Raw genomic sequence first — 61,317 nt, 5'->3', positions numbered from 1 at the left:
CCCAATTTTGTCTTATTAAACTATAAATTCCAGTGTGAGGGGGTGTCATTTATTGTGGAGAATTTACTAATTTATTAATTTGTCCTTTTACTGCTACTTTTTTGCTTTCTAGTCATTCGAGGCTCTCTCATTAGGCAGGTGCACTCAAGTTCAGAATGAACGATTTGTCTTTGTGCAGTGACCTTCTCTTTTACGCCTAATAATGATTTTTGGCCCGAAGCCTACTTTGTCCGGTATTAACTTCTCTCCACCAGCTTCCTTTGGACAGTATTTGCCAGGTCCATGTCTCTTTCCATCTGCTTAAATTAGGGTTTGGTGGCAGAGCACGGAGTCATTCTAGCTATATACGTTTCAAAGAAAAAAAGGGGGCATTATCATCAGATGGGGATGACTTACACCATCTTGGGAAGAGAGGACGGAAGAGCTTTGAGCCCTCTAAATCTGCCACCTGTCCTGGGATCAGGAACAAATTCTAACCCCAAAATGTGGATAAAACGCGGTCTATCCCCTACCCTCCAAATGAGAGACCAAGCACCTCCTCCCCAGGCTGTCTACACCGAAACTTCAACCACCACCTGCCTCTCTGCTGGCCCAAGCCCCACTGAGGAGCTCCAGCTGAGAGAGCTCAGGCTGCCTCTCTCTGCCAAGGGTGCCGTCACCCACCCAGCCCTCCAGGCCGAAACCCAGGGTGCCTCCCGCTCCCCTCCCTTCCCCCAGGGTCTCCCCCCCACCATCTGATCTCCTAACCACTCAGATCACTCCAGGGCTTCAGGCCTCAGCATGGCTTGTCTGGGTGGCTGCAAGGTCCCTGCTGACGCTCCCCTGCCATCTCTATCCATCTCATCAGCCAGCTGTCATCTATCCGACATCAGTCTATCTATAGTCAATCATATACCTGTCATCTAGCCACATCTAGCATTTATCCATCTATAATCAGTCATCTATCAATCTTTCAATCTATGATCAATCACCTCTCTCTAATCCATCAATTCAACATCGATTTTCCATCTCTGTCAATCATCTACTATCTGTCCAGGACCTCTCTCTCCTGTATCTGTCATTGATGTAACTGCCTATCTTTCTATCATGCTCCATCACCTACCTGGATCTCTAGTCTTCATCTGTTTATCTGTCAATCTATCACCTATCTTCTGTCAATCTGTTACCTTTCTATCAACCAATCAATCATCCGCTTATCTGTCACCTATCTGCCTCTCTGTCCTCTGTCTATCTGCCCAGCTATCATGTACATATCCAACGCTGGTCTACCTATAATCAGTCATATATCAATCCATCTTTTGCTCTATCAGAGATGATGGACAGATGATAGATACACCTACCAACCTTCTGTCAACCTATTTTGTGAGGTGAAATTCACATATCTTAAAATTTAAAGTGCACAACTTAGTGGCACTTAGTATATTTGCCGTCATCTCTGTAGTTCCAGAACATTTTCATCACCGTGAAAGGAAACCCTGTACCCCTTAAGCAGTCTCCCTACCCTAACCCTGGCACCCACTAATCTGCTTTGTGCCATGGATTTGCCTATCTGGACACGCCATGGAAGTTTAGTCGTACACCATGTGGCCTCGTGTCACGTCTTTCGCTGAACCTGTGTTCGAGGTTCATCCACGTTGTAGTGTGTGTCAGAGCTTCGTTGCTTTTTGTGGCTGAGTAATGTTCCATCATGTGGCTATGCTGTGTTTTGTTTATCCATTTATCTGGAAACGGACACTGGTTGGCTGCTGGGAACATTTGTGTACCAGTGCCTGAGCAGCTGGTCTCAGTTCTCCTGGGTGTGAAGCTGGGGTGAGGGCTGGGCCGTGAGGGAAGCCTGGGCCTGCTCAGCACTGTCCGCCAGCAGTGCGCTCTGGCCTCCCTCCAACAACCCTCCACAGGCGGCCGCCGGGCCTCCTGCTGCTTCGGGGCTGGGGTCCCCCTCCCCGGCATTCGCTCAGGCCCTATACCTAGCCCCCATTCACGCCTGGGCCTTTGCATGAGCGCTCCCTTCTTCCTAGATCTAGAAGCTTCAGCACCTCTGCTTTGTGTCCTGGCTTAGACATCGCTTCTCCCCGCTGCCCCAGGCACCGGGCTCAGAGTCCTGCTTCGGCTCAGCCACTATTTTTCTGAAATGCTGTTGCGGGTTCCACTCCCCACAGCCCGTGAAACCCAGAGCGTTTCTGACACTCACGGAGAGTGCTGGCCGCGGCCTGCAGTAGGAGGGCTGTGGCCGAGGTGACTTCTCTCCTGAGGGGCTTGGGGGTTAGGCCCGCTCCTTCCCAAACCCACCCTTTCCCCCGCAGGCAACTTACTAGTCCCCTCCGTGTGTCCCCTCTGACCCCTGCCAGACACTGAGGCAGGGCTGCATTTTCCATGGGAGCTTTTTACTGAGGGGCTGAGGGAGGCGCCCGGCCCGGGGGCCAAGGGCCCAGGAAAGGCACATGGCGGCGGTGGGGTGTCCCTCTCGGCGAGGGCTGGCTTTGCAGAGACAGCTGCCCCTGCTGTCCCCTCTTTGGCACTGAGCTGGGAACATGGTGCCCTCACTCCCGGCTGGCAGTGTAGGCTGGCAGGTGACAGGCGGCGGGGGGGGGGAGGGGGGTTGGCAGCAGGGGAGCCAGCGACCTGGGCTCAGAGCCGGGCCACCTCCCCTGCTGGCAGGATGCTCACGCTGGCACCTAGACGCTATGAACGGGGGATCCAATAAATTAGGTGGTGGAGGGAGAGAGGCTGGGGGCCGGAGGCAGGACTATGCTGTGTATACGTGAAATGCTGCGCCGCTTTCTCCCCGGGCTCATCGGGGCTACTGCGGGGAGAAAAGGGCGCAGACCAGGGGCCTCTGGCTGCTTCTGCGGCAGGAAGGGTGCCCCATGGGATGTGCCCTCAGGGGTGGCAACAGAGGGATGGACCATGGGGTCTTCGAGGGATTGAAGAGAGGGAATAACGGGGAGTTGAGTCTCAGGAAGGGGTGACCCACAAGTGCCAGGCTCTGGCGGGCAGCGGTGAGCGGGGCCTGCTCACTCCCTGCGGCTCAACTGCCCTGTGCAGGATCAGGACCTGGGGCTGCCCCAGCCCCATGCTCCCTCCCCAGAGAAAAGTAAAGGACTCATGGCCCTGAACAGGGCACAGTTCTGGTGCAGCAGCCCCTAGGGCGCCACCCACGCTGGCTGGCATCTTCTAGGCAGGGCAGGCTGGGGGCACAGAAAGGGCGTGCAGGGCAGGCCTAGGGTGGGTGGGGGCTGCTGCTTCCTTCATGTGATCTGACAGCTTGGGGAGGAGTGGGGGCCAGGGGCCAGGGCCGTCCGTCAGGTGGCGGTGCCCTGGAGGACGCTGGGTGGCTGCCCGGGGGCCACGGCCTCGCCCAGGATCTGGCGGAGCTCCTGCAGGCGCCGCTGCATCTTGGGGATGCCCGCCAGCTGCTGCTCCAGCCGCTGCTTCTCCTCGGTCAGGCTCAGGCGGGTGGCTGAGTCCAGCTTCTCGAACTTCCAGCCTCCCTCCCCATCGAACTGCAGCAAGTGCGTGTGGTACTTCCTGGCCAGAGGGACAAGGGTGCCTGTTGGGGCTGTCCTCCTCCCTCCGGGATGGCAGTACTGTCCCTCCCTTCGCCCCCCAGCTGCAGAGGCCGCCCCCTCCCCCCACACTCCAGGCTGGAAGGGGGTGCCTACCACAAGGAGGGCCGGTGCGTGATGGAAAGCAGGGCGATGCCTGCGTCCTTGGCCGCCTGGAAGATCTTGCCTTCCACGTCGATGCTCACAGCGCTGGTACACTCATCCAAGAGGGCATACTTGGGCCTTGGGGATTGGGGGCCGAGTCGGAGAGGTTGTGGACCCTCCATTGCCCAACACCCTGGCCTGACCCCAGCCCGCAGGGGGCACCCTGACCCCCTGCCTGCTCCCGGTGGCCCAGGCCCTGATGAGCCCAGGGGTGGGGCTGAGCTTCTTAGCAGCAGCTGCCTTCCTCCTCCAGGGGCCCAGGGAGCCTGCGCCCCGACTCAGCCTCCAGGGAGCACTCGGGCTGCCCACTTGTCCCTGCCGCTGGCTCCCTGGACGCCCCGGAAGGCCACCGCCTCCGAGGGCTCACCTGTGGTAGAACATGCGGGCCATGCCGATTCTCTGCTTCTCGCCCCCCGACAGGACGTCCTTCCAGTCACACACAGCCTCCCAACCTGGGCGGGGGGCAAGGGGCTCTGCTCAACTAGACAAGCACTGGGCGTGCGTCTGCGGGGGTGGGGCTGGGGCCCACTCAGGGGAGCTGGTGGAACAGCCTGTCCAGCTGCACACTTATGCTTGCTCTGTGATACTTTAACAATTCAGAGTCGAGACCAGAACTGTGTCTCCCCCGAAAAGATATTTTGGGAGTTCTAACCCCCAGTGCCTCAGGGTGTGACCTTATTTGGAGATTGATTGGGTCTTACAGAGATCAAGTTAGGATGAGGTCATTAGGGTGGGCCCAGAGCCAACAGGACTGTGTCCTCACAGGAAGGGGACATGAGGACACACAGACATGCATGTGAAGAGACATAGGAAGAAGACGGCCACCTACAAGCCAAACAGAGAAGCCTGGGACACACCCTGTCCTCACGGCCCTCGGAAGGAACCAACCCTGCTGACACCTTGATGTCACACTTTCGGCCTCCAGAATGGTGAGATGACACATCTCTGTTGCTTAAGGCCCCCAATCTGCAGTACTTTGTCACAGCAGGCCTAGTGGTGGCAGATGGTCATGGCAGAGAGCCCTAGGGATGGCCAGAGCAGTCTCCCCAGAACAGAGGCTCCTCACCCGTAGGGATGGAGCCCCGTCTCCTTGCCCGGTGCCAGCGTCTTGGCAAGGCTCAGGTGGGCTGTGTGAGTGTGTGTGTGAGGACAATGATTCTTCAGGACAGCGTGGCAGAAACAGCTCCTCTTCTCCTACCATCCACTCTTCCTTCCCACGGGACTAGAAGTTCTAGCAGGGCACAGGGCCAACCAGAATAAAGATTACACTTCCTTGTGTAATCATGCCTTGTGGCGAGGTGTGACCATGTAACTAAATTCAGGCCAGTGGGGTATGTGTAAGTGTAGGCTATATGTGGTAGCTTCTGGAACCTTCCTTAAAAGGCAGAGGCATGCACTCTTTGCCCCTTTGGCACCCACTTCCTCCATCCTGCAGCCCAGGACGTGGATGTGATGGCTGCTACAGCCATCCTGGATTATAGGTGACCTGGTAGAAAAGGCTGGATCCCTGGAACTTTCACGGAGCAGGGCCGCCCCACCAATTGTGGCTTGCCTGTCTTGGGACTTCTACAGCACAGTAGGGTAAACTCGTGAATGAGTTAAGCCACTACTGGGGAGGGGCGCAGTTCTGTTACTCATAGCTGAACTCAATCCTAACACGTTGTGATGGTCACCTGCAGGCCACGGGAGCCTCAGAGGACTGGAGGAGGGGTACATTCCCAAGCCCAGGGCAGCAGGAGCAAAAGAGGTAAGGCCAGGCCAAGGGGGAAGCTAGGGGTGAAGCTTCGAGGTAACCACGGCTGCTCCCCAGACTTCACCACCACTGCACCCCCTTTTCTGCACAAGCAGGTGACAACACCCAGGAAGAATCCTTCTGAATCATCAGATCCCCTGACGTTTTCTGCAAACCTGGGAAGCGTCCTTACAGGAGTTCTCTCTTTTAATGCTGCCACCACCACCGAGGGAGAGATCATTACCTGTTCCCTTCTACAGGCGAAGAGAGTCTCAGAGAGGTGAGATCTTCACTCAAGGTCATCCTGCACCTAAGTGGCCGCAGAGCCCTGATGCCCAGATCTCACTAAGGAAGCTGGCCATGACTTGCACTCCGTCCCTGCTGTGGCACCACCCTTTCCTCCTCCTCCTCTGAGCACAATGGACATTGCAGACAAGCACTGTCCCTCCATAATCCAGCCTGTCCCTCTCCTGTGGGCTTGTCTTAGAGTCCCCTGTGACTCTGCTCTCTACACCCACATTCCAAGCCTCTTCACAAACCTCCTGACAGTGGCCACCCCTGTACACCTGCTCACCACCATGTGGTCTGTCCTCCACATTGGAGCCAGACCATCTTGCTGAAACGTGAAACTGACCCATTGCTTGCCTGTCTAATCCCTTCCAAGGGCTTCCGATCCCTCTCAGGTAAGGCCCAGGCTCCTGCCTGGCCCAGAGAGCCCTCCATGAGCCAGCCCCTCCCTGCCACCAAGCCCTGGCTGCTCTCTGTCCTGCTGTCCCCTGCAGGTCTCAGCTCAGACCTCTCTTCTCTGGGAGAGGGTGTCCTGGGCCCCCCAATGAGGTGAGTGCCCCTGCTGGATGCCCACTCATGCCACCTGGGGCCACCTGTTTACTGCTGGTCCTCCATGGTAGGCGGGTCCCTCAGAGGCCAGTGTCCCTGCCGCACCCCTGTGGCACCTAGCACTTTGGACTCCTGGATGTTGAGATAATTTTCATCCCTGGGGACCCAGGGGAAGAGGCTGGGGTGGAGGTGGCAGTAGGTGCCCTCATTCCTACCTCCCTCCCGCTGCAGGATGTGGTGGAGGTGCACAATGTCCAGGATGGCTTCCAGGTGCTGCTCCGAGTAGCCTTTCCTTCGCATGTCTGCCACCGAGTCCGGGTAGATCACCTGGTCGCGCAAGGAGCCCACGGGCATGTAGGGCCTGTGGGAGAGATGCGTGTCCACCAAGGGAAGGGACAGCTCTGCTTACCTGAGGGTGCTCTGTGCCTGAGTGGGCTCCACGGTGGGCCTTGGCTGCCTTCCAGGCAGTACACACACACCAACACATGCACTCACGTGCACACGCATGGCCCATACACATCGGCAATGGACAAGTGACGGGTTGGGGCAGGCTGGGAGGGTGCAGGCACCACAGCCCCTCTCTGATTCTGGGGCAGCATCTTGGTGTCCCCTCCTAAGGTGCTGATCATCTACCATTTCCTGGACCTGTGTGGTAAGCCACCTCCGATTGCACAGGTAGGAAGAGGCGGGGGAAGAGACAGGGAACAGGGCCCGTCCCTGCCCCTGCCCTCCTGCGGCCGCCTCCTCACCTCTGAGGGATGTAGAACATGCGCTGCGGCGGGGGCTTGTAGAGCACGCCGCCGTACGTGGGCCACAGCCCGCCGAGGATCCGGAACAGGGAGCTCTTGCCACAGCCGTTGGGGCCCGTGATGAGCAGGTGCATGCCGTCCTCCACCTGCAGAGGCAGCAGGTGTGGCACCGGGTGTGGGCCTCCTCCCCGGCCTTGGAGAGCTCCCTATGCCTGGGGCCACTCTCCATCTCTTGGTGGGGACTGCTGGGCCTGAGAGATGGGGTCCTGTGTCCAGAGCCCTAACTGAACGCCTGACCCAGGACATAGGGAAATGGACAGGACACGGCACAGAAAGCACGGGGCCAGCATGAGAGGAAGGGCCTATTCTGCCACAACTGAATGAATGGGTGTGTTCCAAGACAGTCAATGTCACCCTCGATCCTCTTCGACTCCCACTTCACTGGGAATCCAAAAACAGCTCTTTTAGAAATGGCCCTGGGAAAGGCACTTTCTTCATGGTTCTAGACTTAACAGTATAAACCCAGTGCTGATCTCCCTGTCCCCCACGACCTTCTCTGCCTTCATGGGTGCCAGGGTACCACAGATGCTGCTGCGGCCCCTGGGCTCAGTGTCAAGGACCTCAGGCTCCCCAGTTACCCGATTACATGACCCCCACTGGAGTTATGGAAACACCTGGTGTAGGAAAAATGCTTCCCCATGCGCAGGAAGGAGGGAGACTGCCACCTTCTCCTACTGGATTCCCATTGAGCACTGATGATGCCTGAGCATGGGGCATGGAGTCAGGGCACCTTGCGGCAGAGACCACCCTGGCCACCACCACCACCATCACGCTGAGTCCCTTCCCTCTCTCAGTGTGTTTCCTTATCTGTGAAATCAGTGCTAGCAATGTACAGGGCTCCTGGGAAGATCTGAGGTCATGGCTTTGGCTGCACTTTGGCAGTGTTATGGGTTGATTTGTGTCCCCCCAATTCATATGTTGAAGTCCTAGCCCCCAGTACCTCAGAATGTGACCTAATTTGGAAATAGGGTCGTTACAGGTGTAATGAGCTGAATTCACATGAAGTCCTACTGGAGTAGGGTGGGCTCCTACTCCAATCCAACTGTGTCCCTATAAAAAGGGGAAATTTGGACACGCACACACAGAGGGAGGAGGCCATGTGAAGACAGAGGCAGAGGTCAGGGTGATGCCGCAGAAGCCAAGGAACAGCAAAGGTCGCCAGCAGACCAGAGGCCGGAGAGAGGCCTGGCTCAGATTCTCCCTCACGGCCCTCACGAGGAACCCACTCTGCTGCCACCAGGAACACTTGGGTGACCCTTGGCCAATCCTGGTAATCACTAGTCTCTTTTATCAGTTCTGACTATCGCCCCAAAACAAATAGTCAAGAGGCACGTTTGCCTCTCACCTTGACCTTGGCCCCCACCTGCCACATAGATCTGGGGACAATGGCAGCACAGGCATGTGGAAAGCCAAGGGCTTGGTCTAGCGGACGCGGATGGCCCAGCACCTGGGCTGTGCACCCTGGCCCCATCCACTCGGCCCGGCGCAGCCAGCACTTCCAGGGCAAGTGCCCTTCCCCCACTCAACCTACCCTGATGTTCAGGCTGGCCACCACCACCTCTCCTGCAGGCGTGACAATAGGGATGTTCTCACAGATGATCCCCTGCTCCACATCCACCACCTGGCCTGCAGGGAGAATGCAGGGAGGGAGGAAAAAGAGAAACTGTGCTCCCTGTGCGTTCTGGTGGGTTCTTATGCCCCTGATGCCCTCCCTTGCTTCCTCAGGTGCTTGCTTATCCACCCCGGATAGCATGCCAGTGGGTTTCCAATAAGCATCATGCAGTCCAGGGCCCCTTGTGGATACAGCCAGGTCTCCCAACAAGCCGACCCTCCCCAGCGTCTAGTACTGTGCCCTGGGCTGTCCCTCTCTGATTCTCTGGAACCTGGGGCATCACATCTCTACTCCTGCTGTGCAGCCCTCCCCTCCTAATGCCTGGGCCCCTCTTCTGCAGCACCTAGCTCCTACTGCAGCTGCAGCTGCTGGACAAGCTCTCCCTCGCCTGCACACTGCCTGCAGCTTTCTCTTGCTGCCCTGTGTGACCGAGTGATCCCCTGCACTCAGGGCCACACCCCCCTCTTTTTCAATCAATAATCCAGGCCAGGGCCCTCAGAAGGGCGAATCAGCAGGTTGGCTGGCAGTGACGACTCTGGGAAGGTAGGCTGATGCACTGGCAACCTTCCCAGGAAACCCTCCCCAAGGGCCCCGCTCAACCTCAAAGACCTTGCTGTGCAGCCCTGCCCTCCTGGTTCGACTGGGATGGGCCAGGGGTGCACAGTGGTCCCTGAGTGTCGGAGTGGGTATGGGAGGAGCTGGGGCACCTGCAGTAGGGAGTCAGGGACAAGAAGAGGTACTCGGCAGGGAGGGGATGACCTTACCTCGGATCTTCAGGGGCCCCTCCACGCGGACACCAGACCGTACCATGGCCCCGGACCCCACCTGAGCAACCTCTGGCTCCCCGGGCCTCTTGAAACGACAGTGCTGGACATCTTCAAATACCTGGAACATCTCGTGAACCCGGGCCGTGTAACCAGCCAGCTCTGTCACCTGTGGGGAGGGTGAGCCTGGCTCAGCTCCTGCCAGCTGGGGAGGAGGGCCATGGCAAAGGTGGGGGCTGGGCCATGGGTACCTCCTTATAGGATGACATGATCCGCTCAATGGCGTCTGCTGCCGCTGTGAGGAGGTTGCGGGCGATGGTGAAGGCTTCTGTGCGCTCGCTTACCAGCTCCTCGTCCCTCTTCTCCAAGACTGCCTTCTTCATGGCCTCTGAGTCTGTAACAACACGAGGGGTGGTGGGGAGGGGCACAGACATTGGAAAGTCAAAGCAAGCCACCAGGGGAAAGACCAGTCTCTTCAGCAAATGGTACTGCAAGAAGGTGACCCCTGCCTCATGCCACGCGTACAAGCTAACTCAGAGTGGCTTGTGGGCTGATGCGTAAGTGCCCAAACTATAACATGCTTAGAGGAAAACAGGGGTAAAGCTTTGTGAACTTGGATATGGCAATGGTTCCTTAACTATGACACCAAAAGCACAAGCAACAAAAGAAAAACATCAATTGATTGAGCTTCATCAAAATGAAATATTTTGGTGCACCAAAGGACAACATCAAGAAAGTGAAAAGACAACATACAGACTGGGAGAAGATATTTGTTAGCCACATATCTGATAAGGGCATGGTAAGCAGAATATATAAGGAAGTCAACAACAAAGAGACAAACAGCACAGTCAAGCAACAGGCTAAGGGTCTGAATAGACATTTCTCTACAGAAGTCGATGAATGGCCAATAAGCTCATGAAAAGCTGCTTGACATCATTACTCGTTAGGGAAATGCAGTTCCAAACCACCAAGAGGTAGCACCTCATACCCACTGGGGTGACAACAATTAAAAGGAGGCAATAACGGGCCGAGCCCGTGGCACACTTGGTAGAGTGCTGCGCTGGGAGCGTGGCGGCGCTCCCGCCGCGGGTTCGGATCCTATATAGGACTGACCGGTGCACTCACTGGCTGAGTGCCGGTCACGAAAAAACGACAAAAAAAAAAAAAAAAAAAAAAAAGGAGGCAATAACAAGCGCTGGCAATGACGAGAAGTTGGAGCCTTCATGCCCCGCTCGTGAGAATGTGAAATGGTGCAGCTGCTGTGAAAGCCACCAGGCAGTGCCTCCAAAGGTTGACCGCAGTCACCATACGACCTGGGAGTGCCGCTCCTAGGTACAGACCCAGGAGAAACAAAAACATATGTCCACATAGAAATTTGTACATGAATGTTCACAGCAGCATTAATCACAATAGCCAAAAGGTGGAAACCACCCAAATGTCCGTCAATGGATGAACGGCCAAAGAAACTGTGGTCCGTACATACAATGGGATATTGTTCAGCCTCAAAAAGGAATGAAGTACTGATTCATTTTACAACACTGATGAACCTTGAAACCATTATGTTAAGTAAAAGCAGCCAGACACAAAAGAAGACATTTATATGAAATGTCCAGAATATGCAAATCCATGGAGACAGAAAGCAGATGAGCGGGTGCCAGGGGCTGGCGGGGTGGGGGATGGAGAATGACTGCTAAAGGTCTTGGGGTGATTAAAATGTTCTGGAACTAGACAGTGGTGATGGTTGTACAACTCTGTGAATATATTAAAAACCACTGAATTGTACATTTTATAAGGCTGAATTGTATGGTATGTTAATTACATCTCAATAACACTGATTCAAAAAGTGAGCCACTAGGCATCTGGCTTTGTTTCTTGGCACAGCCGGCTCTGTGAATGCAGACTGCCCCTGCCCTCTGCCCTGTACCATCGGTGTCTGCCCCTCCTGCTCACACCTGGAATTCTTCATCCGGGGCCCAGAGCTGTTTGTCTTTGAAACATGAATATCCCAGTTTCTGACCTCTACTGCGGTCCCATTTCTCCCCCATCTCCCCTCTACGGCTGTCTCTGTCTGGCCTGTTTTCTCCCAGGAGCTGCTCCTGTCTTAACTTGCTTTTCTGTCACCCCATGGTCTAGACCCCATGTCACACCCTTCAACCCTCCCTTGTAAATGGCCTTGACTCCCTTGACACTTGGAGCCCCCAGAGGACCAGGGTTTTTATGCAGGGAAACTTCTGGAAATGACAGTAAGGAGCAAGGAGGAGGCTGACTCTGAGGGTTCTGAGGTGGGGGCTAAAGAGGCAGAAAGAAAGCTTCTGTGAAAAGCCAGAGGACTCTACCTGGGGGCATATGTGATCCAGTGGGGGGGGAAGGGGGGCGGGGAAGAAACAGGGAGTCAGCTCAGAGCAGTGTGGGGTGCAAAGGGGACAGGATGAATGAAGCGGGCACCTCACATTGCTTTCTGGGGCCTGGCCCAGAAACCAGGGAAATTAACTGGGCAGGGGGTGGGGGATGTTAACCCTGAAAGTCTAAGGTCCTGGGCTTTTCTTCCTACCATGCTCTCAAAGACAACAGTCCCTCCTCCCCAGATGATCTGAGAGGTGGATAGTCATTGTGGACAAAAGGAAGCGTCTGCAGGTTTTCTGGGAGCCCCAGAGTAGGCCACAGTAGGGCCTCTGGGCTGGAGTGGGAGCCACGTCCCCCCCCCCACATGACCCCCGCCTTCCCCCACCCTGCAGGCCAGCAGAGCAAAGCTTATCTAAATCTTTTGTGATTGATGACCCTGCCTCCTGGCTTCTCTGAAGCACCTGGAGCCCTCACTAGCCACTGGGTCCTGGAGACACAGAAGGGACAAAACAGACAAAAATCCCTAGCCTCTTCGAGCTTGTGGTCTAAGGTAGGGAGAGAGGGCAGTGCCTCAGACAGGGCATTCAGCGCTTGGACGGCAGTAAGGCGGGGAAGGGGATTAGGGTGGGTGGTGGGCAGGGCAGGCCTTGCCTCCAGGGGCCTGTGAGCAAAGCTGTGACAGGGCAAGGAGCAAGTGCAAAGGCCCTGGGGCAGAAGCAGGCCTGGGGGTTAGGAGATTACAAGAATGCCATAAGAGGGAAGAGGCGGGCAGACCGATGCTTCTCACACTTTTTGAAGGTGACTGACTGTAAGGACCATGAAGGAGGGGACAGGAGCTCATGCTTCTTTAACTCTCCCACAAAGCCAGGCACAGCAGAGGCAAGCCCTTTGCCTGCAGAGGAGGGAGTGGCCTTGGGAACTAGACAGGGCCGTGGAGACAAGTGGCTGCAGGCCACTCGGAGACTGCTCTCCTCATGGCTTGGTTTGCTCCAGGGTTGGTGCACATGCTCTGGGCCAGGTGTGCTGACGGGGTCAGGCACCCGCGCCCACATCACAGTGTAGACCCAGGTGGTGGAAAGTAACTACCCACCCCCATTATATCCGTCCTCTGGGGGAGGGTCACCCAGAGAGGACACAGACAGCTGAGGGTATGGAAGCCCCAGGGAGGAAACATGAATAGGGAGAGAATCAGACAGACTTCTGTTCCTGCAACTAGTCACACATATGTATATGTATATGTACATATGTGTGTGCGTGTGTATAGAACTGAATAAACTATTAACACCTTTTAAAGCAGAGCTGTGTTTGAAGGAAAGCAGGGGAAGTTCCCAGGAGCAAAAGAGAAACGAGCAGCCAGGTGACCCTTTGAAATTCCCAGAGACAGACGGGGGGGGGGGGGGGGGGGGGGGGGGGGGGGGGGGGGGGGGAAGAACCAGGAAGCTTTATTTGCTTAACCTGGGCTCTAAGTGCACTGAACAGAAGGTCTCTAAGAATTTGTAATTATGTGCCTGGGGTTCAAATGAATGTGAGTACTACCTCCAAGTTCAGGAGCCACTCCCCTCCAGCCCAAGCAGTTACCCCCAGCTAGGTAATTACCCCCTGCAGTGCTGCCAAAACAAAAGCAAATGTGCTCTAGGGAGTTAGTGCAGAAGCCCTGCTGCAAAACCCACAAGGAAAGGGTCTACCATGAGTGAAGGCTGGCAGACAAAGATAAAGGCCCCTAAGAAGGGCAGACAGCAAATCCCTGGATGGAGACTACGCAATCAGTGTGATGAACATGACACACAGCGTAAAAGCAGCGGTCCACAGGATCGGCAAATGAGACAGTTAAAAACATTTTGAAATTTCTCTTTGAAAAAGAAAATTTCCACTTTCAACTTTCTATATGAAACAGAATCAAGTAGAACTTACAGAATTAGTCACTGGAAGGTTAAAAAAAAAAAAAAATTCAAATTAGACAGGGCCAAAGAGAAAACTGGTGAACTGGCGACGAATTAGGGAGCAGGAGGAGGTTCGGAGGAACTCTCCGGTAATTTAGCACAGAGCTGGATGGGGAAACAGTAGAGAGACAGTGCAAGCCCAGCGCAGGGAGTTCCAGAAGAGGAAAAGAATGAGATGAGGCAAATTGGAAAAGATAATAGCTGAGAATCTTCCAGAACAATGGAAAAACCTGAGTATTTGAAGGACGTACAAGTCTCAAGCAGGGTAAATAGAAGCCCACGCCTGAACACATCACAGTGAAGCTGCAGAATGCCAGAGAGAGAAGATCACAAAAGCACCCAGAGAGACCATGCATGTCCCTGAGGGAGGACAGTTGGACCAACAGCAGATTTTCCAGCAGCTCCAGAAGACAGTGGGGTATTGTCAAAGGACGGAGAGGAAGTAACTGTCCTGAGACTCCCACCCCCAGCAAAACTTGAGTTCGGGAACAAGGGTGAGATAAAGCCATTTTCAGACAGCAAAGTCATTGAGAAGAATTCCCCACAACGAAACCCTCGCTGAAAGAACTTTTAAAAGATGTCTATCTGGAAGATTACTGAAAACAGAAGAGAGGACCGAGATGTAAGAACAGAACAGTGAGCAAAAAAAATCGGTAAATACGTGGTGAGTTTCCACACGCGTCAACCGGATGAAGCGAGAGCAGAGAATGAAAACGACAGGACCCACAGCTGTACGCTGGGAGGCTCGTTCTCACCGGAGAGTACGCTAAGGCCCAGGAGGAGGGGAGCTATTGATTAACCCAAGACTACTTTCAAGTATTCATGTTAACCTTCTAAAAGGTCACCACTAAAAGACTGAAAATAGAACGAATAAGTTGCAAATCAGTAGAGGAACAAAATGGGAATAAAGAAAACCTGATCATCGCGAAAATGACAGTAGAACAGGCTTCCCACTCCTCCAAAAGGCCTAAGGGTGGAGGTCTCTACCCTTTGCATCTGCAAGAGCTATTTTGGGTTGGGAAAACCTTGGCTGGAGCGATGAAGGGGCTCACCCAGGAACTCCCCACATCCTCCCACCTCCAAATTGGGCCAAGGACAGGGACAGGTGGGCGAGGATGCACGCACATGGTGAAGTGACACATGGCATTCCTGTTGCAGTCCTGGGCTTGGCTGAGTGGACCACGGGACATGAGATGCGTGCAGGGCAAAAGGTAACAAGGAGCTATAAGGAGAGCCCGACCTCTGGTAATCTCAAGGATGCCAGCAGGGCCTCGATGTCCCCAGCAGAAGGGGCAGGTGAGCTGGCTGAGCTCTGGAACCTTGCAATCCTAGCACCCAGTGGTACAGGAGGGCAGGGCCCCTTCCCCTGGGCTCCCTGGCTCTCTCACCTGACTCTGAATACCCGGTGGCAGTGATGATGGGGACGGCCACCATGAGCAGGCCCGAGGCACTCCACACATACTTCATGAGGAACTGCTCCAGCATGACGTACCACAGGCGTTCCAGCAGGATGAGGTTGATCTGCGAAGCCAGGTCCTGGTAGGAGTGCTGCAGCAGGGCCAGCTCCACCTGCCGGGGATGACAGAGACCGAGAGGCCTCATGGCAGCTCCTTCAGGGGCGATGGTGAATGTCCCCAAGTGCTCACCATTTGATGGCCATGACAAGGCTGAGAGCTGGGGGTTACAACTGGGTGGGGCTGGGTCCCAAACTCAGGGTAAGGAGGTAAGGGACTGCCTGATGTCACAGCGCAGCTCCCATCCCCTTTCCACTACCTCTCTCCGTTGGGATGCTCGCCACTCCCCTCTCTTTGCCCTGGCCAGCTTCTGGATGCTGGGCCTCAGCAGAGTCCACTTCTTTGGGCTCCCTCCCAGCCCTCTCCCCTTGCCCCTGCTCCCCATCCCCCAAGAGAAGATCATCAGCTCTAACTTTTGTACCCTGCACTAGGCAGGCTGTGCTCTTGGTTTTGAAAAACTCAGTTCAACAATCTCTGCTCACTTAGGCCCACATCCCCCTACTTTCCCATGTTCCTTTCTGTGAGAAAATTGCACTGCATTTTCCCACCAAGGCCAGGAGAGTGCACTCCCAACCCAGCCCTTACAGGAGTCGCCCCGGTGGGCAGCCCCACACCTGAGTCTGGCTCTTGCTCCCTCAGCAGTGGGAGACTTCTCCTGCCCTCCTGTCCTTCTTCCTGCACTGGCCACCACCTGCCATGTCAGGACAGGGACAAGTGAAGAAAGAGGCCACTGCAGGGAAAGGGGTGGCAGCAGAAGTCAGACAGGCCGGGGAGGCTGGAGGGTTGGAAAGTGTCCACGGCAAGGTGGCCATGAGGTCATGGATTTCCTAGCAGTCCAGGGGCACGTGCCCTAGCCCTGCCTCCCCCCACCCAACTGGCAACAGCTGTCCAGACTGGCACTGTTTGTCAAGTGCTTTCACATCTCTCTCCGTTTGACTCTCACCAAGTAGTCCTAGGGCATGTGTATCCTCTCTCATGTCCATTGTATGGCAGGACACTGAAGCCCAGAGAGGCACAGTGACCTGCCCAAGCTCACACAGCCTGGAGATAGCAAGCAGTACAGGAATTTGGACCACACTGACAAAGCTGTTAGGAGAATCAGATTCTTGTAAATGATGCTTTGACTTATTAAGAAAAGTTTACTTTGTTCTCATGCAAGAGGTTGTGTGTATGTGTGTGCATGTTTGCACGTATGTGTGTTTAAATAAGCCTCCTCATTGAAATCCTAGTAAGAATGGCACACTCTGCTGTTTGCCCTCCAGGTGGTCAGCTGCTTCTGCCCTAACCTGTTGATCTGAACCTAGGCCAGTGTCCATGGGGACATCAGACAGTGGGACAGGAGTGGGCCACATGTCTGTATGGCAAGGGCAATCAACCCACCTACAGGGGCCCGTCACCCGACAGTTTTCCAACTGAGGCCTGTACAGACAGCTGCGGATGCACGTGGGGACCCTCTGCCCTGGCAAGCGAGTGCTCTTGGAGAATGTGCTGCTTCCTGAAGCCAGCCCAGAGGAAGGCCATCAAAGGACCAGTGCTCTGTCTCCTGCCCCCCCAGGTCTGCTCACATAGCTCAGCTTTCCTCAAGCATCTCCCATTCCTGAAGTGAGCATGCCTCCTCTGAGCGCCCTGGCAATCCAGACTCGTGCTGGGAGCTGACAGGAATGCCAGCCAATGCTGACAATGTAGCTGCGGGTAACGTGCCAAGCGCCTCACCCAAGGCCACGGCAGGCTGCCAAAGCCCTGCAGCCCAGCGTGTGGGAGAGGGGTTGCCACTGAAGGCCAGGCGCTTTTTTGCCTAACCTGCAGCCTGGCCCACGCCTGGGATGCCCCTCTCATCCATGCCTGGGATGGAGTTCAGGGACAGCCTTTTTTAAAAAATCTGGGACGAAACTGCTTCTCTCCCTGGTGAGCAGCTAATGACATAAGGTCCTGAGGCAAGAGGCCACCTGACCCAGGGAATGCACGCAGGCCTTCAAAAGATGGATGCCATTGTGCCCCTCCCCCCTAGAAGCACTTGGGGAACCGAAACCAGAGATGCAGAGAGTAGGGCCCGAGGCAGCTGCAACCCCAGGCACGAGGAAGGGGAGGGGCTGAAGAGAGATAAAGCGAGCACTGGCCTGGAGTAACCTTTCCCAGCGCCTGCCTGGCCCGCCCTGGCCCACCAGGGAGCTATGCGCCTGGGACCCGGAGGAAGGGCGGTCACACCGGGGCAGGGCAGCCGCTGGGTGGACAGGAAGTGTGTCCCGCCGCGGTGGCAGCCGGGGCAGCATCCCTGGCCCAGGGGCTGTGGGGAGGCGGCAGGCCCGCAGGCTCGGGTAGGAGCAGCTTAGACCCTGAGTTCTGCCACTGTTGCAGCCCCCGCGCTGCTCATTAACCTCTGCTTGGGCTGAGTCATGCCCATAATGCACGCCTGACTGGCCAGCCACTCTGCTGGACGCCAGCCTTCAAAGGGCCCAGGGGCCCAGGACAGGCGGGGCAGGAGCACTGTCCCTGCTCCCAGATGGCAGGTGTCTCCTCTTGGCTGGCTGCAGGAGCAGGGCGAGCCAGAGCTCTAGTTTCTCAAACCGCTAGGATCCACAGCTCCAAGTTCAGGGCAACCTTGCCAAGGAGGAGAGGAAGCAGAAGCAGCCTGAAGCGTGCAGGCAGCCGGCACAAGGCAGTCCCACCTTGCCTTCCTGTTTCTCTATTTCTGCACCTGAGGCACTGCCACCCAAGGCCCGGCCCAGCCCACCTCTCCCCACGGCCTACCCACACCTTTGGCATGAGCCCCGGCCAGCCCTGGGCTTTCCTCACTGTTCCCGGCTGCCTACCCCTGGGCCTCCCAGCCACATGCTTTCCTCCATGCCCAGCGCCCCAGCCTGCCCCACCTCATGGCCCCCATAGAAGGCGATCTCCTCCGAGTTGGCCACCACGCGAGAGTGCATGTAGCGCAGCTCCCCTTTCCGTCGTGCCTCCTCTGCCACCAGCTCCCCAAACTTGGGTGAGAAGGTCCGCAGCACGTTGGCCGTGAGGAACACCACAAGGCCGGCAATGGCTGAGGGCCAGGCTGTGCCGGCCCCGCGGGAGCGCGCTGCTCGAAGCAGGGTGTAGGAGGTCACAGCCACGTCCAGGAGCGGCTTGGTCAGATTGGAGTAGAGGTGAGCCACAGAGGCAGCAAAGGCCACCACATCCTCTGTCAGAGACTGGTCAGGGTTGCGAAGCCGCCCGTCCATGTTGCTGACTCGGTAGTAGGTCTGCTGGGAGAAGTAGAGGCTGTAGGCGTGGGCCACCAGACGGCTGCGGAAAGACAGGGCCAGCTGGCCCTCCAGGTAGCGGATGGCACTATTGATGAAGGTGGCGGGGAGGGCGATGAGGAGCCACTGCAGCAGCTGCCAGCCGAAGGCCCGTGGGTCCTTGCGCACGATGCAGCGGGCCAGCCGTCCGTCCAGGCGGGCCACATACACTGACAGGAAAGTCCGGCTCACCAGGGCGGCCGAGTGCAGCGCCAGTAGCCCCGTCTCCCGGCACAGCAGCCGGGGAAACAGCAGCCGCAGCAGCCACAGCAGTCGCTGCAGGAATACCCGGTTCATGCCGGCCTTGGCCCCTGTGGCCCCGGAGGTCTCCTGTGTGGGTTCCTCCACCGGGACCTGAGGGCCCCTGGCTGGAGCCAGGCACTGCCGCACCAGTGGGTAGATTTTGTGGACTCCATAGGCTGTGATGGCCAGGGCCACAGCGGTGCGCTTCAGTGTGGTGGCCCGCGAGGGCCGGGGGGTGGAGAGCACCGGCATGTCACCTGGGCTGGCAAGCACGCACAGAGTGGGACTGGTGCCTGAGGCAGCAGTTGAGGCAGGTGGCTGGAAGGGTTGTTGCTCTGACCCGGGCTCGTTGTCTAGGCAACTGGAAACCTTGCAGTGGTCTCTGAGACTGTCGCTTTACGCCCCCGGGGTGGTGCTGGGGCCCCTGGTGCGGTGGGCTCAGGGCCCTCCAGGGTCGCGGCCTCTTCAGGCAGCCCAGGTGGAGAAACTTGGCCTCCCTCTTGTGTCAGTCACCTAGGCCCTGAGGTCAGATCAACGAGAGGCCTCGGGCAGAGAGGGCGTCTCTTCCCCTCAACCTCTCCTCCTCCTGCCCTGGTGGCGCCCCTCCCCGGGCCACCACGCGCGTCCGTCCGCTCCGAGGCCAGGCTGAAGCGACAGTGACTCCGCCACCGGCCCAGAATCCCCACCCACCGTCCCCTCCCCATGGGCGAGTCTGGGGGAAGAGGAGGAGGCGGAGGAGGGGCGGGAGGCGGAGTCCGGGCGCTGGACGCTCCACCCTGTTCTCGCCCCACGGCTGGGCCCCGCCCCCTCCCCGACCACAGAGACGTGGGACGACCTCGCGGGCTAGAGAAGCAGTCCTCGCCTTCCCGCCAAGGCCCCGCCCCCCGCGCATCCGGAGCGCGGGAGGCGCTCCTACCAGCCGCCTGCCGCGAGGCGCCGCTTCATCTCAAACGTCGGCGCTCGGCTTCGGCTCGGGGGCAAGGTGGGAAGCGGCCGTGGGCGGAGCCAGCGGGGCCTCGCGAGGGGTGGTGGGCGGGGCCGGAGGGCGCTTCCGGTTTCCGGCAGGGGGTGTTAGGGGCGGGGCCGGGCTGAGGTGGGAGTTTGGTGTCTGCGGCGGCGTGTGCACGCTATCTGCGGGAAGGTCGGTGAGCAGGCTCCGCTCCCCCGGCTGGGCTCCCGCGCCACTGAGGCTCCCTCAGCCCCTCGACAAGGGGGGGCGGCGGGCAGCGCAGAGAGACTGTGGGGCTCGGGGACTCTCGGGGCCCAGGGCCGGGCGGAGGAAAATCGGGGGGCGGCGGGTGGAGCCGAGCTTCGGAGGCGCAAGGGCCGGACGCGGAGGGCGGAGGCGGCGGCGAAACCCCACCCTGAGGAGCCACCGGGGTGGGCCTTGGGGAGGGTGTGTCGGGCCAGGGCCACGGCCACGTTGGAGGCCCACGGATACCGCACGGGCAGTCTTGAGCTCGGTGGGAGCTGTGGCCCACCATGGCCCCCGGGAGCGCTCCTCTGGCTTCTGAGGAGACTGCTTTTTCTAGAACTTTCCCTGGATGGGGCGTTGAGGTGGTCAGTCGAGATCTGCATTTGCTCTTGGCCTGGACTCCTGCCCTCTAGGAGTCGCTCTTGTGGGCCTTTTCGAGGCACCCCGAGGCCTTCCGCCCATCGGAGGCAAAAGCAACATTCGGCAGGCTTTCATTAGCTCCTGATGCAGCCCCGGAAGGAGGCTGCTGGTTTTCTCTGGGCCCCGTCGGAAGGGCTGGGGAGGGAAGGACCGCCTGGTTTTCCGGGGAGTGGTGGTGTGTTGGGGGGAGGCGCCAGCAGCTTTTTTGCAGCAGAGCTCCGCTTGGCTGGGAAGGGAGCAGGCCTGATGAGTGTTGAGGATATTCTCCTGTTAGTGTATTGCTCTTCATGGAGAACGGTTTCTCAGTTGAGCAGGCATAAGGAGTCTCTTGGACTCCTGGGGGGAAGGAATCATTAAGGAAGGTGGCTCTGGACGTGTTAACACGCATGCTGGAGGGGCAGCAAGTAACGCTGTGCCAGCAAACGGAAGTTGGTCAGGCCTTCGAACACTATTGGTCAAGTAGCCCTGCCGAATCGAGCCCAGGTTTTGCCAGTGCTTCACAGACTCTGAAGCAGGGTGAAGTGTGGCAGCCCAGCTTCTCAGGGGACCTACACTGGATGTCAGTGGCTGCCCGCCTCTCATGGCTCCTGTTCTTTCTGTGCCCTGCCAGGAAACAAGCTCCCATATCCCTGTTGGAAGCCTTCTAGCGACAGGATGAGTCTGCAGTGGACTGCAGTTGCCACCTTCCTCTATGCAGAGGTCTTTGCTGTGTTGCTTCTCTGCATTCCCTTCATTTCTCCCAAAAGGTATGGCCTGGGGAGCTAGAAGGCAAGCATGTGGGTGGCTTGTGTGTGCAGAGCTAGGGCCGGATGGAATCAGGTAGAACCTGTCTGGGGTGGGGGTGGCAGGGATTGTGTTTATTATTGCCATCCATCCACACAGTTCTGCATTGTCACATCTTACTGAGTTCCTTTCCTGTGCACCCTGCCTTCTGGACTTCAGAATGCCCCAAAGGGAAGAAGATCTGTCTCTAGTTATGGTTCTGTAAATGATGCTCTCCTGCCTACCCTTGGGTCCCCAATGTGTGGGGGATGGCAGTGTGGGATCCAGAAGACTTGCACCACTGGGCCACATTGTTGCTGATTTAGTGACTTCTGTCCTCCTAACCAGTCTCACTGGCATTGCGTAGTAGCCTCGTGAGCATTACTCAGCCTTTGAAGGATGAAGCCATATTCCCTTTTAATGAATAGGGGACCTGTTAAAAGTTAATTGGAAATTAATTTTTAATTACATGTGATATATGAACACATTATCCATATTTAAATTAGAATATTACGAATAAGGCTCAGTTTCCACAGATATTTTTAAAAACTTTTTTGATGAAAAATACAGACCCCTGATGTGATACCATAGGAAGTACTCAACACTACCTAAGAACGTTCTTGCTGAAAACCAAGCCTGCATACAATTCAGAGGAAATGCAGAGACAGAGGGCCCCGTGGAGCGCAATCTGGGAAGCTTTATAGGACAGACAACCTAGTTTTTGCACAAAGTAAATTGTAAAAGAAAACAAAAGGGGGAGAAGGAAGAGGGAACTTATAGAATAAGAGAGACATAAGATACTTACAAATTAAATACCAAATGAGGACCTTATTGGGTCCCAATTTCAATACAACAAGTGTTTAAAAAAAAAAAAAAAGCATTGATTGGACTTTTGAACTCTGGGTCTGATAATGAGGGTTTCTTGCTGATTTTAACAATATGAAAACACTTCTGAAGGCTCTTTTTTAGAGCTACATCCTGGAATACCCTCATATTTGCGGATGGAAATGATGGTAGTTCTGGGGTCTGTTTCATAATAACCCAGGGTGTTAGGGGTCTAGATGTACTAAGATTTGTCATGTGGAAAGATAATTTGAAGAAATAACGTGTGTACATGGCAAACATTTTGAATAGTATGAAGCGGAGTATAGTTAACAGTAAGTCTCTCTCCCCAGAGACTACCAGTGTTTAAGACTGGTATTCTAGACATTTCTATACATGAACAAGCATCATCTTTTTTTTAAAAAAAAAAACAAACGCTCTTGAGGGGATGTCATAAATTGGACAGTTGCGAGAGCTGAGGCTGACTTTCGGTGGGCTGGCTAGCCACTGGAGAAGAGCACAAAGCTGGATTTCTGTTCTGCTCAGGGCCCTGGCTCCCCAATGTGTGTGTGCTCTCTTCAGCCCCATCTTTTCCATCTCTCCTTCACAGATGGCAGAAAATTTTCAAGTCCCGCCTGGTGGAGTTGGTGGTGACCTACAGCAACACATTCTTTGTGGTTCTCATTGTCATCCTTGTGCTGCTGCTCCTCGGTGAGTGAGCTGTGGCTGAGGACAGCTGCCTGACCTAGACCCTGTGCCGTGGCCTCTGCCTTAAAACTCTGTGCCACTTTAGACATGTAGCATACAGTTTTGGCTTTTCAGAGACATCTTGATAATATGCCCTGTCTTTGTTTTGGAGAAGAGGCTGCCTTCGTCCATGAAGAGGGTGCTGCTGACTGCTGGCAGGTTGAGGCTCTTCTAGCAGTGGGCGTGCGCTTATACCAGGCAGCTTTTGTGCACCCTTAGGATGACCACCTTGCATTTCTGAGGTGGCTCTTCGGGTGGAATTGAAGCCAAGAGAAGCTAACTGGCCCAAGTCCTTCGTCTAAATAGCGCTGCTCACAAGTCATTGATACAGCGGCATTAGTCTCCCTTGATGCCTGAAGCAGGGCTTCCTAATAGGGGACTGAGTAACCAAGTAGACAGTGAGCCTAGCTGGGAAGGGGAGTCCTGCCATGTCCTGAAGTATGAGGGGGAGACCGAGACGTCTAGCAACATATCTTGGGGACAAATCCCAGGTCTCTCTGGATCTGGTATAGACTTGAGATCTTTCCAGGTCCTTCCAGCTCTGTAGTTCTACAAACCCTGGCACTGAGATGCATACTAGTGGGGGCTTGAAAGATAAACTGGTTTGAGGGCAAGTTGAGGGATGAGGCCAGAAGCTGGGTGTTGTGATGGTGGAAGGCAGTGAACATTTTATGACGAGGTGGTGGTGCACCTGTTTGGAGGCAAGAAGTATCAATAAAGCTCATGCCTGACTGTCAGACGTTTGTTGTTTTGCTGTGTGTCCCCCTGCTTGGACTCCAAAGTATTGGCTTGGCTGTGCTGTGGACAGTGGTCCTGTCTCAGAACTGTGATGGCCGCTTAGGTGCCAGGCACTCCTCTCCCCCTGAGTCCCTAACAGAAATGTGGCAGGGGGTGAGGGGCTGTGGTCGAGGGGGATGTGCAAAGCCCCGCCAACTAGCTGTAGCATCAGGCGTTTCTCTTTCCTAATGTCTCTGGGCCTGCTGGGATATGTCGAGGCCAGGTGTGGCCTACCAGTTCTCAGCCAAATAGGGTGGGTGCCAGCTGCCTGCCTGCCTCACTGTGAAATGCTTGGCAAAGCCACAAGAGGCAGCTCTTTCCAATCAAGGTTCTTTCCCTGAGCAGCCTCTGAGACAGGAGGGGGAGGGAATATGCGTGTCACCCCTGGGGTGAGCTCCACGCCAGCTTGTGTGTGGGTATGGGTGTGTGTATGCTTGCTTTTGGGTGTAGGGTTGGGGCAAGAATTGGGGAAGGGGGAGGGACCATCCTGGGGATTATTCCCTCAGGGCCTTGGCCCTTCTCCAAACTACACCACAAACATCTCTGCTTTTTTAGTGCAGCTTAGTGGGCCTCTGTAGAACCCAGTAGTTGACAGAGTCTTCATTCTTTTTTGGGATCAAGGAGCTGCTTAGAAGTTCTGGAGAGATATATGGCTGTGATGACTGGCTGTGTGCTATCCTAGTGTTAAGAAACGTAATCTAGAGAGGTCTGCAGAGGCTTCTACAGATAGAAGTGTTAGTTAATAGCAGATCTTAGGGAAGGGTAATGTGCATAGCCAGCTGGATCAGATCTTGACGGGGAGAGTGGAGTTGATGGGGGTGCAGGGTCCACCCACCCAGGCTGAGATCTGAGGGAGCAAGGGCGGGCCGTGTTCTGTTGTGGAACTTGGCTGGTATTGCTCAATGTCCCCTGTCCCCAGTCTTCTCTTGGCCATCAGACAAGGTAGTCCAATTCCTGGATGCATGTGGCAGTATAAGAAAGCATGTTTTTTTTTTTAAATCTTGTTTTTCTGATTACAAAATAATACATAATTATTTTTTAAAATTTAGAAATTGAACTTAGAAAGTTAAAGTTCCCTGGAATCCTATGTCTCACACGTAACCGTTATGAATACTTTTATGTGCATCTCCACAGGTGTATTCTATGCTGACATCTTTATTAAAATGTTTACAGCAGTGGGATCATATACATGCTGTTTTGGATTGTGCTTTTTCCACTTACTGTACCTTAGATGTCTTTTAATAGCAATCTCATTCTTTTTAAAAATTGTATAATCTCGCATATGGTTGTCCCGTAGTTTAATTCCCTCTTTATGGGCATTTTACTAATCATTGCACATTTATGCAACTGCTTTTGTGGGATAGTTCATAGAGGTGGAATTGCTGAACCTGAGGGTGTGAACATTTTGCATTTTGTACCACGTGTGGTGTTGTATCGGTTTATACTCCTGGTAGCATTTGAGAATGCTCACTTCATGGTATATATTTAACACAAAGTCACCAGGAAGGGTAGGCAGATTTTTATAGTGAAAGATCAGCTTAAAAACCAAGCAGTCTAAAATCAGAAATTGGGCTAGTTAGCTCAGTTGGTTACAGCATGGTGCTGATCAAGGTCCAGGGTTCGATCCCTGTACCTGCCACCAAAAAGAAAAAAACAGAAATTAAGAACAAAATGGTACCCATACAGTGATATCTTGCCCCTCTCCCATCAGGGTCTATTAAGAGCTTTCTTTAGGTAGATCTTTATGTACTGACTTAAGAGTCTGTCTCAGGGTAAATGGGGAAATGCAGTAGGTGTGGCGTGGTTCCATTTCTACTTTACAGACAAGTGTATGGGTGTCAATGTATTTTTAAACTGGAGCATTGTACGTCTAACAGTGGCTCTTTCAGGAGCAGAGACTGTTACTTACTCAACAATTATTTGAATGCCCACTCTGCCCAGAATCATGGACATATAGTAGAAAAGACCTCTGCTCTCATGGAATTTATACTCTAGTTTGGGAGAGATGGACAAGAAATGTGTTTAGGATAATTTCAGAGATGGGTGTATTATAAAGCAAATAACAGAGGGTAATGTGACTGGAACTGACTTTAGATACGGTGGCTGCATACTTCCTGTACATGTTGCTGAAGGTGATTAATTTCTGAGATTCTTCTCCATTTTTGATATGTTTGACCTTTTGATGAGCACAAATTTCTTTTGTAATCAGAATAAGACATTATAGATGATAAAACCCATTGTAAAGCATAGAAACTGAAGCCCTTGACTCTTTAGCAGTCATTTGTGGGTCTTAGCTTCTAGGCAGTTCACGCCTCCTGAGCAGGCATTTTGGTAAACTGGACCATGCTGGCTTATCCTCGGGGTGGCTGATGGCCTGGCCCGGCTTGAGATAATGGAACAAGATGTGGTTGGGGGCACCATGGGAAAAGGGGAGCTACCCCCTTTGCCGCCTTAGGCTTGGTTAGCATCTTGGACTGTAAAGCAGGCTTATGGGCTGGGTAGCATGGGGCCAGGGATTGCCATGTGAAAAGCTGGAGGATAGAGTAGGTTTGAGGGTGGGGACTTCTGATAAAGTATCCTACCAGTGGGATGGGTAGAAGTGGGAATAAATGGGGAGATGGATTTGTGGAAATGAGGCTGACCTGTTGCATGCTGCCTGTCTCGGTTTATAGCCTGGTCTTGCCCAAGTGGCAGCTGAATGCCCCTGTGTCTCCCCTCTGCTCCACCATAGATGCTTTCCGTGAGATTTGGAAGTATGACAACGTGACAGAAAAGGTGAACCTCCAGAACAATCCCGGGGTCCTGGAGCACTTCCACATGAAGCTCTTCCGCGCCCAGAGGAATCTCTACATCGCTGGCTTTTCCTTGCTGCTGTCCTTGTGAGTGGGGAGGGGCCGGGGCTGTAAAGGGAGTCCTGGGCCAGCCAGTGAAATGGAGGTGGCAGGGTCGGTCTCCTCCTGTGGCTTTGACTCCTCTCCAGTCTGTGGCCTGGACCCAGAGGCCCTGTCAGTGCTGGGGGAGCCATGCAGTTTCCCCCTGATCTCCAGAAGCAGTGTGAAGAGTGGCGGAGGGCAGACCAGGATGTCAGAAGACCCTAGCTTGCCACATGCTCTCATAGGGCAAACACATTACCATCTCATGGTCTGTATGTATGTAGGTTGAAGTAAGTGACAAGGCCTTTCCCTCCTCTGGGAGAGGACCTTTGGAATCCAGCTTCTGGTGGAGGGGATGCTGACCAGAGGACATGGAGTGGAAGTGGCACCGAGAGGCTGACGCCGACCCTGTCCCAAGGGCCTTCCCAGATGTAGGCTGGTAACAGGAGCAAGTTGAGCTCCATGTTGGACTGAGTGTTTCTGGTGTTTTTTTTTTTTTTTTTGCAAGCCCGAGTCCCTTGATCAGGGCCAGGGGGGCGGCTAATTGGACAAGATGAGACTGATAGAAAGCTCCTGTGTCAGTCTGGGGCCCTGTTTGCTGCCTCCTGCCTCCCACAGGGGTTCTGATCAGCAGGGCCTTGGTGAGAAGTAGATATCAGTGTGCACAGGGATGGGAGAGGTGCTTGCTGGGTGGGTCAGTGCTCAGAAGCCACGTGTCTCAGTCTGTTTGTCCTACTGTAACAAAATACCTGAGACTGGGTCATTTCTAAACAATAGAAATTTCTTTCTTTCTCTTCTGGAGGCTGGGAAGTCTAAGAACCAGGCACCAGCAGGTTTGGTGTCTGGTGGGAACTGCTCTGTTTGCAAGATGGCGCCTTGTTGCTGCCCCTTTGGAGGGTGTAATGCAGCACCCTTACATGGCGGAAGGGGTGGAAGGATGAGACCAAAGCTGACGCTGGCTTCTCCAGCCTTTTATAAGGTGCTAGTCCGTTCATGAGGGTGGACGGCCTCACCTCTTAATACTACCACATGGGGATTAAGTTTCAACACACGAGTTTTGGGGGCCGTTCAGACCATAGCAGCAAGTGGGCATGTGGATTCTCAGGCCAGGCTCATGGACGGTAATTCTCCACTTGGTTTTGTGCCCAAAGACTCAAGATTCTCAGTGCCTAAGGGATTCTTGTCATCTGGTTACCTGGTACGTCCTGCTTCACTAGGCATTAGGATGACTACCTGTCTGGTTTTAGCTTTTCAGGAGAAAATCTTAGTTGCTCAGATGACCTTGGACTCTCTGGGTCCAAGTTGGAAAGGGTGGGGGATGGAGCTGGAAAAAGCAAATATCTTTTTCAGGTAATATATTTCATCACAGGTGTAATCTGCAAGCTTGTCATCTTCAAATTTTGGAAAGTCAGGAAACAAGAAGGCTGGAAGGAGTCAGACACATACGCTTGAATTTTACTCTTTCAGGAAGCTCCAGAAGAGTTTGATCTTGTGGTCTGAGACTGAAAGGGTAGCAAATCCGGAGGACTGACTGAGTCTCAAAAGCAGGATTCTGAGTATGACTGCAAGTGAGCCAGATGAGGAAAAAAGAGACCACAGAGAGGAGAGAAAGAAACTAAGGACATACATCCAAAAAGCATCTAGAGCTTTAAGAATAGTTTCAGGACAGTGAAAATCTGCCATGACTTTTGGATCATGAAGCACAGAAGTGGGGATAAGGTAGTCCCTCTGACATGTTTGTGTTGAGTAAGGAGAGAGAGGATAGAAGGTCAAGGGCAAAGGAAACATTGTGATGAGAGAATTGAAGTCCCAGGTGGGCGAGGGTATAGTAGAGTGCCTAGCTTCTCTAAATGCTGTAGTCTCTGCTTAGAGTTGGTGAACATGTGTCCAGAAACTACTGAGATCATCTGCGGATGGAATTGCTGCCAATCTTTGAGGAATTGCTGGGTGGAAGAGGTGCTGCAGACAGGCAAGCATCCCGATTTCCAAAGGTAGGAGAAGATAGATGAGGAAATGATTAGAATGGGAGGGTTTGACTTTAATCTCAAGCCATGTTCTGGAAAGAATAGCTTTTGTGCTTTCGGAAAAGAGAGGCATTACTGGCAACTGCTGTGAATCTCTGCAGAAGTTCTATCAGTCTCATCCTTGCCTTCTGTAAGTTTAGTATAGACAGATTTTCAGCACAACATTTGCCGGTCTCCAAGTCTGTTCTTAATAGACCAGATGCGGAAGAGTGGGCAGGTGCTGTCAGAACAGTGTAGTTAGGTGTGGTCCTAACTCACAGTAGTGGCTGCAGCATGGATCAGCTCCAGCCACACAGAGGCCTTGGGAGGCTCGCTTTCCCCCCAGCCCTGCTTAGTATTTATTTGCATGAGGACATTTGTCATGGTGAGCACACGTGGGGAGAAATGCAAAGTAGGAGGAATAGCAAATAGATGAGTGACCATTCAGAATCCTCAGCTGTCTAGATGGGCTCAGTGATCGGGCTGACTCGAATGAGACTTGAGTTTCTCATGGGGAGACATTTATAAATGTGCATGCAGGTTCATAAAGGGCAGGGAAGACATGGCTAAACACATCTCAAAGAACTCAAAGAGTTGGGGGTTGGGGCGTATTGCAACTCAGTATGACATAGTGGCAGAGCTACTGCAAAAGCTGCTGAGCTGTTTGCACCCCTCAGTGAAGGCTAGGACCACCAGGAGGGAGGTGCTAGCCCTGCCAGGCTTGCTGTCAGTAATGTGCTACCTGGTGGGTTGCATTTGGGACTCTGCCTTTTGAGAGTTGCCAGCAAACTGCAAATTGCTACTTCAGGGGCCATCATAGTGGCAGCAGATATGACAGTCCTTTCTGTGTGCATTACTATTAAGCCAGGATGTTCCAGGGTAATTCTGGCAGTTGACATTTTAAAAAATTGACATACAGTCAAAAGTATATAGACATGTGGGCAGAAATAGACACTCATCTCTAGTCTAAGGGCCAGCTCCTATGATGGCGGCTGTGGCCCTGGAGGAACTTCTCTTTTTGTGTGATATTAGCCATAGAAATGTTCTTGTCCAAACCTCTTATCTGCATGACTCACATGTGGCTTGCAGGAAACACTTAAAAAACAAAGCTGTCCTGGGCCGACCGGTGGCGCACTTGGGAGAGTGCAGCGCTGGGAGCGCGGCGACGCTCCCGCCGCGGGTTCGGATCCTATGTAGGAATGGCCGGTGCGCTCACTGGCTGAGTGCTGGTCACGAAAAAGAAAAAAAAAAAACAAAGCTGTCCTTTCTATGATTTCTTCGAATTACAAAAGTTATACCTGCTCATTGTAAAATAGACAAAGCCCAGCCCCCTCCCAAACTTCAAATGATAGAGAAATGTCAAGTGTGCTTCACTGTGGCCCGATCCCCAGAGTAAGCTACACGTAGCAATTGGCATGTTCCTGGACATTTTTCCTGAACTTTTTATTTATTTATTTTTTAAATAAAGATGACCTTGGTAAGGGGGTCTTAACCCTTGGCTTGGTGTTGTCAGCACCACGCTCAACCAGTGAGCTAACCGGCCATCCCTATATAGGATCTGAACCTGGGGCCTTGGTGTTCTCAGCACCACACTCTCTCAAGTGAGTCACGGGCCGGCCCTTTTCCTGAAATTTTGAGTAACTTTTTGCATACACATATAACTTTTTTCTTAGAAGTGCCATGGTTTTTTTTGGTTTGGTTTTTTTTTTTTTTTTTTAAAACCCTGCTTTGACTAGCCTTTTCCACCCAACAGTATATCTTAGCAATTTTTCCAAGTCACTCACACAGACCTACCTCGTCCTCCTTAGCCATCGTGTAGTGTTGTGTTACATGAGGGGACCATTGCTGGTTTAACCAGTTCCCTACCCAGAGATGCATAAGCTGGTTCAAAATGTTTACTGTTAGGAAACCAGTATCTCGCATCTGTGGTTTCCAGTCTGCCCTCTCTGCACATTATGTTCCTTTTTTTCTTTTTCTCTTTTTAATCATTGGCGGTGGATCACTGGCACCTGGTTCCCTGGCACCTCTCGGCTCTCAGTGTGGCCTGGGGCCCAGCAGCCTCGGCAGGCAGGACCTGGACTGTCAGGAATGCAGACTTGGGCTTGCCCTGGGCCTGCTGGTGAGAACCTGCCGAGTCCCCTGGGTGACGCAGTGCACATTAGCAAAGCCTGAATGGTGCTGCCCCAGCGCATTTCCCTGGGTCCCAGCACACAGCACTTTCAGGCTGCGTTGTGGGGTTTCATCACCTGGGATAGAATTCTTCTGGGCTGGGACTTGTTCAAGTGCATTGTAAGCACTTGGAATACTCGCACGTGCCTCATTTAGCTGGGTTGGTCCTTTCAGAAACCACGTTTTTGAAGCACTTTCTCTTTGAAGTGCTTCTTGTGTCTGTCAGCACATACCGTCTGCCTTACGGCGGTAGTAAGTAAGTAGGCTAATCCCCATTATAGGCTGGTCCTTGTTTATGTGCCCTCCAAACTTTTATGCCTGTTCTCTTAAAATCGAACCACTGTTGTTAGCTGCGTGCACGCCTGTGTGTACGCCTATGTGTAAGAATGACAGAGATGTCTCTCTTTCTTGCTTTGCTGGGTCACGTTTGGTTGTATTATGAGAATGGTCTTGTGGGGTCCCACTCAAGGTCTTAGCAAACATAGGAGCTTTACTGTCCACCAGACACTGCTGGGTTGTCACCATAGAAAGGTGAATAGGATGAAGTAGTTGGGGACAGACCAGCACACGAACAACCCTTAGCACCCCATGTTGGAGTTAGGACAGAGAGATGCCCAGAATGCCACGGGAGCAGAGATGGATGGCTCCTCCTTCACACATTCCAGGCGTTTGCACTTAGGAGGGCCAGGGCGGAGGAATCAGATGTCAGGAGGCTTGTGTTCCCAAGCCAATTTGTGGTTTTGGATAAGTAACTCGCCCCTTTCACCCTAAGCGTTCTCATTTGTTTATTTTTCTTTTTTTCTTTTTTTTGGCGGCTGGCTGGTACTAGGATCTGAACCCTTGACCTTGGTGTTATAACACCACACTCCAACCGAACTAACTGGCCAGCCCATCATTTGTTTAAATAAGAGCTTACCTATAAGACTGCACCAGCCACATGGCATTGGCTATGTGTGTGAGCTGTTTGTGTGGTTCATGTTGGTTCTAGTCGAAACCAGTGAAGACTCTTAACAACCCTTCACAGTATTTGTAAACGGAAAAGGACAGCCCAGGAGAGATGGAGTGGCCTGAGTCACATACCTTCTAAGGGGCCAAGCCTAGAGCTCATGCCTAGCTCTGATCCCTTTTTGAAATACCAGGTTCTTTGCATTGGTGGAAGCTGTAGATCAGATAGTGGGCAGCTTTCGTTCCTGTGTAGTCATTACCTGGCTTTTGGTAAGAAGGTGCCTGTATGACATGACCTAAAATCGACGTCCCTGTCCTGACTAGTCATGGTTTTATGAGTCTAACGACTCGTCTCTTAGTCCTTTACATATATCTGAAGATCAGGAAGTCATTTGGTAGCACATATTCACTGTAGGAAGATGAAGCTTTATATAAGCAAAAATAGAAAAATAAATTCTCTGGAATGCTGCTATAATTGCTGTTGATATACTTTTGCCCTATACCTTTCCGAACTTCATTATACATAACGAAAGACGCTATTTGTTAAGCATTCTATGTGCCAGGCACATATTAAATTTTTACAACTCTGCAAAGAAGAAACTGAGGTTTAGAGAAGTTCAGAAACCTTTCCAAGTTCCCAGAGGTAGTCATCAGCAGAGCTGAGAATTCATATTTGGAATGATCTGACCCAAGTACCTGGGTTTTCCCTTACAGAATCCACATGCTTTTTAAAAACACAACTGGGTTTTCACTGCTGCGTAGTAACTTGAATTTTCCACTCAGGACAAACCAATATGTCTCTCCAGCATTCTTGTGTGTCTACCCAGTTCCCCATTGGTGGATGTTGAGCATGCTGCCTTGTGTGGCTGATATCATAGACAGTGGGGAACGACTCTTAATTGTCATTTTTCATGTGTCTCAACTAGTCCAGTTTTCCTTGGGCCTCCCAATCCTGTTCAGAGCTTCTGTGCCATTCCTGTTGTCTGTGTCTTTCTCATCCATGTTCGTACACATCTCACTGGGAGGAGCTGGCTGAGTTCCTGAACATGCGTAGGTACTGGTAGGTAGAGCAGGGTAGATGGGTCAGGAGAGGTGGGGGACATGGTAGAGGGTTCTAGAGTTTGTATGCAACTTCTCTGGGTAGTAGAGAGCCAAGTGAGTATTCCAGTAGTGCTGTGACATGGTCAGCACTGTGGATTCATGTTTGGCAAGGGCATATGGGATGGTGTGGAGCAAGAGAGCCCGGAAGCAGGGAGACAAAGTTGGAGGGCATTGTAGTGAAAGGTGCTGGTGGCCTAAACTGGGCAGTGGGAGCAGGAGTGGTGAGGAGGGGACAGGCGTAAGGCGCTTCTCTGGGAGGCTGACGTGACCTCAGATCTGCTGGAGAGGGAGCTCTGGCTGCAGCAGGGCTCACGTTAGAGTGATAGGCGAAGGTGGGGGTGAGGTGAAGCTGGGGCCAGACCTGGGGACAGCAAGGAAAAGGGCTAGCACGGCCCACTAGGAGGGATGCTGGTGAGGACAGGTAAAGCAAGGGAGAGCAGGGGGAGACCTGACAGATCAGCAGGATTGGGTGCTGCAGGGAGGTTGAGCCTGGTTTGCAAGCTTCCTGGAGACATAGAGGAAGGGGAGAAAGGGACATGCTATCGGGCTGGGCTGAGCTGGGCTGTCCCCAGCAGTGTGGTAGAAGAGGAAGGGAAGCAGAAGGCAGGGAGAAGTGAGACTGAGGGAAGACATGAGCAGGTTAGTGGACAGGGAGAGAGAAAGGACCACATTCAGGAGGGAGCTGGGTGGGTGGCACTTGTTCCTAGTGGGGCCCAGATGGGGGCACATGGGAGATTAGCCTTGAGCAGCCCCTCGTAATTGGAAAACATCACACCAAAAGCAAGCCTGCATTTTCCCCTAATAGTCTGCTGCTGCTGCTGCTGCTGCTGCTGCTGCTGCTGGGGCTGTGTGATAGGGGGTAGTGGGGAGAATCCGGGCTTCAAGCCAAAGCATTCTGGGCATTTGTCCTGCCTCTGCCACCTGTTCACTTGAGACGTGCAGCAAGGTTCCTTTGCCTTTAAGATGCGCCACAAAGTTTGAGAATTGTCTCAGCCCCTTCACTCAATCCAGTGGCCTTGGGGTACTCTGCCCTTTTTTCTTGTCCCATGTGACACTATGGTCCTTTAGGGTTTTATGATGTAAAATACACATAAGAGTTAGCATTGTAACCATTTCTAAGTGTGGCTTGGTAGTGTTAAGGATGTTGACGCTGTTGTGCAGAAAATTTCCAGAACCCACTTCATCGTGCACAACTGAGGCTCTGTACCCTCTAAATAGGTGGATGTTGCCTCCTAGGTTTCTCTTCCTTATTGTCCTTGGAACCTTTGTCATAGTAGGATCACCCTCATTCCATATGGACCCCGGTGGGAACCTCTCAGGTAGGCTTCCTGCCACCAGCCTGTCCACCAGACCCCAGCCAAGTGATCTTTCTGACATGTAGAACCAATCCTGTCTCCCCATTGCAATGGTGTAGAGGCTTGACACAGGTCCTTCATGATGTGATCCCTCCAGTCTCTCGTTTGGTCTCCCCATTGGGAACAGCCACATGAGTCTCCTTGGAGAGCCTTGAGCAATGCGTGCTCTCCCCTTTTCCCCGAGCGTTTCTGGGGCCTCTGCCTGGAACTTTTCCCACCCCCTGCCAGCACAGCCAACTCTGCCCCTTCATGCTTCTTCAAGGCTTTGTTCTGAGAGGCCCGCGCCATGCTACTGGCTGCCCTAGATAGCTGTCTCGGAAGTCCCGGGGCAGCCACCCATGTGGCTAAGAGGTGTGGTGCTTAACAAATTGGCCCAGCACAGGGAACCTGGCTCACCCCCTTTAGATTGGTCAGCTCAATGCCAAGGGCCTGGCACATATGAAGGACTGCCAGAATCTTTGGTGACTGAGTGGGCTGTCCTGAGCCGATGGTGACAGTTAGCTGCATGTCTTGACCAGTCTCTCTCCATCCATCTGTCCGCCCGTCTGTCTGTCTGTCTGTCTGTTGGCTGCCACCCTTTTCTAAGAGTGCTAACATTAGAAGAGCACTTCAGATCTAGGCATTGGGTAAGACTCTCTAGAACTTCATTGATTTCTAGACCCTCCCCCTCCACCCACAATCACCCAGTATCCTTTGAGTGCTTGATCTTCTATTCAGTTGGGCCTTGGAGGGGGCTCTGATAAAGAGGAATTCCCTACGAATAGCCCAAGGACTATCTGACATGCATCAGAACGAGCATCAGCGTCTGTTAAGATATAGAGATTGCTCAGCTACTTGATTTGGGCCAAAGTATTTTCCTTGTGCCCTAAAAATGAACAGTGTATTCTTTTTGGTCAGGATGCCGAGCAAGCAGGATTCCTTCTTCCCAATTCCAAGGTCCTAGAAAGCCTGGTGTCCTAGGAGGGCCCCTTTCTCTGAGCACTGCATGCCTACTGCCTCCATGGGCCTGGAGGCAGGTCAGGCAGAGCGGAAGGCAGGCTCCTCGGCAGGCTCCTTGGCAGAGCTGCCGCAGCATCTGCTCGGTTGAGTGCCTCACGTGGGGCGGGGGAACTGGGCTTTCCGTTATATTTCATTTTAGTTCATTTCAGTGGAAAAGCCTGCCGCATTGAACCCTATAGCCAAGTCCCCACTCGTCCTTGCTTTGGTCCTCGCCAGGCTCTGAGCACAGTCCTCACTCTGCTGGAGGCACATCTCTGTGTGTGTCACAGGCTTTCCTGGCCAGGTGCCAGTCAGATCTGGGGGTGATGGCTTCCTTACTCCTCCTACCTTGCAGGTGCTTCCCTAGTAGCAAGGTGGGCCATCAACATGTTTTAGTTTGACTCAACTCATCACAGAATATCTTTGCCTAAGTTGTCTGACCTTACTTGGTTCCTCTCTGCTCCCCAACTTACCAAAAACACCTCCGGTAGCTTGTTCCAAGAAAGAAACACAACAAAACCCCAGCAGCACAGCTCGTTCATGTCGCTCATTCTCTTCCACTTGAAAGGATAGAAGGGCGGGTGCACCCACCCCACCCCTGTGCTGGCTCCACTGTCCTCAGGATGGCGAGCTCCATCTGGGCTGTCAGCTGCAATTGCTGTGAGGCGTGTTCTCATTTGAAGTGGCCTACATTTTCCCCAACTCCAGCCCTCCTCTTCCCATTTTCTACCACCTCTGTGTACTCAAAGGCTAGGAGGAAAGCGAGCAGCTGTGCCACAGTGTCCAGGGCAGCCCTGTGGGCTGGCCCTCCTTGACCGGTCCTAGGGAACCTCCTGGTCTTAACCAGTGCCCTCTCCTGCTGCCTCATGATTCTCATGACTCCAGGATCTTGGGGGTGAGTTTCCTGGGGCAGCAGAAGTCCCTGCATGATCATTCTGCTTTGCCCGAGCCTTTCCTGGGATGGCACCTGGCTTCTGGTTCCTTGGCAGGGTAGTGTCTCATTGTTTCAGAGGGGCTGAGGTGAGTTCACCTGTGGTCCACTGGCCATGCTGTGGGGCTCTGCTGGGCTGTGGTGGGCCTGAAGAGTCAGCAGGTGGCGCTGTGACACTAGCTTCCGGCTTGCACCAGGCAGAAGAGTGGAAGAGCCTGTTGTGTGAACAACCTGTCCCGCCAGGGGTGTTGGGAGGGCTGAAGGACCCACTCACCCGAAACCCGTTGGCAGGGCAGGGTTGGGGTGGCCACGCCATAGAACCGCTCCCTCGGCACTTGCTCCTTCCCCACTTCCTGTTAAGCCCATGTCTTCCCTCCTCCTCTCTCACAGTGGGGAGGCGGGATGGCGAAAATCACGCATGAGCCATGTCTCTCTCCACTTGATATGGTTGGCTCTGTTTCTCCAGTGTCCATAGAGAGATTCTGTTTCTCCTGCCTTCTCTTATTTACTCAGCCTTTTATAAAAGCATGATAGCCCTGCTCAGCGTCCAAAAGCATTTTACCAGGAGAGCCAAGGCAAATTCAGGTATTTGGGGCTAACGTTTGTCTGCCAAGGACACATCTGGATTCTGTTAAGTTTTGTTTATGGCCTTTACCTCTGCCTTTGGATGCATTAGTCTGGACCCTGCACTATTCTGTCAGTGACTACCCTATACCCTTAGGACATTCCTTTGACTGTTAGGTTCTTGCCCGTTGTCCCTATACGGATAGCTCAGAACAGTTACCTGGGAAACAGTAGTCGGGAGATAAAGCAGAGAGTGATGTAAGATAAGCAAGCACAGGAGAGAGGAAAGCAGTGCATCAGTTATCTTTGCAGGCCGACGTGGAAACTCTGAGGCTGACCCCTGTTCACCATGTGCTGTGCTCTGACCTGGGGGGCCTGGTAAACTCTACATAGAGCAGTATGGAAGGGGATGGACAAAAGGACACGTTAATGTTCCAGAAGGCTAGCTCCCTGGCTGGCATAAGCCTATCAGGAAGGGCCTGGTAAGCCTTGCCAGGGCACCGAGGGAGCAGACTGAGGATGTAGAGGCCAGAGCTCTGGGGTCTGCCTCCGGCTCATGGTGAATTGTTTCTCCTGTGTATTTTCTTTTCAGCTGCTGCTGCAGCCGCAAGCCTGGCTTGCTCATTGGCATGGGTCTGAGACAGCGCCTTCTTGCTGCTGTCTTCTGTCTCTGTTGCTAGACCGCTGGCAAGCTGTGTCTGCCTGTGCCCCCCTTGGTGCCAGGCCCCCAGGTGGACAGGGGTGCGGGGAGAAGAAGGTGCAAGCTGGGCCCAGGGACACTCTGCCTGGGCCAGATGTGCAGCCTCAAACATATCCCCTCACCTGCCAGGGAGTGCTTCCTCTCCTGGGTGTGGGATGAGGTCATCTGGAAGACCCCCTTTCAATGTGCCAGGAGTCTAGAGGGAAAAGGTCTGGTGCCCGGCCTGAAGGCATGTATAGCCCAGAAGGGCAGCCAGACGAAGAACAGATGGTGACAACACAGACAGCATTGCAGCCTGGGGGGTGTGGGGGGGTTGCTGTGGGAGTACCCAAAGAGGCGGCCCCCTAAGCAGGGCAGGGGTGGGTCAGGAGAGGTTTTCTGGGGGGAGGTGATGATTGAGCTGGGTAGAAAGGATATTCCAGCCGTGAGTATTGCCGTGCAGAGCCAGGTGCATTCCAAGAACTGTGCAGTATTTGTGTCACTAGGGCCACGTGGTAAGTGAGGCATGAAGAGGAGCCGGCCTGGAGAGGAGCCAGCTTGCAGAGGGCCTGGGGGCTGGTGGCAGAGGGGTCTGGCAGAGGAGGGACATGATCAGATTTGGCTTGCTCGGGGGAAGTGGGGGGTGGGAGATGGAAAAGCTGGACAGTTGCGGATAGGGAGGTGGCAGCGGCGGAGGGGATGACTAGCGGGTGGTCTGTCTGGAGGGCTGCAGGGCCAGGAGGGTGGAGTCCAAGGCAGCTCACATGCCTGCCACCCCAGTGGGGGATGCACAAGATAGGTCAGGCGGGGGTAAGGGAGGCCCATTTTGGACAAGCTGAGTTTGGAGTGTCTCTGGGGACATCCAGTAGGTGGTCAAGTATAAGAGTCTGAGTTGCAGATAGAAATCCCTTTCAAGGATGAGATTGGCTAGGAAAAAAGTACAGAGGGCAAACTGAAGAATGCAGACCCCTGAGGGAGCAGAATAACCAGGCAGTGACAGAGATGCTGCTGAATGGGAGGTATCGTGAGTGAAGCTTGGCAGCAGCAGCAGATGCTACAGAGCATGCCGCACCGTGACAGGGACTCTAGAACGGTCGCTGGATTGGGCCGTTAGGAGGCTGCTGATGGTCCTGCTGGTGGCCTCGACTGGAGTAGGTTGAGGAATGGATGGGAGGGAGGACAAGACGAGGGGCTCGAGCATGGTAACTCCAGGAAGGAGGCGGTTGAGAGGTGAGGTTCCCTGGGGGAGGCAGAGCACAGGGCAGGGAATTATCCAGAGACACAGCCCCAACAGGAAGGGAGAGTACACAGATGGTGCCAAAGAGAACTGTCGGGGCTGGGCTGGGTGGTGGGGACAGTTTGGCCCCATAGGGTGCTTTGGGGACTGGGGAGCATCCACGATAGTTGGCGAGAGGAAGGGGAACCTGACCTGCTGAGGGGGAGATCCTGACCGTCCGAGGGCTATGAGTGTACACTGCACAGATCTGGTGCTGGATTCTGTGTGTGTATCCTGGCTGTCTCAGAAACCCTGGTTCTCAGTAGCTGGGGAAGGCTTGGGACAGCACAGAGGAGAGCAGGGCCCCTGCTGCGCTGTCATCACTGCTGTCTCCCTGGGACCAAGTAACCAGGGCGACAGCAGTGGTTCCTCATCAGCAGTTGCCTGCCCAGCCTTGTCGGGGTAGCGGGGAGCACAACACTTGGTCTAACCTGCCCTGTCTTTGCTGGATCCCTGTGGTTTCCATGTGCCCCATCTCTACCAGCAGGGGGCACACATCTCCTCTGCCCTGTTTCCAGCTGGGAGGAGCGGGCCTCTTCCTCAACATCACTGGATCTGCTCAGCAGCTGGGGAGCTCAGTGCGGGAGGTGGGGCTTAGTCAGACTTGCCTTTCTGGGCCTCTCCAGTGATTTCCGTCTATGCCGATGTGAGTCAGTGCATGGCTTCTCTCTGGCTTCTGGGGCACTCGGTAGCTCCCTCCACCTTCAGGACTGCAGCCCAATGGGGGGCAGGCTGGTGGGCAGCTGGGGGCTGAGGCAGGGAAACCTGAGCCGTAGGCCACGAGGTCTCGGCTGCTAATTTTAGAGACCACATGTCACTGGAAACTCTCTTCTCCTGCCAGGAGTCAATGGCCTGGCTCTCCCAGTGCTGCCATGGGCCCCTGGGAGCCTCTCCCCAAACCAGGAATGGGCATTCGTGGCCCCTGCGGGCCTCCTCTGTCCTGAACATGCATTCCTGAAAAGGGCTGTGCCAGAGACCTGGAGAACCATGGCTCAGGCCAGGAAGATAGCTCACCTGGTCTGCTCACTGTTCTCTTGGCCTGGTGGGCATGGCTGGGAGAGAGCAGCCTGGGAGCAGGCCATGAGGGGGCTTTGGGTCTTCTGATCAAGCACTTTGTTGTTGGTGAAGTGCCCTGGACAGAGCAGATTTGTCTCCTCCTTCCCCAGGGCCCCTGCATGTACCTTGCCTTACTCTGAATGTTACAGCTGACTGCCGTGCCCCCCCCGCCCCCGTTTGAGTGAGCTGTGCTTTTCAAGGAATGGAGGGGAGTCCTTCCCTCCTCTCTTTCTGCCAGCTAATATCTCAGGGCAAGGTGGACCAAGAGAAATGGAACAGCCATTCCCTCCACTTGGGGACCAGCATCTGTCCCTAACTGCCACCTGTTTAATTCTGCTGGCTGCTTCTGACAGGCAACATGTGCTTGTGTCCTGGTTCTTCCTTTTCTATACCCTCTAGCCCAAGAAGCCCTCAACTGGGGTAGTGTTCCGTAACAGATGTGTTCTGGCAGCTGCCTGAGTGATGGGTTTCGGGGGGGGGGGGGTGTTGGGTAGAGAAGAAAGTCCTCTCCATCTTATGTTGGGACCTGGGAGCTCTGTGAGGGGTTCTGAGCTCAGGCTTTGGAGTCAGACAGACATGAGGTGAAAGTCCAGCCATGTCTGTTTCTGGCTTTTGATCTTGGACAAATTGCTTATCCTTGCTGAGCCTCAGTTTCCTTCTCCATAAGGTAAGAGTGGTGAGAGTGATTACCTCATGAGGAGGATGTGAGTGTGCTGCCTGGCATGTGGGAAGTGCCCACAGTTACTGACTGCCCTTGTTATTTTGTAGAGGCAAGCCTAGCCTCGCAGGGAGGAGAGTGGGGCTCTGGCTTGTCTGGCACCTCCAGGCCCCAACCTGGGGAGTTCTGGGCTTCCAGGACCTTGTGCCATAGCTAGGCCCTGCCCTGTTGTCTCCAGGCTCCTACTTCCAGCCCTTTCCTGAGATGCCTTCCAGAGCCAAGGGTGGCCGTTGGGGTGGCAGCAAAGGACAGCTCCTGGTCCCCACCTATTCCTTGTGTAGCCAGAGCCAGGTTGGCGGCTTCTTGCTCGGCTGCCCCGGCCATTCAAGAGGGCAGGTCAAGGCTGGAGGCAGATGGGCCGGCGAGCACCCAGGATCAGTGCCTGCCAGCCGTTTTGCTGTCTCTCCTCATGTCTCCCTTCGTCTTGTGAACAATTGCAGCCTGCTCCGACGCCTGGTGACTCTCATCTCCCAGCAGGCCACGCTGCTGGCCTCCAATGAAGCCTTTAAAAAGCAGGCCGAGAGTGCTAGCGAGGCGGCCAAGAAGTACATGGAGGAGAATGAGCAGCTGAAGAAGGTGAGCACCCCCAACCGAGAGTGACATTCTTTAGGGGCCACGGTGGCCACCGTTAGCATGTCGGGCAGGAAACACGTGAGACTGGCATTGCCTGAAAAGCCTAAGGGTTGGGTGCAGGCGCAGAGGGGAAGTTGTCCGTGGGGAGGATGTGTCTGCTGGAGGCGCCTCCTACACCCTCCAGGGCTTGCGCAGGAGGGTGTGCTGTTGCTGCTGTCTCCTGCCATCCACTGCTTCCAGTCAGACTCTTCCCTGGAACAGATGACTCCTCAGTGAGCCAGGCCCTGTGCTGTGAGTCAAAGTTCTCTGTGTGATTGCTGTCAGCTGCAGTTCTTCAGAATCTCAGGGATCTGTTGTGTCCCTCAGTGCTGGGGAAGAGGCAGGGACAGGGTTGGTGGCTGGACCTGGAAGGCTCGTTAGAGGAGGCGAGGCGTGAGCCAAGCCGGGCCGGAGATGGTGGATTTGGATTCATGGGAGGGACAGAACTGGATGGGCAGGGGCAAATTTGGGGCCTGGGGAAAGCAAGGAATGGTGGAGCTTAGTTGGGGGTGGCGACAGGGATCTCCAGATGACAGCAAATTGCATCATTAGAAAGACTGGTAAACTCCATGGAGCTGCTGAGGAAGGAGGTGGGGCCAGGGCAGGCAAGGCGTGTGGCCCGTGAGCGGTAGCAGGTGGCCCCACTGGCCCTTCCCTGTCCCTCGGCGGGCAGCCACACTGTGGCCTTTGCCTGGTAGCTGTATGCAGGCAGTGGCCCAGTTCTGCAGTGACATTTCCGAAGGGGCAAGTGCCCAGGGCAGCTTGAGGAGCCGCAGCTCAGTGGGGAGGATGGGACTGGAGCTCCTCCCCCCCTCCTGAGTAACCTTTGGCACTCTTCCCAGGGAACTGCTGTTGACGGACGCAAGTTGGGTGTTGGGGACTCTGAGGTGAAGTTGGAGGAAGAGAACAGGAGCCTGAAGGCCGACCTGAAGAAGCTAAAGGATGAGCTGTCCGATACCAAGCAGAGTGAGGGTTGTCCTCGTGTGTTCCTCCAGAAGGCTGGCGCCTCCGCTGCCCCCCGCTGCCCCTCTTGTGCTAAAGTAGGATAACAAAGCTCACATGCAGGCTCAAGAGCTGGGTGAAAACCAACAAATAGCGCCCTGTGTCCCCGAGCCCAAAGGTGGCCGGGCTCAGCCCATAGCCGGCAGGGCGGGCTGCTGTGGCAGGGCCAGGAGAGGCCCTGGCCACGCCGCACTGGAGCTGGGCCCGCTGGGGCTTTTCCTGACCGGAGTGTGGCTCAGGGAGCCCCAAGGCACCTGGGAGCTGCGAATGAGAGGTGTGGCAGGAGAGGCGTGCAGGAAAGGAGTGCACAGAGTTTGTGGTGAGATTTTTTTTTGGGAAATCGAAACCAGCTCTAAATCAGCCTATCTTTTCTGCCCCATCCACAGTCTGTGCCTGGAGCCTTTTCAGCCAGCACCATGGGCTTTGGCTGCTGCTGCTCTCTGTGTGGCATTGAAGGCACCAGCCTCCCTGAAGGTCACCCCTGCTGAGAGCCACTGGAGTTCCCACCATTAAAGGGGGTCCTCTGTATTTTTTCGTTTTACCTAGCTGTTTCGGACAGCCTTTTTTCCCCTGCTTTGGGGGGCTGTGAGGGCAGGGGAACTTTATTTAGGGAGGTGGTCTACTGTACAGCTGCATTTGAGTCAGACTCGGGCAATTCTGGCACCTCCAGTGTGTAGGTTCCTTCTCCCTAACCCTAGTCTTTGTATTTCCCCTTTCTCTACGATTTGCGTCACATCCAGAACTAGAGAAAGCTGAAAGCGAGGCTCTGGCCATGCGGAAGCAGTCCGAGGGCCTCACCAAGGAGTACGATCGCCTGTTGGAGGAGCATGCAAAACTACAGGTCAGCCCGGCTCCCTGCCTGTGCAGACAGAGTGGGCATCAGTCAGATGGGGGGGGTCCGGTACCCCTCATGAGGCTCAGGCGGCCAGCCAGCTGCTCGCTCACTTGCTCTTCCTGCTGCCTCCTTTGCTGCTGAGGTCCAGCAGCTGGAACACTTTGTGCAGGCAGGAAGGAGGGTATGGCCTGGCAGTAGATGGCAGGCACTTGCTAAGATGGCCCTCAGCAGTGGGGCTCTCTACATTGCAGACCTGCTCAGTCTCAGAGCCCCCCAGAACAGTCTGTGGGATGGGGCCCTGTCAAGAGTGGACATGTAGCTGAGACCCTAGGGCCCACTGCAGGCCACCTCTCCTGTATGGCTGAGGCTGATGTGGGGCAGAGGGTCTGAGGCATTGAGGACTGCCTCACCTAGCAGGTGCCCGTCGCTGCCGTTGCCTGCTGCCCCAGGCCTGGTCTGAGTCCTCAGGCTAGCCTGGGAATGCAACCTGGAAGCTCAAGCTGGGCATGGGGGCTGGGTAGACAACTCTTGAGTTTGGACAGCTTGGCTTGGTGCTTGGTGGCCCAGATTTGGGCACCACGGTGGGTGGGGAGGAAGGACTCAGCCCCAAAAGAGGAACCATGCCTTCAGTACAAGGCAGGTTCACTGGGCAGGGCCTGGGTTTTGAGAGGACCTGTAGAAGGCGCACAGAGTTGGTAAGGGCCTGAACTGGGACTTGAAAGGGATTTGAATGCCCAGCTGCTCCCCCTGACTAGTGAGGGCCTAGCGGTCCTACCCTGGCTGGCATTAGGTTCAGGGCCTTCCCTAGAGTGTGGACAGGCCTGTGCGTGCATCCCCCCCGCCCCCGCCCCAGAAGCCTTTGGGTGTGGCTAAGGGTGGAGCCCCTTTCTCACCTGGATACCTGTCATTTAGGGGAAGAAGGAACTGAACTGGACCTCTGGGGTGTGGGGCTAGAGGTCAAAGGGGAGGAGAGGGCACTGCCAACGTACTGCTTTGGGGTTTCTGTTTATTTTCAGGCTGTGGTAGATGGTGCCACGGACAAGAAGGAGGAGTGAGGGCCTCCCTCTCTGCCGCAGCCAGCATCTACCTGGCACGTGCGCACTGCTTCTGGGGAGCCCAGCCTCTTCCTCTGGTACCTCGGTTCACTCCCTTCTGCTTCCCCCATCCCCTTCCACAGCTTGTAGCTCCTCATCTGGGACCCTTGTCGCACTACCTGTATACCACGGGGTTGCCACACATTCAAGCTGAGGTCGCTTTTGTTCTGCCCTGCCCAGCCCCGGCTTCCATTTCTCGGTGTAGAGGGCACTTGTAACCCAGCCTGCAGCAGGGCTCGTTTCCAGCTGCTTTCAGCCCCCTTTTTGTTTTGCTGTGTTGATATTTTCTCTGGTCCTGCAGGAGGGCAGGTGAAGCAGACAGACTGGAGTTTCTCTTGGGGGCAATAAAGGTGGTTCTGATGTGTCGGTGCTTGTGTTTAACCGAGGCCGTGGGGGGGGACTCTGCTTTCTCCCCTCCCGGAAGCTCCAGAGCAGCCAGGTAGGCGCGGTCGGGTGGCTCTCACAGAGCCCAGCGGTCTGTTTCCTTCAACTCATTCCAGCTCCTAGAGGCCAGGCTCACAGTTGCCCTTGAAGGTCCTGCCCTCGAAGGTCCTGCCCTCTGTGCCCCTCCCGCTCCCCAGGCCAGGCCCCTCTTTATGGCTGCTTGGGGAGTATCTGTCCTGTCGGTCTCCCTGGGCCTTGGCAGCTGGGCCCAGGAGAGCTTGGGAGGCTGGGTGAACTGGCGGGGCTTCCAGGTGGCAGACTCGCTTGCCTTCTCCAGGTTCCTGGTCATCACATTAGGGACAGACAGAACGTGGCAGAGTGCCACCAGTCTCTCCTTGCCCCACCCCCTCCTGAAGGTTTGCAGGATGACCTCTGAGTAATGCCTGCTGGGAGAGGAGCCTTGTCCTTGCCAGTGACCTTGAGCTGGCCCCAGGCAGAGCTAGGTGGTGGAGAGGTGCTGTGAGTGGGTCGGGGCCCCCTCTGCTGCCTCCAAAGAACGTGCTGGACACGTGCCTGCCACCAGACCCTGCACTCAGGCCCCTGTGCTGTGCTGCCCTCCAGCAGGGCATGAGAAAGGTGGTACCTGTTTTCTGCAGGGTCTCTGCCACGTCTGGTGTCTGCGTGAGGACTGGGCAGAAGGGTCAGGGGAGCAGGTTAGAAGTGTGTCTCTTAGAATTGGGCAGGACCCCTGAAGGTGTGGACGCCAACCAGATGGCTCGTGGCCAGCAGCACCTTCCCAGTCCTGCCTGCCCTGCACAGGCCCAGGCCCGTGGCTTCCTTCCCTCCCAACCCCTTGGCCCTTCCCCATGCTCAGAACACAGCCGCTTCACGAGGAGTCCATCCCTGTCCAGGTAGTCTGTGAGATGGTGTCTGTGGGGTCAGGAGGCATGCGGGTGACACCCTCTGGTTGCTATGCCAAGGCCAAGGGCTAGTCTCATTTTCCAGGAAGTGTTCTCCGACTACCTTGGACCTCCCTGAGCTCTCCCTTCTCTGAACTTCCGAAGGCTAAAGTCCAAACAGCGTGCTTGCGGGTTCTTCCCTACCAGCCAGACAGCCTCTTGCTGCCCCTCCCAGGCCCGTGCCAAGCCCTCTCTGGGTCAGGCCAAGGAGAAAGCTAGTGAGGCCAGCTTCTGGGGCACCCTGTTGCGGGGGTGGGGGGAGGGTGTGTGTGCGTGCAGGGAACACGTGCTCTTAGAGATGGCTACGGGTGTGTGCCCCGCCTAGACTGGAGCACCACCCCCAGGAAACAAGGCGCCCTCATAGTCCCCTCAGACCATGTGGGGTGTTGTAGAGCAGCCGCAGCATTCCAGCCCTGTAGGGCTGTGCTGGTCCATGTCCCCCGCCCATTGCCCTCTTGGCTTCGAGCTGCCTGAAGCAGAGACTGCTGCTTGTTGATCTCTGTGCTGACCCCTAACACAGGAGCTGATTCCTGAGTCACTGGCACTACTTCAGGACCCTGCTGCTTCAGGGCCCAGTTCAAATGGCACACCTCTGAAATGTCCTTTGTGCAGTGTTGGTGTTTTCTGTGTATAGTTAGCAGACCGTGGCTGTCATCCAGGCAGGAGAACTGGCCCAGACAGCTTAACGAGTTGGTGGGAGTAGGGGCGGAGGGGAGAGGAGAGGGAGAGGACCTCCTAGAGTGACACTGAGCTCTTGATGGGTGGAGTCGTTGGGGGCAGGGGTTGTGTGAGGGGCGGAGAGAAGTCTGGCGGACTTGTGGGGAGGGCCTTTGCAGCTAAAGGGCCAGGCTGGAGGTGTGGGGGCTGTCGGCAGTACTGAGGAAGAGAAGGGTGGGGCAGGGAGACAGGAGCAGGACAGGACCTTGCATGTGTCCTCTTGCAGGGATTATGCTGTGGTCTCTTTCCGCGGCAGAGGCTTCGGCTCACTAGGACAGGCTCTAACGGCTCTGGCTGAGTTAGGGTCAGACTGTGCACCCGCTACTGCTTTCTCACCTCCCTGTCCCCTTGTGAACCCATGTGTTTATAACCCAGGCTCTTCTTGGTGACAGTATTCCAAGCCAGATCCCTCCGCTGGCTCTAGAAATTTAGTGTAAAGACTCCTCCTCAACAAGAAGACATTGCCTGCTGAAGAGCAGGGACTCTGGGTGTTTCCAAATAGCATTCCTGGAAGGACCTGAAGTGAGCAGCCCAAGCTGTCCCTTGTTTCGGGGGGTGGGGGTGGGGGGGCGGGGCACACCCTCACCTGTGCTCAGGCCGGACTCCAGAGTGAGCACCAGGCTCCCAAGCCTTGACCTCCCCCTCCCACCAGTCTTGGCCACCCCTACCTGTGGTTTCCCTGCCTCTTTCTGGATGGGACGCCGCACTCTCAGCTAAGGCCACCCTTCACTTGTGCACAGGGTCCCGCCCCTCCAAGGTCCTGTTTAGACTTGCTATCTGCAGTTCCTCCCCGCCCCTTCTTTTTTTTGTATTGTGGTAAAATACACGTAGCATAAAATACAGCACGCTAGCCATGTTTAAGTGCACAGCTCAGTGGCATTAAGCACGTTCACAGTGTTGTGCCACCGTCACCGCCATCCACCTCCAGAACTTGTTCATCTTCCCACACTGAATCTCTGTCCCCATGAAACAGTGACTCCCCAGCCCCTGGCACCCACCGCTCTACTGTGTGTATGAATTGGACTACTTTAGGAACCTCACGTAAGAGGAGTCATACAGGATCTGTCCTTTTGTGACTGGATTCTTTCACTGAGCACAATGACCTCAAGGGTCATCTGTGCCGTAGTGTGTGTCAGAATTTCCTTCCTTTTTAAAGCTGAATAATACCCCATTGCATGGCTAGACAACATTGTATTTATCTGTTCCTCCCTCAGCAGGCACTCAAGCTTGCTTCCACCCCTTCTTTCTTAATCCCACTCCAGTCAGGCTTTTGCATGCACTCCTACACCCAAACCTCTCTTGTCCAGGTCACCACGATCTTTGCCAGACCCAGTGAGCCTGCTGTAGTGTCATTTTCCTTGACCAGCAGCAGCACCTCACAGAGCTGGTCGCTCTCTCCTCCTCGGCCCTTGCAGGATTTCCTGGCACTTGGGCTCCCTCTAACCTCTTTGCCAGCTCCTCTTCTCTGCAACCTCTCAGTGTCCAAGGGCTCCATGTTTGGGCCATTTCTTCCTCTACACCCACTCGCTGCCCCTTCTGGTGAGCTCATCTGGGCCCGGGGCTTTCAGTGTCACCTATATATGGTGAGAACTCCAGAGTTGTCTCCAGTCCAGGCTCTTTCTGGAACTCCAGACTCTTATGTCCACCTGCCAACTAGACATCTCCACTTGGATGACATTTCCCTTCCCGCATGACACACCCAAAGCTGACTCCCAATTGTCCCCTCTTTGTCTCTCCATCGCAAGACCTGGCAACTTCATCCTTTTGGTTGCCCCAGCAGAATTGCTCGATGCCCTCCTTGACGCCTCTCTCAATCCACATCCTGGCAATCCACAACCTCTCTGTTGGCTCCACCTTCAATGTAGACTCCTAATCCAAAGACCTCTTATCCCCTCCCCTGCCACCAACCTGGTCCAAGTAACACCACCTTGCCCTGGGTTATGGCTGTGGCCTCCTCGCCAGTATCTAACTGGTCCTGGCCCACCCTTCACCTTCACATCCTGGAAGGTCACCTGTTCAGTGACACATTCTTGGGGTAACCTTCTGAAAACTTCAGCGCCCACAGCTTCACACCCACCCTTGCCTGCTTGATCTGCTCGTCCTCAGCTTACTACTCTTTTTCCCCCCGAGTGTGTCAGCTGCGGGGGGACAAGGCTTTCTGCGGGCTTCCTTCTGGCTCGATCCCCAGTTCCTGGAGCAAGCAGTGCTGGGTGCAGAGGCCCTCAGGACAGACGCCTGCTGAATGCAGCAGCTCCTGCCCGGGAAGGTCCCCCCACTTCCTGCACCTCTTTCCTCCCCTCCCAGAGAAGCAGAGGTAGAGGCAGGAGCCAGCTTTGGAAAATGACATGTTTTTATTGCTGTCTTTGCAGTGGCTTTTTAGCACAGTAAGAACGTCCCCACAGGCCCGCCGTCCTCACCCAGCCCCACCCCTCCAGCCTATGTCACGGTGGGGGGAAGCCTTTCTAGGGGCCACTCGGCTGTCTCGGGACTTGATGTGACACAGACGTACATGGGTTAAAACTGCTACGCAGAAGATGGGCCACGCGGAAAGCGCATCGGCCTTAAGCTTGAAGGTGGGAGCCATGCCCGGGGTTCCTTCCCTGGGTTGTGCCCAGCCCAGGGAGCAGGGTGTGGGCAAGCCTGAGCAGGCCAGGTGAGAGCCCCAGAGCCCCGGGACAGAACCCTGCAGCCTCTTGCCCCCATCATGTACTTTTCCACCCCAGTCTGGGGCTGGGGACCACACATGCACATCCACACAACACACCCGCAGACTCGACAGCTCGAAGCTTTTGTTTTGCCTATGAAAATTAGATCTATAAATTCACACTCCTTGGCTAGGGGCAGGGGAATAAGGAGGGGCTGAAAGGGACAGGGAGTGGTAAGGAGAAGGGATGGTTTGGGCTCTTTTTTTAGAAATATACAAGCAGAAATCTCGCTGTCTCCTCAAGTTTTTATAAAATGTGCAAAATACAAGCCTCCTTTGCCCAGAGGCACCGTTTACGTCTGGTATTCACTTTGTTAAGAGATAGGAATCTATATATACTGTACGTACTCACACACACATGCGCTTGTACCCAAGCTCACACAATTGGTATTGGTGGCGATCGGCGCGGGAACCGGTAGGTTCCGTTGCTGGCTGGCTCTTTAAGCTTCTGAATAGGGATGGGGAGAAGGTTCTAATACAGCTGAAATATTCACCTTGTTCCACTGCCCCTCCCTCACCACCCCTGTCCTCCCCTCCCATTCTCCAAACTGCTACTGCTCCTTTTGGGGTGAGGGGCCACCCAAGGGTGTGTGACAGAGCAGAACTTGGAGTGGCAGGCAGGGGTAGGAGGAGATAGGTCCCAGGGCACTGGGGGAGGGGCGCTAGGCAGGGCCTGGGAGCAACATGTGGACCAGCCTGGCTAGGGCAGGGGGTGGGATGGGGGAGAGGCATCTATTTTTGGTGGGTTGTGATATTTTTGGCGTTTTATTAAAAATGGAAAAACTTATTTTAGTTAGCACTCATGGTGCTTCCCTCCCTCCCATCCCCAGGCAGACCCCAAAATTGTCAGGGAAAGGCAAGACCCCTGCAGGGGTGGGGTGGGGGCTAAAGCAGGGGCTGCTATGGCTACCAAGGGTGAGCTGGTGATGTGAACTGGGGTGCTTGTCACATGACACTCTCCACCACGACGACCTTGCTGCTCTCGGACACTGGGGTCAGGGTGGTCAGGCCCCTGACGTCCGCATCCTGAGCTCTGTACTCCAAGTGGTGGAGGCCCCAGACAGGCTGAGTTAGGTGCTGCCAGCGCTGAAGGAAAGGAGGGCATGTTGAACCACCCCCCAGGGTCACTTGCTTGTCCCCATGGCAACTTCCTCTCCTTCTCCAGTTCCCACCACCTGCCACCAAGTCAAGGCCCTTCTCCAAAGGGGACTTTTCAGGCTCCACTCTCTGTGCTAGGAAGCAGGGTTGAGTGGGTGTTCACACGGAGGGGAGGGGACCTAGGGCTGGGCCCTGCTCCCCAGATACCACCCGAGGCCATGGAGGGCCAGCTTTCCTTCCATCCACCCCCAGACTGTGCTGACCAGAGGCTTCCGGCACAATGGTCCGTGCTGCAGAGGGAGGGCTGGAGCGGGGCCTTACCTCAGCCATGGTGCCCTTGGCCCTGAGGAGGCAGCCCAGGACATGAAGGGGCACGCACAGCATGGAGGACAGTGCAAAAGCCCAGCCCATGGCCTCGCCCCACCACGGGTACACGTAAGTGTTGTTGTAGACCAGCGGCTCATGGTACACGACGTTGAAGATGAAGATGCCCTGTGGACAGGCGCCTGTGGTTAGCAGGGCTCCCGCACTGCCCGCACTGCCCGGCCTCCCAGTCTTACCATGCAGACCAGCGGGGTGAAGAAAGCCCAGCACCATTTCATCCAGGGGCAAGGTCGGTACCCGATCATGCAGGCAATGTCGTCCATGAAGCGGTCAGCTCCTGGGGTGGGGCGGGAGGGCCAGAGCTAGAGACCCATGTGTCCCTCCCTTGCCCCTCCCCACCCATCCTTCAGCCCAGACCTACCGTACACCCAGGCCACCACCACACACTCCCAAAAGGCCTGCCAAAGCAGGGTGGTGCCACTGGCCGAATAGTAGTCGAACAGCTGGAAGACGTACATCCCACCCTGGGGGATGAAGCCAGGTCAATGACGATGGCAGACGGCGGTGGATGCCATGGGCAGACCCACCCCACCCCCACTTACATTAGTCACCATGGAGAGGTCGATGACAAAACAGAGGGTGCAGCAGAGGGCCACAGAGATCTCCCTTTGGAAACGGAAGTAGTAGGAGGCCGGGAGGAGGTCGAGGAGGCCGGTGATGAAGCCCTCCACACCTACAAACTGTGGCCAGGGCAGCTGAGGCCAAGCCCCTCCACTTGCCCCGCACCTCTCCCTGCCGAGTATGCTGGGCCCCTCTACCCACCCCCACCGCCCGGCTCCCTGTCCCAAGAGCCCTCTGCAAACCTGGCTGTCGAGACCAAGCAGCAGCAGCATGAAGAAGAACAGGGCAGCCCAGAGTGGGGCCACAGGCATCAGCGTGACGGCCCGGGGGTAGGCGATGAAGGCCAGGCCAGGCCCTGCAGGGGACATGCAGCGCCCTGAGCCCACCCGCAGGCACCCAGGCTCACTCCCTCCAAGGCAGCAGGCCACCCAACAGAGTTCCCTGTAGCCCAGAGCCACGCCCAGCCTTTCTGTTGGTGGCAAGGCACGGCCAGGCTGCACAAGCCCCTATGGGCATCCCATACTAGGCGCCTGGAAGATTCCTGCAGGCCCTCAGCAGACCCCTACCCTGTACCAGTGGGCTGCCTGCTTCACACTCCTCTCCCCAGGTTCCAGTGGCCACTGTGGTTGCAGTCACCGTGAACCCTGGGGTGATGCAGCAGGGGCTGAGAGGAGGCCCCCTTTTCCCTCTGTACCACTCTGACAAATAGGAGCACATACCCAAGGCCCTTAGGGATGGACAGAAGGGGGCTCAAGTCCCCAGCTCCAAGGTGGCTGGAGAACAGCTGTACCACGCAGCTGCTTGGCCGGGCCTGCCTGTACCCAGGGCAATCTGACAAGTTCACTTTCTTTTTTTTTTTTTTTTTTTTTAAAAGATGACCGGTAAGGGGATCTTAACCCTTGACTTGGTGTTGTCAGCACCACGCTCAGCCAGTGAGCGAACTGGCCATCCGTATATGGGATCCGAACCCGGGGCCTTGGTGTTATCAGCACCGCACTCTCCCGAGTGAGCCACGGGCCGGCCCTGACAAGTTCACTTTCAATTGGTCTCTTGCGTCTCAGAATTTCTGTTTGCATGTGCATTCATGTATGTCGTACACCAGGACATCAACTACTGCTCTGGAGGTGGGGCTGGGGGGTCTTTACCTGATTCTGCCACCTTGGAGATGTGCACACCCTGCTCTGTGGCCATGAAGCCCAGGATGGAGAAGACTACGAAGCCAGCAAAGAAGCTGGTTCCGCTGTTGATGAGCGCGAGGATGATGGCATCCCTGGGGATGGAGGGGGACAGAGTGAACTGGTTAGGCTGTCTGCCGTCCATTGGCAGGGCAGGGCAGGGCAGGGCTGGGCAGGGCTGTGGTGCCTACTTGTAGCAGTTGTTGTTGAAGCGATTGTAGCTGCCCAGGGCTGTGAGGGCCCCCAGGCCGATGGCGTAAGAAAAGAAAATCTGGGTCCCGGCATCTATCCATACCTGGAAGAGAAGGGCCGGCGAAAGCGGGCATAAGGGGCCCTGCCGCACTGCCACGCCTTGCCCCACCCTCGCCACCTCACCTGTGGGGACCCCAGCTTCGACCAGTCAGGCTTGAGATAGTAGACGATGCCATCCAAGGCCCCGGGCAGCAGCACTCCGCGCACCAGCAGCACAACAAGGACCACGTAGGGGAATGTAGCGGTGAAGTACACGATCTGGGGGGCCGGGCTGCTCAGACAGGCCCTGCAGCAGCGCCTCCCCCTCGGAGGCCCCCACTGAGCCGCAGAGGACTGAGCGGGCAGGCCACAGTCATCCCTTGCTGGGAGCCACATTCAGAGGTCGGGGAACCCCCCAGAGCCCCCCATTCTGCTCCTCAGGACCGAGGCTCCTCCCAAAGTAAGCTAGGGGCAAGGCTGGGGTCCCAGCAGCCCCACAGTAAGCATACGTCAGCAGCAGCGGGAGGGTGAAGCAGGCCTGGCTGCCGCAGGCGAGGGGCCCTGGGCACAGCTCATGTTCTGCAGGCAAGTGCTCCTTTGAGGGGCAGCTTCTGGAATGTGTCCATGTGGGGACAGGAAGGTGTGAAGCACGTGGGGAGTAAGGGCTAGAAGGGCAAGGGAGCGCACGAGTGTCTGAGGTGGCGGGGTCTGCATGGGCAGTGCAGGTGTGGGGCTGGCCAGCACATGTCCCTCCCAGAGCCCTGTAGGGCCCAGGCAGGGGCGACATCAGACTGGGGCAGGTCCCGTGCCTCATGTGCCCCTCCCTCCTGGTCATCCTCTGTGGAGAGGTGGGGTCTTCTGTTGCTAGTTGGGGATTATAACTGGGCCAGACGGAGAGAGGCAAGAGAAAGGAGGACAGCAAAGTCCTCTGCCTCCTCGTCCAACATCCATGCTGGGCCACCAGCTCAGCAAGTGCCTGTTCTGGGTACCCTGCTGGGAATGAGACACACTGGAGTCCTGCCCACCAGGGACCTGGCTGTGACCCATGGCCCCAGACACACTGTCTTATCTGTTGACACTACATCTCCCTAGCCTGACAGGGGCCCCTGCGGGAGGGATGTAGTGAGACTTCCCTCCGGATCCTCAGGGTCAGAGAGGAAGGTGAGAAAGACCTTCCGCTATGGACCAGGTCCACCCACACCATCCAGACTCAGACCACATGTGAGGAATGGAGAGAAACTGGGGAGCGCGGCAGGCCGGGGATGGGCCGATCAACACAGGGAAGGGACGGTTACTGCCTGGAGCTCTGACTACCCCTCAGGAGCGAAGGCTGCGGGTCCCTGGATTTGGAGGGTGGGAAGGAATGTTCAGCAGCAGGGTGGAGATAAAGTGGCCTGGATTTCAGAACCTGTCTCCCTCTGCGGGAGCTAGCCCGGGGCCCATCACCTCCTGTTGCAACAGTTGTCCCTTGCAGAGACACACACCTCCCAGAGCCATGCCGCCCCCACCCTTGCCAGCCTCCAGCTGTACCTTTCCTGTTGATTTGACCCCCTTCCAGACACAGAAGTAGACCAGCACCCAGCAGGCCAGCAGACACAGGGTCACCTCCCAGTTGAGGGCCCCTGGCACCTCCAGCCCGCCAGACAGCCGCAAGACTTTGTTCCTAGGGGAGAGGGAGCACCTGAGAGCCCTGCCAGCAGAGGGCCAGGCGACTGGGACCCACCCTGACGGGGGGTGGTGGCTCCTCCCTTCTGCAGCCTTTTGCCCACCCAGGCCAGACCTGGAGGCACCACAGTGTGCTTGGAGCCTGGGAGGCCCTGGCCGGTGGGAAGTGGCAGTGCTGCCAGCCTGGCCCCAGGCCCCTTACAGGGTGGGCACGACAGACTGACAGGGACAAATGCCACAGAAGGAGCCCCAGGGGCTGGCCTGGGCACTCCCCGAGGACAGGCAGTTCCCGGAAGTGACTGCTCCACATCCCTGGCCTCCTGTGCGTAGGGCTGGGCCATGTGCAGAGACCAGAGGGACGGGACAGGATGGGCTTGGCCCAGAGGCGCCTGACTCACTCCCAGAACTCGATGACAGGGGACCGGCGGTCAGCAAGCTGGTCACATGTGAGGTTGGCTATGCTGGCATTGGCACAGTCTTCGTGGCGGAAGATCTCCACACAGTCGGGAGTGTTCCAGGTGTGGCCACACGTGGCCCAGGGCAGCGTGGTGGTGAAGGACTTTACCAGGTAATAGAAGCCCCAGGCCAGCACCATGATGTAGTAGGTGTTGCAGTAGAAGACGATCACCATGGAGGCATAGCCCAGGCCTGGGGACCAGGGGGTTCCTTTCCATGTGGATTCTTGTCTTGCCACTTCCCGCCACCGAATTCTCTCCCCTACTAGGGCTGGCAGTGGTCCCAACTGCTGGGCCCCTTCCAGCTTGCACCCTGGGCCGACATCCTCCCCCTCCCAACCATGCCTCCTACCAGAGCCTTCTCTGCTGTGCTATGGAGATTTCTCCAAGCCGCCCCTGGACTCCCCCTTATGTGAGTGTCCCCACACTGGGACTGCTCCCCAGTCTGTCTCCTTGCCCACCCTCCATGCACCCCCAGAGCCCAGGCAGAGTTCCCCTCCTGCCCCAATCCAACCAGTCAGTCCTGTGGGTTCTCCAGCCTCACACACCTGGCCCCCAGCGGCCTCCAGTACACTGGGGTGTGGGAGGCAGTCACTTCAGTGGGTACCTCTCTGTGCTCCACCTTCTTTAGAAGGAGCCAAATGTGTTCAGCAGGTCCTGCTCCAGCCTGGCTGTGCATGAGCTGTCCTTGCCCTTGTGGAGAAGCCCTAGCCCCCTTCTAGTGCCTGCCTCTCCACGTTCGCTGTGTGGTCTGTGTGTCTTTTAGGTTCCCCCTTGAGACTGTGGGCATTACCCAGCCCCAGGCCTGGTGCTCAGGACAAGATTTCTGAAGTGGGTGCCAGCCGTGCTCTGCTCCCAAGCCCTTGCCCTAGCAATGGGAAAGGGGAGGAATCCCTCAGGGGGCACGGAGGGAGGGGCAGGCCTGGGGCTGCTCACCTTTGAATAGGGGACAAATGTTCCATACATTGATGCTGCCGGCCTTCATGAACTGGCCCAATGAGATCTCCAAGAAGAAAATGGGGATTCCTCCGACCAGGGCAATCAGGATGTAGGGAATAAGGAAGACACCTGGGGGAGGAGGTGCAGTGTGGGCTCAGGGGAGATCCTTTCAGTGTCCCCCAGAGTCCCCCTGTAGACCACAGGTACTTGTGCAGGGTGCCTCCTTAGCCAAGTGGGGATTTGACCCCCAGCCAGGTTGCCAGGCTGAGCTGGCCAGCCCAGACTCCGGAAGCCCTGGAAGGCCCAGGCGGAGCCCAAGCTCCAGGCTCCACCCCAGCCCCATCATAACTACCCACTGGGTGAATCAGTGTAGGGGGTGGCCGCTGACTCAGAGGCCCAAGGCGAACAGTCTTGGGGGGTGAGTTCTGAGTTTGTTGATGAGGGGGCTGGGGCAGCCCCTGGGCCATTTGAGCCTTATTCCCTGGGCTGTAAGGGGCCCACGCCCACAGGGCTTCCACCCCCATGGTTAGCTGGGGTGACCTAGTGGTTCTGGAGGACACGCGCACTCATGCACGCAGGCCATCCTTGTGCCACAGTTCCCATTTGCCAGGCAGCACTGGAAGGAGCAGTGAGGGCATGTGCGTGTGTGCGGGCATGCGCACCAGGGCTCGGCGTTCCGGCTGGGGGGCTTGTCCAAAGGCAAGGAGCACCTGGCTGCCCTGCGCTTGGATGCTTGCCCATTGGTGTGAAGGTCCAGAGAGGTGGGTGGATGGGTGGCAGTCTTCCGCTGGTGGGGGTGTCAGTGTGCAAGGACAGAGGCAGACAGGTGGGGGACAAGGGACCAAGCCAGGCATAGCAAGCCCCAGCAAGCACAGCTCTGGAGGCAGGCAGGCTGGGTCAGAGACAGGTTGCGGCCAGCGGGCTGGGGTTGGGGTGGTGGGAGGGAGGGGATAGGTGGGCACCAGCAGCCCCTGTCCACTCCCCGTGTCTCCTTTCTAAGCCCCCTCCACTTGCCCCTGGCTCAGCTCTGTTCACTACTCAGGGGCTGAGCTTGACTGCAGCTTGCCTGGCTCTTGGTCTCAGCATCCTTCTTGTGTGTGACCTTGGGCAAAGGCCTTCGCTCTGGGCCTCAGTTTCCCACCCATCATTCAGTCACTTTCGCTCCCCAGCAACCCCAGTGCTGCTTTGCAGTCACAGGACACACGCGTGCCCATCGCTGTTGCTAAGCTGGCCTTAGGCGGGCGGGCGTGGGGTGTGCATGCAGCGTGTCTGCCGGCGGCGCCAGGCGGGCCAGGCCGCAGGCTTCAGAGCCTGGCTCAGGCACCCAGTGTTCCAGGCCCAGGCCAGAGGGGAGGGCACGGGAGGGAGTGGAGGGAGGGCAGGGGGAGGGACAGAGTGGCCCATTGTGTGTGTGTGTGTGTGTGTGTGTGTGTTCGTGTGTGCACACGTGGGGGGCCCACACAATGTGCCACTTGTATGCCTGACCCGCGGGGGCAGCCTGGGCTCCTCACCTCTAGGAGCCCCCAAGGGGGCAGGTCTGGCCTTCCCCCCTCCGGTGCCCATCACCTCCCCGCCAGGGCCTGGAGTCTGGGGGCAACCCCGCGGGCTTCTCCGGCCCCCTCCCCCCCCAACACTGCCAGGCACATGACCGGCGAGGGGGGTGGAGGCTGCCGGGCTGGGCCACCGAGCAGCGGCGCGGCGCGGGACGCCCCCGACCCCCATGCGCCCTGGGGGCCTCCCCACCTCCCGGACTTCGCCCCTGGGCTCGGCTAGGGTGGGCCGACGGCGGGCTGGGGAGGGGACCCGTGGCGGAGCGGGGACGCGGCGGGCGGGGGCGCTCACCTCCGCCGTTCTTGTAGCACAGGTAGGGGAAGCGCCACACGTTGCCCAGGCCCACGGCGAAGCCCACGCACGACATGATGAAGTCCATCTGGCGCGTCCAGGTCTCGCGCGGCGGCACGGCCAGGCGGCCGCCCGGCGCCCCCAGGCCCGCGGGGCCGTCGCCCTTGGCCGGGGCCCCGTCGGGCCCGGGTGCGATGAGGGGGCCCTTCTTGTCGTCGCCGGACACGCTGTAGATGCCGTTCTCGGCGCTCTTCTTCGCCATGGCCCCGGCGGGCCGCGCGGCCGGGCCGGGGGGCGCGGCGGCTCGCTGGGGCGGGCGGGCGGGCGGGCGAGCGAGGGGCGCCGGCGGCACCCGGCGGGGGGCCCCGAAGGCGCGGGCCCGCCCGGGGGCCTCGGGGGCGGCCGGGCCGGGGGACGGGGCGGCGGGCGGGCGGGGTGCGGGACGGCGGGGGCGACGCAGTCAGAAGCAGTCCACGAAGCACTTGAAAGTGAGCCTGAAGAATCTCATGTGTGTCGGGGGCCCGGGGGCGCGCGGGCGGCGGCGGGGCCCGGCCGGGCGGCGGCGGCGGCGGCTCCCGGGGCTCCTGCCCGCGGCTCGGGCGGCGGCAGCGGCGGTGGTGGCCCGAGGCTCAGCCTAGCGGGGCGCGGGCGGCATCGGGCGCCCGCTGTGTGCAAGAGGTGGCCGGAGCAGGGGCCTGCGGCCCGCGCCCCCGCCCGGGCCCGGGCTCGCGGCGGCTGCTTGCTCGGGCGGCTGCTTGCTCGGGCGGCGGCGGCGGCGGCTCCAGCCGCTCTCGGGGCCGCGGCGGGCTCAGACACGCGCCACTGTGCTCCGACTGTCCCTCTCTTCCCCGGCCCGACCGGCCGCCGCTTAAGAACCGACTCCGGGATGATGTCACTGTCGCCCCACCCCCACGACCGCCCGGTCCCCCTCCCCCCGGCCCTCCCCGTCACTCCGCCCACCTCCTCCCGCCCTGCTCCCGAGGAGGAGACGCCGCTCCGGCGGGGAGCAGGAGGGCTGCTACCTGGGCCGCCCGCCAGCGCCTCCTCCTGGCGGCTGGCAGCCCCCGCCGCACGATCACCGGGCCCGGGCCGGCCCAGGTGCCCCCGCCTGTCTCCTCACCTGCCTTTCCCAGCTCCAGGAAAACGGCCCCTCGGGCCCCCTTCCAGCCATCCTGGGCCTTCCCTCTGCCCTTCTCTCCCCTTCGCCCCACCTGTTCCAGGCGGGAGCCTCGTCCCGCCGGTGACCCGCGCCTTCCCTGAGGTCCGTCCTGCCTGCCCCGTCTCTAGTCCTTCTCTGACCCTCAGCTGAGGGCTGGGCGAATGCTGGGTACCAAGGTCTAAAACTATCCCGCTCCCTGCACCAAAGCAGCCTCAGGTGCTTTGGCTTCGGCTTCCTGAAGGGCTGGACTGGAGGAGGAAGGCTGGGCTGGGTGGAGTCTATCTCTGGGTGCTTGGGGGGCTTTGCCAGAGGCACTGCCCACCTTCCCTGGCGTTCAGCCCTGCCCCAGGGGTGCAGCCCTGGGAGCTGGAGGTCAGGCTCCCAGCTCTTGGGGTAGCAGGTCTCTGTGACTGTCCAGAGTGCGCAAAGGGGAGCCTGCCTGGCTGAGGAACAAGGACAGACTCTGTGACCCAGGTAGAGAAGGGGGCTGCATAATGACCCCCACTGCCCCCACCTCTGCCTGGCATGGCTACAGGTAGGGTCCTCTGACCGGCTGGAGACCCGGGCAGGAATAGGGTAAGGCTGCCCCCTGGTGCCTGGTGGGTGCACAGACCCTTCCCCAAAGGCCTCAGCTTGCAGGCCCCAGCTCCCCAGCCCTGGCGCTCTTCTCCCTAGGGACCTCCAGGCGTCCCCAGCAAGAGCCAGCTTGTTGGGCTGCCCTCTCCACCACCCACTGAGCAGCTTGTTTGGAATTTTCCAGGGCCGAGACTAGCCTGGGGGTGGAGTGAGGATGGAAGGGGTCATTGTCCTGACTGGAGAGGTGAAGTGGGCCCCCCTCAATCCCAGGCTCCCTGATCTGATCGCAGACACTGTAGTCCCCAGATGGCTCATCCCGTTAAGCTAAACCCGCAGCCATCCGGCCAGCTTTAGGAAGAAAAGCAGTTCCGGCCCAAGCCAGATTCAGCCTGCGAGGTGAGGGAGGGGCAGCATCTCCACCCAGGATTGCAGGAGGAGCCTTAATGGGTGTGTACGTGGGAGACAGGCGGTGTCACCTGTGCTTATTGCTGGGGGGAGGGACCGTTGAGATGGCAGGGTTGCACTGTTCATCAGAAGACCCTAACTTGCGTCTTTTCTGACCCAGCCTGGGACTGAAGCTGGTCTGAAGATAAAGGGGTGAAATAGAAATGACCCATAAATGGTCTGGAGAAGCTGAGGTCACCCAGGGAGCAAGGACAAAGGGGAAAGAGGGTCGGCCCAGCCAAACTGCAGGCACCCCCTATGGCATTCGAGAGAGGAGAGAAGGGGATCCTGCGACACAGGAACTCGTCCCAGCAGGAGGGCGGAGTGGGGGGTGATGTCTGCGAAGGGAGGGCGGTAGCTGTGGCAGTGACCTGAGTGAGGGCCGCTTGGAGGGAGAGGTGCAGGCAAGGCCAGGCCACACAGGGGGACGTGCGGACGTGCCAGTGCGAGGCCAAGGTCAAGGGTGAGGCAGCCAAGGGTGGGGCCTCCTCCGCCCTGCAAGGCGCTGGGAGGGGAGGCGGGTTCCAAGTCCAGGAGCAGGAACGTGGGGGAGCTGCCATCTGGGCTCCCGTGGCCTCTGTGAGAGACAGGGGAGGTGGTTGGAGATAGAAGGTAAGGGCTGGTGGCTGCTGAGAACGGCCCGTGTGACCTCCCGGGCCCCTGGGGCTGAGGCTCGCACTGCTCCACAGTGGCCGCCAACAGGCCCCCACACCTGACTTGACAGGCCCACGCCCTCACTTACCTGGTAATGACGCCATCTCCCAGATCTCCACCCAGTGAAGGTCACTCAGGCCCTGTCTCGACCTTCCACGTCTAGGCTGTCCTCCCTGCAGCTGCCCCTCCCGCAGCCATCTTCTGCGCATCCCCACTCTGTCAGCAGGGCCCGCAGGGCCCTCTCCAAACCCTCTGGAATCCGCTCACTCTCCGCACCCCACTGCCAGCCCCTGGGCTCCTGCTTGTGGCCTGGTGCAGCCCCACACTGCACTCTTCTCTCAGCAGCCGGGGGACCCTTTTGAAGCCCGAATGTGACCAGCCCCCGCTCTGGCTGATCTTCTCTGGGCTTTTCTGTGTCCTTGAGATAAAACGACATTTCTCTCCATGATGTACAAGACCAGACACGACGGGGACTGTGGCCCCCAGCCTCAGGTGCTGTTGAGGAGCAGTGCACTCCCCCAGCTGCCTTCCATGCCGGGCCCACTGCTCCAGGTTCCCTTTCTGTGTGACCCCCTCTGATCCCTCAGGACTCTGTTCCTGCGCCTCAGCCACCCCTGGAGCCGCCCTGGGCTCAGCTGGTCTTCAGCAGGGCGTTAAATTTGGGGAAAGATCCTCCAATGGGTCGGGGCTGGCTAGGCTGGAGTGTCCCAAAGAGGGAGCCGAGGTGTGTGCCCTCACCCAAGCGAGCTGCCTGCGGGGGTGTCCGCGCTGACAGGGACATTTTCAGTGTTTGCCGGGCTCGGGCTCTCGTGAGGTGCTGAGCACCTGCAGGAACAAAGGCAGAGGGATTTCCAGCTCTGCGGGGTCCTGTTCCATGTGTGGAGGCTCCAAGGTATCCTCAGGACTTGGCAAAGGTATATCTTGCTGCACCCCCCCAGCCCCCCCACCCCCCAGGCAGCAGCAGCTGCTGGGGAGGAGCAGGGTGGACTCCCCAGGACCCCAGCTGAAGGCCAGGGGGCTGTCCCCTGCCAGCCCTGTCCAAACCTCCACCTGTCCTGCCAGGCCCTTGCGTTCTACTCACCAAAGGGGGTTCCGAACATGTGCAGGACGGGGGTGGGGATGCCCTGCCAACCGTGCCCAGCCCAGAGCTCCTACTGCAGCTCCCGGGTGAGAAGCACACCATTGCCTGGGACAGAGGTGACAGAGGCGGAGCTGTGCCCTCCTCCTGCAGTGTCCCAGGGAGCAGGCGGCCTTTCAGACCCCAGCTAGGGCTGGGGCTTGAAGTTTATGCTGAGGAGCGGGGGAGGGGAGGAGAGGGGACAGCTGGAGGGAGGGCCAGCCGAGGGCTCCTGTTTGTTGGGGGCGGCCTGGGAACGGGCTGGGAATTGGATGCAGTGCTGACCCAGGCCTAGCGCCACCGTGGAGCGGGAGCGGGCTGGGTGGGAGGCCACCCCGCCCTGGGGTGACTGGTTATCAGGGGGGAAGTGGGCAGCTGAAGACAGACAGCCCCGGGTGCAATGAGCTGCGGAATTAGAATTAGCTAGGAACAAAGGGGACGCTGGAGTCCACCTGGAAGGCCTTTGTACTGCCAGCTCCCGGGGAGGGGCCCACAGAGGGGCTGCAGCAGGCTGGCGAGGCCGGGAGAATGGGCCGGGGGCCTGCGGGGAGGCAGGGAGAGCG

At 56.5% G+C, this 61,317-nt stretch overlaps 3 protein-coding genes across 6 annotated transcripts; 1 reads left to right on the top strand and 2 right to left on the bottom strand.

Annotated features, from left to right (window-relative positions):
• Window positions 1-2,363: 2,363 nt before the first annotated feature.
• Window positions 2,364-19,741, bottom strand: ABCD1 (ATP binding cassette subfamily D member 1). Its single transcript, XM_063083431.1, has 10 exons — window positions 18,129-19,741; window positions 15,136-15,316; window positions 9,716-9,858; window positions 9,465-9,633; window positions 8,620-8,714; window positions 7,029-7,174; window positions 6,495-6,640; window positions 4,078-4,162; window positions 3,663-3,788; window positions 2,364-3,528 (listed from the first exon to the last, which is right to left on the bottom strand). The coding sequence occupies exons 1-10, from the start codon at window positions 19,026-19,028 to the stop codon at window positions 3,303-3,305; spliced, it is 2,217 nt and encodes a 738-aa protein (XP_062939501.1). The 5' UTR covers window positions 19,029-19,741; the 3' UTR covers window positions 2,364-3,302.
• On the top strand, window positions 19,605-44,054 carry BCAP31 (B cell receptor associated protein 31). Of its 3 annotated transcripts, none has more exons than XM_063083434.1 (8): window positions 19,605-19,758; window positions 21,002-21,137; window positions 22,586-22,686; window positions 26,231-26,378; window positions 40,588-40,723; window positions 41,602-41,725; window positions 42,502-42,602; window positions 43,613-44,054. In XM_063083434.1, the coding sequence occupies exons 2-8, from the start codon at window positions 21,046-21,048 to the stop codon at window positions 43,649-43,651; spliced, it is 741 nt and encodes a 246-aa protein (XP_062939504.1). In that variant the 5' UTR covers window positions 19,605-19,758; window positions 21,002-21,045; the 3' UTR covers window positions 43,652-44,054. The 3 variants fall into 3 exon arrangements, with proteins under 3 accessions (XP_062939504.1, XP_062939502.1, XP_062939503.1); XM_063083432.1 differs by lacking the exon at window positions 19,605-19,758 and adding an exon at window positions 19,840-19,917; XM_063083433.1 differs by lacking the exon at window positions 19,605-19,758 and adding an exon at window positions 19,884-19,921.
• Window positions 44,055-48,082: 4,028 nt separating this feature from the next.
• SLC6A8 (solute carrier family 6 member 8) lies at window positions 48,083-57,114 on the bottom strand. 2 transcript variants are annotated; one of them, XM_063083187.1, is made up of 13 exons: window positions 56,805-57,114; window positions 54,960-55,091; window positions 53,967-54,216; window positions 53,434-53,566; window positions 52,048-52,257; window positions 51,864-51,967; window positions 51,643-51,767; window positions 50,740-50,852; window positions 50,479-50,616; window positions 50,298-50,400; window positions 50,113-50,213; window positions 49,874-50,044; window positions 48,083-49,540 (listed from the first exon to the last, which is right to left on the bottom strand). In XM_063083187.1, exons 1-13 carry the CDS (start codon window positions 57,064-57,066, stop codon window positions 49,400-49,402), a joined length of 1,983 nt encoding a protein of 660 aa, XP_062939257.1. In that variant the 5' UTR covers window positions 57,067-57,114; the 3' UTR covers window positions 48,083-49,399. The 2 variants fall into 2 exon arrangements, with proteins under 2 accessions (XP_062939257.1, XP_062939258.1); XM_063083188.1 differs by having other exon boundaries at window positions 52,048-52,182.
• Window positions 57,115-61,317: the final 4,203 nt, after the last annotated feature.

Source organism: Cynocephalus volans, chromosome X, assembly GCF_027409185.1.
Source record: "Cynocephalus volans isolate mCynVol1 chromosome X, mCynVol1.pri, whole genome shotgun sequence".
In the NCBI taxonomy this organism is placed as follows: domain Eukaryota; kingdom Metazoa; phylum Chordata; class Mammalia; order Dermoptera; family Cynocephalidae; genus Cynocephalus; species Cynocephalus volans.
The sequence above is the reverse complement of the archived record's forward strand: the minus strand, read 5'-3'. Positions and strand labels throughout refer to the sequence as shown.

Excerpts from the sequence above, each read along its gene's own strand:
- BCAP31 (XM_063083434.1), top strand. The coding sequence starts at position 21,046 with ATGAGTCTGCAGTGGACTGCAGTTGCCACCTTCCTCTATGCAGAGGTC. Across the intron at positions 21,138-22,585 it reads CCCTTCATTTCTCCCAAAAG|ATGGCAGAAAATTTTCAAGT; the intron begins GTATGGCCTGGG and ends TCTCCTTCACAG. Across the intron at positions 22,687-26,230 it reads CCTTGTGCTGCTGCTCCTCG|ATGCTTTCCGTGAGATTTGG; the intron begins GTGAGTGAGCTG and ends GCTCCACCATAG.
- SLC6A8 (XM_063083187.1), bottom strand. The coding sequence starts at position 57,066 with ATGGCGAAGAAGAGCGCCGAGAACGGCATCTACAGCGTGTCCGGCGAC. Across the intron at positions 55,092-56,804 it reads GTGCTACAAGAACGGCGGAG|GTGTCTTCCTTATTCCCTAC; the intron begins GTGAGCGCCCCC and ends CTCCTCCCCCAG. Across the intron at positions 50,045-50,112 it reads TCACCCCGCTGGTCTGCATG|GGCATCTTCATCTTCAACGT; the intron begins GTAAGACTGGGA and ends GCCTGTCCACAG.
- ABCD1 (XM_063083431.1), bottom strand. The coding sequence starts at position 19,028 with ATGCCGGTGCTCTCCACCCCCCGGCCCTCGCGGGCCACCACACTGAAG. Across the intron at positions 9,859-15,135 it reads CACCGGGTATTCAGAGTCAG|ACTCAGAGGCCATGAAGAAG; the intron begins GTGAGAGAGCCA and ends GTGTTGTTACAG. Across the intron at positions 3,529-3,662 it reads ACGCACCGGCCCTCCTTGTG|GAAGTACCACACGCACTTGC; the intron begins GTAGGCACCCCC and ends CCCTCTGGCCAG.